Source organism: Calidris pugnax, unplaced genomic scaffold (assembly GCF_001431845.1).
Source record: "Calidris pugnax isolate Ruff unplaced genomic scaffold, ASM143184v1 scaffold373, whole genome shotgun sequence".
NCBI classification, from domain to species: domain Eukaryota; kingdom Metazoa; phylum Chordata; class Aves; order Charadriiformes; family Scolopacidae; genus Calidris; species Calidris pugnax.
Genome location: NW_015091220.1, coordinates 10,650 through 82,315, shown reverse-complemented (window position 1 = coordinate 82,315; position 71,666 = coordinate 10,650). Strand labels below are relative to the sequence as shown.

At 41.2% G+C, this 71,666-nt stretch overlaps 2 protein-coding genes across 3 annotated transcripts; both read left to right on the top strand.

Moving 5' to 3' along the window:
• The first annotated feature begins 17,646 nt into the window (after positions 1–17,646).
• On the top strand, positions 17,647–46,541 carry DYRK4 (dual specificity tyrosine-(Y)-phosphorylation regulated kinase 4). The gene is made up of 14 exons (XM_014959832.1): positions 17,647–17,919; positions 21,605–21,688; positions 22,962–23,111; positions 32,537–32,672; positions 33,824–33,987; positions 34,369–34,505; positions 35,398–35,538; positions 37,375–37,513; positions 40,071–40,152; positions 40,864–41,036; positions 42,178–42,238; positions 42,807–42,936; positions 45,452–45,606; positions 46,045–46,541. The coding sequence occupies exons 1-14, from the start codon at positions 17,896–17,898 to the stop codon at positions 46,278–46,280; spliced, it is 1,812 nt and encodes a 603-aa protein (XP_014815318.1). The 5' UTR covers positions 17,647–17,895; the 3' UTR covers positions 46,281–46,541.
• Positions 46,542–53,991: 7,450 nt separating this feature from the next.
• On the top strand, positions 53,992–70,673 carry LOC106898528 (putative DBH-like monooxygenase protein 2). Of its 2 annotated transcripts, none has more exons than XM_014959826.1 (8): positions 53,992–54,473; positions 57,297–57,443; positions 59,288–59,449; positions 62,535–62,637; positions 63,781–63,872; positions 67,345–67,475; positions 67,844–67,958; positions 70,380–70,673. In XM_014959826.1, the coding sequence occupies exons 1-8, from the start codon at positions 54,219–54,221 to the stop codon at positions 70,440–70,442; spliced, it is 1,068 nt and encodes a 355-aa protein (XP_014815312.1). In that variant the 5' UTR covers positions 53,992–54,218; the 3' UTR covers positions 70,443–70,673. The 2 variants fall into 2 exon arrangements, with proteins under 2 accessions (XP_014815312.1, XP_014815311.1); XM_014959825.1 differs by lacking the exon at positions 70,380–70,673 and adding an exon at positions 68,452–69,224.
• Positions 70,674–71,666: the final 993 nt, after the last annotated feature.

The following is a 71,666-nucleotide window of genomic DNA, read 5'->3' as shown; positions in this document are numbered from 1 at the left end:
GAATTCAATGTCATCTCTCGCTTCCTGCTCTCTTTCAGTGTACTGGTAATGCCACAAAAAAAAGAGGAGTAAAGCTCCAGAGAAGAAAGACCAGCAGAAACCTACAATGGAAAAGTATGGTGGGCTGGTGGGATAAATCTGGTGTGTCTTGGGGGGACACCTGTGGCACCTCTTCACTCTCTGTGCCACAGAGACTCTGTTTTTAGGCAGATTTTCCATGAAATGCCCAGTCATTCTGGGAAGACGTGTCTCTCTGCATTAAGACCCGTTAATGACAGCTTGGCAGGCGGTTGGTTTGTTTTAGCGGTACCTTTTAATGCGTGAAGGTTTAGACTTTGGATTTGATATTTCTGATCATAAATGCAGAGCATTATTTAAAGGAGGATATTCAAGTAGAACATAAAGCAAGAGCAGAGCTTGGCATTCCTGATTTGGTTGAACGCAAGGTTACAGAAGATGCTGAACAGATGTAGTTTTGGAACCTCCAGCATCAGAATAAATAGAGTAGAATAGAAAATAGAATAGAAAATTAGAATAGAATAGAAATATACTATTTCAATTGGAAGGGACCCACGATCATCATCTAGTCCAACTGCCTGACCACTTTAGGCCTGAACAAAAGTTAAAGCATATTATTAAGGGTATTGTCCAAATGCCTCTTCAAACACTGCCCAGGCATGGGGCTAAGGGCACTGTATTTATGAAGCCTGGATTTTTGCACTGGTTTTGAATTCCTCTGTGGTGTTGAGAGAACAGCTGCGATAACATGGTCACAGATGATTATTTCTCTGGTGTTGAAATGTCACAGTGGGATAAAGGAGTTCAGAGATTTTGGTTTGGATGAAGTCGTCTTCAAAATAGAGTTTTATCAGTGTTGTGAATACAATTTTTTTTCTTCATCCTGGTTTTCTAGTCTATATACAAAGGTAAATATTTTAATGACATAAACCAACAAACATTAAGAAAAAGAAATAAAATCATTGCATACAATTAGAATTGAGGGAGTTGGGGATAGATGAGTAATTGGTTGTAGGGACTGATGAATTGTACACTCGTGGAGTAGATTATATAGTGTGCAAGTAATCTTTGTGATAAAAGCTGTTGTTTAGTGTTTGAGGTGCTTATATTTTTCTGGTGGAATATTCACTGTTGGAAAGGTTTTCAGTAGTGGTAATGTGATGAGAGCTTCCAGTTTTTCACGTAGCCAGGGGGCTTGTTACACTGTCCTGCACCTCCAGGTGTAAACTGATCTCTTTGGACTCGGTAGAGCTGGAGTCTAATCATGGTACCACGTTGTTTGAATCTCTCCATGCAGTGTAATTATTCCTTTTCCACAAAATTTTGTTAACCAAATCATGGGTATTGTCTTAATACAGTTTTATCAGTCTGAGTTTTTCCTTCATGTTTCTCTGTCTAGTCCTCCTGTTCCTAGTAACATACCTGGGAAGCAACATGCGAGAATATCAAAATTTTGCAACTGGTCAGTACCAGGACATTTATTGAGCAGTCACTTCCATTCTTTAGTGTTATCTTCCAGAATATGGTATGTGCAGAGGAGATTTTGTATCAAATCTCTGTGAAATATGAAGAATCTGTAGCTACCACTAAGCACTTAGTCCATGTGCTGCCACCATCATCCTTAATCCGTGCCCTCTGTCCATTAATGGCTTCACTGATTCTTTGCTTGCAGATTTGTTGCTTATTTGCTCTTGATATATCACCAGTCATGTTACCATCCTAAGACAAAAATCACTATTTCAACTTCCGTTGTTTCTGAAAAAAAAAAATAATAATTTACTTTTGATTCAGAAGTTCTCATCTTGTGAATAATTCATTATATGATTATATGACCGGGCCCTCGTTTCCCTGGTCTGTATTGGTTATTCTCGGATACTCTGGTAATGTGACATTCTGTATCTTTTGAATAGCTGAATAATGAAGGTGTAAACGCTTGCTCAGAACCATGAGATTTAATAAGGGAAACAAACCTTCTCCTGTTCTTTTTGCAACAGGAACAAGGGTGCCCAAATCCCACTTCCTGAGATCAGTTGCATCAGCAATTCCATGCAGCTCCGTGGACTGCTCTTCCCTAAACTGCTCTTTAATTTTTGATAGGGGGTTTGGCTATAAGTTACAAGATGCACTATCTCTAAGCAGGTAAATGTCGTCTGTCTTTCATGTTTGATCACTTTTGTTGTCTCAACTTTCTTTTACCCAACAGACTAGTAACGTGTCAGTGTAAACCACAAAGTTGAAAAACCAACGTTACCACTTCCTGTGATGCTCTCTGCAGAAACCAGCTCTTTGCATTTTTAGACCAGTTTGTCCTGCTACTTCAAAGAATTACTGGTCTGTCGCCACTCATGTGTGGCATCGTTCTCTTGAGAGGAAGCCAAAAAGCTACGAAAAAAACCAGATCCTCTTTGAATCAAGGCTGTTTCTGCTGTGCTGAGTCTTTTGTTCTTCCCACACCCAATATTCACGATATTTGTGTATATTTTAAACAAAAACTTAGAGCATGTATTGTTCCCATACATTTGGGATATTGAAAATCTGAAATTTCATTCTTTTACCCAACAGACTAGTAACGTGTCAGTGTAAACCACAAAGTTGAAAAACCAACGTTACCACTTCCTGTGATGCTCTCTGCAGAAACCAGCTCTTTGCATTTTTAGACCAGTTTGTCCTGCTACTTCAAAGAATTACTGGTCTGTCGCCACTCATGTGTGGCATCGTTCTCTTGAGAGGAAGCCAAAAAGCTACGAAAAAAACCAGATCCTCTTTGAATCAAGGCTGTTTCTGCTGTGCTGAGTCTTTTGTTCTTCCCACACCCGATATTCACAATATTTGTGTATATTTTAAACAAAAACTTAGAGCATGTATTGTTCCCATAGAGATAACATGGTCACAGATGATTATTTCTCTGGTGTTGAAATGTCACAGTGGGATAAAGGAGTTCAGAGATTTTGATTTGGAAGAAGAGTTTTATCAGTGTTGTGAATACGATTTTTTTTCTGGTCAAATTTCGTTTTCGTAATTTTCTTTTTCCCGCTGTTTGTTTTTTATTTTAATTGCTTTTGACTATAATCTCTAAAACGTTGAAGATTGACTTTCCCTAGCCTTGACTGAATAAGAACATGAAAGGACTTAAAGCTTGACTAATTGGCATTGAGTTGTAAAAGACAGAATCTACATGTTCCTTAGTGTATTTAAGCTTCTCTCCATTTAATGCTCAGGCACCTCAATTCTTCTCACCAAATTCTTTTTCATAATTACAGTCCTTGGGACCAAGGCAATCATATTCATGGTGTCATTAAAAACTACCAGATTACAGTCCTTGGGACCAAGGCAATCATATTTATGGTGTCATTAAAAACTACCAGACTGATGAACAAAAGAAGGCACCTGAAATATGAGACAATGGCACAGATCAAATATGAAAGACAGATGTTATTTATCTGCTTGGAGATAGACCATCTTGTAAAGTAAAGCCAAAGATGACAGATTAGTTCTCTGTTTCCCTCCTTGAACAGATGAGACATCTTTTTTGGGTATCTCATGTTTTTTTTTAAATCCACTAGATCTGTGTAAGTCTTCCTTGAATTCTAATAATTTTGCAGGATTCATTAAACTAAAGGATTCTAAAGAGTTATAATCAGGTAGTTTTTTTCAGAAACACCCTGTGAACCCTATCTCAGCAGAATTGCTAAAAGATAGGTTCACATTTTTTAGAAAGTGAACAGAAGCTTGTAGCTACGTCAAAAATCAACGTTAGAGGGCAGTACATTCAGTTATTGTTCGAGGACAGTAAAACTATATGCTTAACTTTTGTATTTATAAAGCGTACGCGTATCAAAGAGTTGGGTGACATACGTGAACAGCAGAGGCTGCAAATAGAAATAATACACTACAATGAAATTAGGAGAAAAAAATACAAACGGATAGTGAGAATACTAGGTGGTAGCTGCTGGTGGAGTTAGGTCTGCTGTAGATTTTTTAAATGTGTGCACTATTTTGGCAGAAGGCAAAATCAGAACGAAGACATTCAGATACCTATCCTGTACTTGCAGCAGCAGTGACTGGTGCTTCTCAGTTACCAACAGCCTGGCATTTGATTACCCAGTGACAGTTAGTCTTAGAAAAGTGAAATTCGACTTGAAATCCTATAGAAAACAAATACGCACTGAATTGAGGATGATCTTCTCAATCTTTTCCATATTTGATGTCTGTTATTCTTTGAACACAGCACTTTTATAAAAAAAATGAAATTATCAATAAATAAAATACTGCTTTATATTTCAGTGCTAGTGCCCTAATGTATCTTGCAGCTTTAAACACCGAGTATGATTTGCCAAACAGGAAAAAAGAAATAACCAGAAGGTATTCTAATTATCTACGTATTTTCCAACTATCTTTTTTGAATCTAAAACATCTAGTATAGAAAAACAAATGGAAATGTAATAAGCATTAATCATCTTACCTTTTGTCGAAGTATATAAATAACATGGTTTTACTCTAATACATTTTCATAGAGGAAGTGAGTAATAAGGTTAGTAGGTATTTCCAGCATTATTTCATTCTGTTACTGGCTTTAATGTATAGTTGTTTTCCAGATGTTTGGTGTAATTTTTTTCAAGCATTTTTACCTACCTGGGTAAAAATGATACTGATTTAATTTGTGAGTGCGGTGCAGCTGATTCAGTTTCTCTGTCACCATTTCATAGGAACAAAGTTACCTACGAGCCAGAAAACGTAAGAATAGGCAGATCTGTCATCTTCCGCAGCATAGATAAGTTGAGAAAAGGGATGCATTCAGCAAAACCAAAGGTAAGAGAACTGTGTAGATCTAAGAAGTTGGAGGCAACTTACGAATAATTCAGAATCCCATAGTGCTTCCTTTTATTGAAATTAGCTAGGAATTGAGAGCTATTGTCCTGGTCCAGATGGTAGGTAATCGCTCAAATCCTCCTTCATTCTCTGTGCTCCTCTCACAAAGTTGCAATTATGAACTTGAAGCAGTGGAGAAAAATCTGTCTTCCTGTGCCTGAAGACAAACATCCTTCTGAGGAGTCAGAGAGTACCAAGGCCTCTATGGTGGCAGGGTAGAGCATGTCTTTGCTTGGCTTGCTCCTTTCCCCTTACACATTTGACTGTTGCCTCAAGAAGACACTCTTCTCCTGATTTTGCCTGTGTGGGATGTTCTGAAGAGCATAGCCACCTAGAGGGTGGCACCCCATGTTCTTCAGTGGGTTGCACCACCCAGCTTCCTCTGAGACACAGCCAACATATTCTTGACCACCAACCACTGTTGCCCAAAGATTGTCCAAAGTTTTCAAAGATGTGTTGATCAGAAGGAGACCCAGAGGTCTATGGACTGGTGGAGCTGCTAGCTGTGGGTTCCCTGTATGAAAACAAAAAGTGATAGTAATAATGTCAGTTTTTCAAATACTCATCTCTTCCAAAACTGGTATTTTTTTCTAACTCAGGGTTGCACAAGTAATAGAAAAATGAAGTCGTTGCTCTACACAATCATTTATATATTTTAACCTGTGCTAGTAAGTGAGCCATGCTGTGCCACGTGTTACACATCTTGGATTATTATAAAGGGGATTGGAAGGATTGTGTTGTGCTGGTGGACCATGAGCAGAGTGGAGATCCATATGCAACATGGGGAAAGCAGTCTTTTTTTTCTTCTAAATGTCAATGCAAATGAGGGAATCAGTCACTGAGAGACTCATGGAGGTAGCAATAGAACAAGAATGAAAAAAAAATTCGAAATTCTATCTTTTTTGGATTAAATGTTTGTTAACAATCAATTTTGACATAAGGGACCACTTCCGTGGTTTCTAGTTTCACAGGTGTCTAAAACCCTCAGACTGCAGACTAGCTGCCTTGCTCTTACAAGAATTTAAGTAATTACAGTACTCACGATGCTGTCAATTCCTTCTCAAATAATAAGACATTAAACGTGGAATTCGTAGCTGATTTCATGATATTGTGATTTATTTTGGATGCTACTTGTGATTTTCACTTTTGCAGGCTTAGTTGAATTCTGATAATTATTAAAATTCTGGTGATGTTGATTCTCACAGTAAAAATAATCTCTGAGTATTGACAATTATTCTTTTAATTATGACTAGCATATTGGCATAGATTTTGATCTGTTATTTTGCAGCTACCAGGGAAAATCAGTGATCCAATGAGCTGACTGCTGGAAATACAAGTGCATGTGTAGAACTTGCTATTGGATGGCTATGCTTTATGGAATAAGAAAGGAACAAAACATAAGAAACTAGAAGCTAAACAAGTTCCTGCTATATATAACATGCTGTACAGTAATTGCAAAATTAATTAAGAATGAAGATTGTTAACACTGCCTCAGCTAACGTATGCTGGATGTCACAGCTCTACAGAGCAGAGGCACAGGCTTTTACTTCCTTCCAAACACAATCACAAGCCTGATAGCATTTCAATATTTAATCAAAATCAATTTTAAAATAACAAAGTGATGAAAGTTCTTAGGGTTAACACAGAATTCATGGCTAAAATTATTGACAAGCTATAAGGCAGTATCTCTCTTTGTCTTTTCTTCCTGACATCCGTCTTTCTCACCTGGCATGGCTGCCTTTGAGACTGTAAGCACTGAGGAATTGGCAATATTAATTATTCTACTTTTAAAAACGCCAGCAAGAGAGGCCACAGCTTCCTGAGATATTTCTGTGCTCCCAGTTTAAATGTCAGGCAGTAATGACAGTGTCAAAGCACAACAGAGATGCTCCAAACAGGGTAGTTCCATCAGCATGGCGAGGCAGCACAGACTGGCAACCACTGCTGAAAAGGGGCACCCTGACCCTGGTCACTTGTCCTCAACTGCAGGGAACCTTCCTGTCACTGTGTGGTGAATTGGAGGAGGACTGATGCAGGTTAAAACTAAGCTGAGCTTGCTTTGCTGGTTTAAATTTAACCTGAGTTATTTTTTGAACCAATTTATTGTAAGACTTCATGAACATTTGTGCTGGCATGAAGAAAGGGACAGCTGAGGATTAAGAATAAATAGCAAAGGGAGAAGCAGACTTCTCCCTCCCCTCCCCAGCCCCCTTTTAGCAACAGTGCAGCTTTAAAATGCTCATGGAAGTGGGGTGCTCTTCTCTGTCTCGGTGCACATAGAGAAACATCTTGGACATCTTGTTCTCAATTGTTCTCAGCTTGAACCTATCCAGAATGCTGTTTTTAAGTCTAAATATTAGTTTGGTGTATGAAAGGGTAATGTCATTTGAAGTGTGTGTAAATTAAACCCAATGGTGGGGGAGAACAGACAATAGCAATGTTAGATGTATGCACTTTCTTCTGTATTTGGCATTTTATCTCTGATAGCACGGCCCAATAAGAAAAGATGTGAGGGATATCTGCCAATTACCTACATTTTATCCCCTCAGAATATAACATTGCATTTCAACCAACTCAGTTCAGGAAATTCACCCTTAACAATAGCTACATGATTTAGGCCACCAGGTCCAGAACTTTGAAGTTTGCTTCAAAGCTAACTGAAATTGTGATCAGTCTTCATTTCAGGAGGCTTTTGGTCAGGTCTTTGAGGATAATCACAGAATCATAGAATGGTTAGAGTTGGAAGGGGCCCTAAAGATCATCTAGTTTGAACTCCCTTGCCATGGTGAATGCATTCCACTAGACCAGATTGTTCAAAGCAATAATATCAGTACTGCAATAATCAGTAATAACCAAGATTGAATTTATTATTATTTTTAAAATAAATTATTTCCTGGTAACCTTGGAAAAGCCCCATAGAATTCACTGAATGGAACAATTCTGAGCTGACCTGCGATGGATACCCTAGGAAGAACTTAAAGCAAGGCATTGTTGTTTTCTCACTGCTTGGCATGTAGAGACTTAATTTTACCTGTGATCTTTTGCACTTGATTGCTTTTATTTTAACAAAGTGGATAATTTCTCCTGGCGTGGGGGAGTATCTCTGTTTGAGAGGCAGCCAAGATAATGAGTTGTCTTTTAGGGTTCCTGAGTCTCATTCTCTTCAATGTAGGAGACTTTGGCTGAGGATTAAATATATCTTTGTTTAATCAGGTTATGGCAAGAGGACTCAAGGGCTTTTGACACTGAAGACTTAGTCTCATATGTAGCAAGACAATGGAATTAAACTAATTTAAGGTGCAGTGTTTCTTGCTTCTGCACTGCTGTCGAAATAGTGTTGTTGAAATACCTTTAAGGACCCTTAGTTGAAGACTCACAGGCATTTTTCTTTCCCCATTTTCCATTTATAGTAACAATTCATACAATGACAATTCAGTGGATAAATGATAATTGATAATTTGGTCCTAAGATCCCAAACTTTAAAAAAGAACAATTTTGGTAGTCATCTTTCTTTTCTCAGACCCCTGCTTCAGTCCGATAAGCTGGAGAGCTCCAAAGAAAATACTTGTGTTTGGAAATCTTTTAAGCTGTTTTTGAAATGTAGTTACATATTAGAACTTCATCCGTAGAAATTTTACTGAAATTCATCACATTCACTCCCTCCAATGTACAGGTTGCTTGACTGTGGGTTACTCTGGCTTTAAGAAATCTTTGAATATAGCTTGTTTAATGTTGTAACTTTTTCAGGAAATTGAAGAAAAGATGGAAATCATAATAATAGTTTTATATAGTTTGAGTTTTAAAATTCTGCTTGTCCTTGGCTAGTTTAGCATTCACTGAATTTAGTCATATCTTACGTCAATCAAAGGCATTAATTCTCTGCAGAATGTGGTGTATGCTAAAGCTCTGCATATATAAAGACCTAGCGGGTTGATCATAATAATTTTAATAATATCTAGTTCTTTTGAGGTGGTTTTAGGTAGAACTCAAACCTTAGATGTTCTCTTTGGCTGTGTTTGCATGGCTGGCCACTGCCAGCCTGCAGGTTTTGGAGAGGCAGGCCAGCTGGTACAACTGAGAGACAGATCTTGAAGTGAACGTTTCTGAGCTCATTTTCCTACCACATGGATGGGTCTTAGTGCTCCTGTGCCTTGCCTGGCTGCCCCTACCCCTTCCATCTGCCCTTCTGACAGATCCTCCCTGGGCAGACACAATGGCCCAAAGCCTTTTCTAGGAAGGTTCAAGTGTGCTCATAAAGCAAAGGCAGATGAGATATATTTACTAAGAGCTGGCTGAATTTAAGCTACCTGCAAAGGAACTGTAAGTGTGAAGTGGAGAGCTGCCAAAGTTCCTGGGAACATTTAAATCAGCAAGATATAGATGTAGCACTGAATAGTTTTGAAACCATCATCTAAAGAAAAATCATGGTCTGTATGGGGTATGTTCTCCACCTCTAATTTATGCATTTGCATGCAGAAAGTCTGATTCTTCTCATTTATCACCTTTGTGCACTGCCTCTTCATTAACCCCAGTAAGGTTGTAATAACAAATAAGTCATATCAGAGTGTATGTTTTCTGCTGAACTGTGTACACTTTGGAACATGAGTGGGCTTGTCTCCACTGAGATCAGGTCCTGCTTCCCCTTTTTTCTTTTGCTTTGATCTTTCATCTTTCATGCCAAAGAAATTTGGAGGCAGATTTTTCCAGCTGCTCCTGAAAGAGTGGGGAAGCATGTTACTGAAGTGATGTGAAGCATTCTGTCCTCCACACGTCACAGCCAGGCTGTTCCTAAGCAGGAACTGTGCCTGACTCCCAAATTTTGATCTGTATCATTCCTGAGACATGTTCCCCAGCATATACTGCAGCAGCTCCTCTATATACTCTTTTTGCTTTCTGTACATCCCCCTGTAAGGGAAAAAGGATTTAGGAGCAGGTTTTGGGTTTGTTAACATGATATGATGTGATGGGAATCTGAACAGGGTCAGGTTTTAAGGGTGAGTCAATCTAAATCAACCCAAATCAGAGGCACCTTTTTGTGACTGTTCCCAGAACTCCTGGAGAGTTCTGTCTTATTGGAGCACAGGAACTTAAACAAACATCAGCAAAGTAGATCAGAAGCAAAACATTTATAAACAAATGCATTGGAATGGTCTGCCCAGGGAAGTGGTTGAGGCACCATCCCTGGAGGTACTTAAAAGATGGGTTGACATAGTGCTTAGACACTGGATGGGATGATTTTTATCAGAGTTAGGTTGATGGTTGGACTTGATGATCTTTAAGGTCCCTTATAACGTAGACAATTCTATGACTCTATGTAATTTATTACCTTTCTGATTATGACATTATTTTACACTCTGTAGTTGAACATACAGGGGTTGTCTTTGACACAAGGTAAGAAAATGAGTGTTATTGTCCAAAGTATGAGATGAAGATGGTAACACCAGTAAAAAGGCAGCTCAGCACAACTTTTGTGTGTATGGTAAGCAGTGATACTGCAATATTACAGTCACAGAACTGCTTAGATTGGAAGGCACCTCCTGAGATCGTCTATTTGTGTGTATGGTAAGCAGTGATACTGCAATATTAGTCACAGAACTGCTTAGGTTGGAAGGCACCTCCTGAGATTGTCTGCCTCGAGCCTCAATTATTCTTTGTACAATAATATATAATGGTTAAGGAAATAGTTCTCCTTTGAAATCTCCCTAATATTCTGTGTATTTATAATGCATGTGAGGGGAGTATTATTAAAGTATTTATAGGAATAAATATTATAATAGGCAAGCTCCTTTATAAAATGCATATTTCTCCTGGAATCCCGTGCCTCGAGCCTCAATTATTCTTTGTACAATAATATATAATGGTTAAGGAAATAGTTCTCCTTTGAAATCTCCCTAATATTCTGTGTATTTATAATGCATGTGAGGAGAGTATTATTAAAGTATTTTCCCCAAATGATAGGAAAGCTCCTTTATTAAATGCATATTTCTCCTGGAATCCCACAGGGGTATCATTTGTAACACATTCCTCCTCTCCAAAGAGAAAGTGAGGCAAAATATATACTTAGAATCTTTTATTTAAATTAATGGTAGCAATGCACATGTGCCAGGTATGGACTTTTTGGCATATCTATCTTTAATACAGTGAGATTAATGTATTAAAATTTAGCATGTGTACTGAGATTGTGTCAGTACCTGGATCCAGTCTGGGACCTGATGGCCGTCCGCCAGCACTCGAGCTCTAAAAGGAGCTGGTGCAGATTCATTTAGCTGTCTCTCCTCTCCTCCCAAATTAACTCCTCCAAGTAGCTGAAACCAGAGTCAATTTTCCCCCTCCTGACACCTCCAAAATAATTTGGCAGGTATTGTAACCTGCACTAAAATGATCAGAATTATTCGGCACCTTTGGATTGTCAGGGTTTTATTGTTTTTGTAAAAACTACAGGAGTCATGACAGGCTCCTCAATGCTTGAATGAAAGCTCATGTTTCTCTTGTTGATTGGCTCTGTTCATAGTAATTGTGGTTTGAGATCTGGGGGATGATCCATCTTCCACTAGGCTTCACAAAAAACTTATTTAATCCAGTTTCTCCATTTTCCATCACTTCCCTTGTCTCCTTTCAAGCTCTAAATTTGACTCCTGGAAACAGAAGAACACTTCACTGGTGTGAATTGGAGCAGGATATGAAGGCAAAGGCAGATTTTGTTCATTATAGGCTTTACAGTGCAAGCCCTTCCATTTATTATTTTTATTGCTGTGTCTCCTGCCATGTGGAACAAACTCTTTGCTGATTCTCTGAAATCTTTCTCAAGCCTGGAGATTCTATTTGTTTTGTAAGAAAAGTTATGAACTTCAGATTTTATAGCTTGTTTGGTTTGGGTTTTTTTTAATTAAAATAGTTTTGAGTTTTGACTTCTTGGCATTTATGTTTTGTCATCCAATCGTATTTTTTCTCATCCTTCTCTTTCCTTCCCTCCTATATTTTTTTTCAAGTTTCCAAAGGAAATAAAAATCAAATAAGGAGAGAATTTTAATGTCTCTAGTCGTGAATCTTTTTTGCATTAAAACATTTTGAAATAAGGATCAAATAATATTAGTGTTTATAAAATTATCTTATTAAAAGTGTAAGAAATTTAACTGGTATTAATTTCAGCCTTTTCCAAAAAGCAGATTTGGAGATTTCTTTTCTCTTTGCATTAAAACATTTTGAAATAAGGATCAAATAATATTAGTGTTTGTAAAATGATCTTTTAATCTTAAAAGTGTAAGAAATTTAACTGGTATTAATTTCAGCCTTTTCCAAAAAGCAGATTTGGAGATTTCTTTATTCCAAACACACTATGGCTTTATTGTCATAAGGTTTGTGTTGCTCTTCTGCTTTTTTAAATCTTTCTTTCACTTTGACAAAGATTTTGTCTGCATTTTTTCTGCTGGCTATGAAACATGAATTGCTTTATCATTCTCAAAAGAAAAGTGAAGAAAATAATGAATTGAGACTAGGTGTTAGCTATTCCCCCGTGGAGCCTGTCAGGGTTACAAAAATAGATTACAGCATGCTGAATAAAAGATCACTGAAGTCTGGTCCCTTAATATTCCAAACTAAAGCTGCTGCTCCTGCAAGCATTTGTTTTGCTGATGGAATATTTAAAAGGCTGTCAAGTCACAAAGAGGAGTAAAATTTAAGCAGAGACAGGACTACCTAGAAACATTCATTCCAGGACTGCAAGTAGTTTTGAGGACTAAGAGGAAGCTGTGAGTGAAATGCTTGGAGGCACTCTCTGGATTCTCACTAAAACTCTGAATTACCTTCATTAGACAGTTTATGTTTATAGCAGGAGAGCTAAAGCTACGGCTGTGTCTTTGAAAAAGGGGAGAAAAAAAAAAAAAGAGAAGAAAGGAAAGCAAATGATGCACCTTGTGGTGCCTCAAGGGGTAGTTTTGCAATCATGCTGAGCCTAATTGACGAACGTGTTGTGCTTGCGCTAAGTCCTCAAAGGTTTCATAGCACGTCAGCAAATATGCTGCTATTTGCAGCTCAGTTTGGGATTATTTGGTTTGTGTCAGTGCTGTGGAAGTGTTGTAAAACAACGTGTGGTCTGATTCAAGCCAGCTCACCCATAAAAAATCATCAGTCGGCCCGTGCTGTTCTTCATGGCGAAGCACCTGTGTGGCCGCCTTGGATCAGATGAACAGGAGCGTCAGGTTTAAATTACAAGGAGAACAATTTAATGGATTTAAAACATGGAGCTTTGTCATTATGGGGAAAGAAGGAAGCAGCGCGAGCTGCTGTGATTTCAGCTTCTTCAATAACTCTTGCTTACAAATGAGAAGAAATAGAAGAATCCAGCCTAAGGTAATATCCTTAGCATTTGTTTTTATTGCTTGAGGTACAAATGTTTATATTAGGTGATGGCATACCTATTGCGAGCAATGGAAAGTGACTATTTGAAAACAGAAGGAAGACAGTCTGATCAGTTGTGCCATCTACCATCAATTCCTTACGACATTTTAATTGGATTAATCATTATTTAAATTTGTTTGGAGAAGAGGAATTAGGATGAAAAATTTTAATTAAAATATTGGCATTACTAATGCCGCAAAGAACTGCTAACGTTTTTAAGTCACAGGAGTATCTTATAGGTTTCTGCCCAAGTGGTGAGCAAATGATTAATTTGTAGAATCCCTGAATACGTAGGGTTCTGCAAAAGATTTCAGATTGACCTTTTGGTTTATGTGAGAGGATTTTTTGGTTTATTAAAAATATAAGTATTTTGTAGACAGCCAATCTATTTTTCATTTTAGATAAAAAAAGATACTCTATAGAAACCCCAGTGAGTTGTATTAATCTGAAATCTGCCTTTTAAAAAACGTGCGTTTCTAATTTTAAAGCTAACATTTGATCATTTTGTTTAAACTGACCTTCTACAGGAAAATCAATGTGAGGGGTCATTCATTGATGTGCTACTAATTTTATTCTGGTACAACCTCTCTGAAGTAATGAAGTTGAGAAAGGATGCCCCTGGTTTTCCTTCCCAGATGGCACTATTTAGCAAGTCATGTGAATGTATAGGTGAATGTCTGATGTCAGTGGTATTTGGGAAAGTGATTAGTAAGTGTAGTTATGGACTATACAAGGACTGAGAGGCCTTGATTCTTCTGGATTAGCCATTCCAGATTCCACTTCCATTCGTCACAGGGTGACACAGATGTTTCCTGAGTTTGACCTGCAGATTGGCAGAAACAGCTGGAACTCTTTCAAGGAAGATCTTGCAAGGCTTTCAGGGCTTGATAGAAAAGTTAAAAATTCTTTTCCATCATGATAATGATCTCATTTGCCTATCATCTTTTTTTTTTTTTTTTTTCCCCTATGACTTTTCAACATATCTGGAGCTTCATTTCATCTGTGCACCCCACTCGATTTAAATCAGTTTATCTGGTCCATATCCAATTCCTGCATCTCATGTGATTCCTCTTCAGTTTGTGAGTCCAGGAATAGCCATATTTTCTGTTCTTGGAATAGTCCTAAGAACAGATTGATGCTTTAGAAAAACCTGTTTGAGCACTGATTTCTAGGCTCTGTCCTTTGTTTGCCCAGTCTGTTTCCTAGAAATGATGATGTTGCTAGGGTCCTGATGGCTTCGTACAGTCAATCAGCTCTTTGGAAAATCCCCATGTACCCAAATTGTATTTGAGTTCAGTCGTGGACCCTTGTTCAGACGTTAGGAATTATCTCCCAAGGTTATGATAATTATGTCCTTAGCTAGACAATGCCTTAATTTCCTCCTATGTAAAACTGCATTCATGATTCTTATCTAGCCCTTTTAGAACTGAACAGCATTATTAATTTGTTTTTCTTGTTTGCCAGGAGAAAGAGCAGATCCTGACCATGATAGGAATTATTAATAAACTAAAGAGCCAGCTTCCTTCCTTTATCTTTTGTCCCCACTCAAATCAGCTGGGTGACTTTGTAGGGGGAGTAAAATATTTTCAAATCAAATTCAGCATTTGGAATCCATTTTGCATTAGAGGAAGTGGGTCTCTAAGGTGCATTGCAGTGCGGAAGAAGCACAGTAAAGGGTATAAAGAGTAAAATTAATTTAATCTAATTTTAGGGATATAAAAATGTGGGATAGCTAGTCTACATTATTTGCATAAGCTCCTCCTCAAGCCAAGCCAATTCACTTCTACAGGGACATTTGTTTACCTTGAACATTTAGTCCAAGATGGAATGAATCCTCTTCCCACTCCAGAATGCCTGTTCCTTTGCAGGAGAGAAGTCCTTTGATGTCCTTTACCTCTAATACTATTCTACTTCACAGAGAAGTTACCAAACTTAATAAATTTGTAGTTAAGGTTTTTGTCTATGTGATGATCACAGCCAGTGATTGCACACACAGGAACTTATCTACCATTGCACTTAACTCCTTTAATTAGATATCTTTCAGAAACAGGTTTTGGTTTGTTGTTTGTTTTTTTTTTAAATGAGTGACAATGACCATTAATATTTCTTTCAAACTTAACAAAACTGCTTTGCAATTAATAGCTGAAACATTTTATGCACTACTTTTTACTTCAGTGTATAATTACTAAGACTTAGTTGTAATCCTGGCAGGTTTCTCTTGCTTTGAGAGTATTGCTGAGAAATGTAGGAAAAAACTTTATACAGTTACTTGTATTGTCAAAAATTAGTTGCTCCTCTTCAGGTATGAGAAAAGAATCATCCTAAAGATTGTTTTTACTCCTGCATGACTTAGAAAATTTGAGTATGCTATCAACAGTGGACTGCACTGATAACTTCCAGTATCACAAATCTACATTTTCATGGTTAGAATATGTGCCACACACTACATTAGTTAAATCCCTTCCTGTGAACCTTGGTGAAAATTGCTCAGAAATGCTTAATATACCTGTGGGATAGAAGAGTCGGAGTGTAACGGGCTGTATGTGTTCACCCATGCTTGTTTGTCAGTGTTTATTTGTGTGTGTCCCGATTTGAAGTAAAACCGAACCAGTTTTGTGTTCTGTAATTTTACGTTTTAGCAAGGCCTCTTCTAACACTCTGCAATTAATGGGATATTGTGGAGAAAACTGCTTGTTCTCACAATGATAAGACCAATGTTTGTGCTCCATGCCAAGAATGGTGTGCAGAGAGGCCCTTGCTTTATAACAATCAAGATCAGCCAATTTCAGTATTTGCCCCCTTAGAGGGTTGAAATGGAAAAATGTAGAGGGATCACATCTGTGGGGAGGAGGGGACAGGACAGGTGACCCAAACCTGACCAACTGGGGTATTCCATCCCATCTGCCCCATGCTCAATATAAAAGCTGAGGGATCAAAGGGTCCACTCTCTTCCTTTGTTGGCCGATGTCCAAAGAGGACTCTCTCAGTTCATTTGCCTTTGATCCTGATCCGTGTGTTCCTGACCCCAGAGCTGGAACCCAGTTCCCATCCATCGCTGAATCCAGTCTGGGGCTTCCCCAGTGCCTTCCAGTGATGTCATTCTGGGAGCTTGGTACAGTTTTGTACATATTGTACAAATTATTTTCATAATTTCATTATTTTCTTCAGTAGTTTAGTTCATTCTAAACTTCTAAATCTCCTTATCTCTTCCTCTCCTCTCTTTTTTTTGCAGGGAGGAGAGGGGAAGGGCCATCTCTCAGTCTGGTTTGGGTAAATTCGGCCAAAACCACAACAGTGTGGGAGTGATTTAACTTAGATAACAGTGATGTGTATTTGTGCTGTTTAATTTGTATTCCAGCACGTGGCAGCTCCATTCATTCCCAGGGCTGAACCGGTTCTTCTGGTGTGACAGTCTATGTGGTTATTTGGCTAGAGAACGAGAAGCTTCTCGTGTATGTGAGGTGTGATACTGGGGAGGATTGGTTGACTGGATAGAGTTGCCAAGTTTGGAAGAATGGAAAAGTGGGAGTGATGGAATTGGGGTGGTGGTGTGCCTTGTAGGATGCTCTACCTCAGCAATTACGTAAGGCAAGGGCGTTGCGTGGACCACCATGCCAAAGAATAGCCGTTTGTCCTTAGACCATGCTGTGAAAAGTCTTGCTGATTCCATGAACATCAGCGGAAGTGACAGCCTTCCAGAATAGCTTCTGTGGGTGAGCATGCATTTCTTCTTTGAAAACTCTGGTTTCTGAGTGAAAAGTGGAACTGTTCTGGGTTGTCGACAGATTTAAGACCAGCAGGGAACTTGCCATTCCTTGGCTACATGAAGGAGGAGAGCACATTGTAGTTTCAGGCTTAGATATCCCCCTAAGATGGTGGGGGGATAGGGACACCTCCATCAGTGCTCCGTCACACACGTCCAACACCCAAAAGAAGAAAAGGAAAGACAGGATGGCAGCTGAGCTCTGTCTCACTATCCACACCAAAATGAGAGCCTCATTTTCTCACAGGGCAGAGCAGCTCTGCACTGATGACAAGAAGAACCACAGACCAAAGTGCCACAGTTTGGTCCTCAGTAAACGGCACATACTGTCCAATGAGAAATCAACCCTTGAGCTATTAATTTATTTTCATTTTCCAGTCTGGCAGTCTCGGTGAATAGATTTTACTCGCTGTATAGCGAGGTCGCTATGACAAATTTTGAAAAAAAATACAAGTTCAAGTGTTTTTTGGTTTCACAAGCACATGAGCTCAGTGAGAAAGAACAGACTGAGACGGCAAGGAGAACAGCCAATCCTGTTATATTTGTCTTTCTTATTACCAACTTGCCATGATAAATATGGAAAATTATATTTGGCTAGAAGGAGGCTGAGAAAAGGAACAGATGGCCACCAAAAGAATACTAGAGCAGCTAATAGTCACTGGCATATTTCCGGGATGAAAATTTAAATCTGAAGCCAAGCAGAGGGTTATCCACTTTTTTTTCTGATCAGGGTACTGTGTATGAAACTGATCCTGCTATGCTCTGACTACATGAAGGTGGGCTTTCTGAAATGCATTCGCCGAATAGAATAAACAACCTCTATCCTGCGGTTACCGACTCTTGCCGTTATGCTGACAGAAATAGTTGACAAGGTGGGGAAAATGTTTACGTTCCTACTGTATTTTGAGTGAGTGAGACTGCATTTGCTGTGGCTTTTTAATATATTGCATGATTTAACATTTACATTGCATGCTTTCTATATATTCTTTCTACATGCCTTCTATGTATTCTACAGGCTTTATTCAGTTTTGATAGAGGACAGAGAGAAGAAAGCGCCAATTTAAATGAGGAGACAATGGAGTCTATATTTTATATAGCTGTGTATTTTATAATTTCTAAAATTCTCATACATTTCTGATTTCTATGGTCAACCAAGTACTGAAAAAAATAAGCAGACCTTTGGGGGATTATGAACAAGTGTCACAATTTCTGATTTTGCAGAATGCTGTACCTAAACTTTCTCATGACTGCAGACTAGATGGTGAATGAGGACATGGTTCTGTTTCTTGAGCAATAATTGGAATTAGCAAGGTAATGGCCAGTAATAAATGATTTGAAGGGCTGGAATAGCAGGAGATGATAGTTTGGGATCAAGGTGCAATTTGCAGCAGGTGATGGGTCACCTGCATCAAGACCATCAAATAAATCCCTGTTGTGGACGAACTGATCAATCCACCTGCTCCCCATCCAGCTGCTGGCATTAGTGTTGCAGGCACAGATCAGTTTTTCTACTGGTAAAAGATTATGCTATTTACCTTTTCAGGGGGAACGTTATGAGGTTTGACCCGTTATTGATTTTAAGGTGTTTTCAATAAATTGCTCAAAGAGTGCTGAAGAACTATAAACTCTTAATAAGTAGGTTTTGAGAAAAAGAGATACAGAGAATCACAAATATCCATGATTTTAAAAAGGCACAGCCATGGGCTGATGGACTGATTTTGCTTTTGCAGTGTAAAAGGAGAAATGTACATCTCAAACCCTTGTCAATCTTTCCCCAGTGAATGGAAATTAGATGGATTCTGAATGCTGGCAGCATATTTTGGTGCTTGCTCACTTGCTTCCTTAGCTCTTGCTGAGTTTTAAAGTCCTTTTGTGAATTGTTCATGCTCTATTACTGAATACAATATATTTTGAACTCTATATTTAGTAAAATAGACATCAGTTCATAGCCTTTTAAAGGTATTACTAAGAAATAAAATGCCATTTTGGAGTGAAGAGTCTGCAGTTTGTACAACTATGGGAAGTCCACTGTTTGGTTTTCAGTGATTGTTGTTTCTCACTAATATCCTGGCTTTATATAGACTTGTAGTTAGAAAAGCACAAAGTGGGTAAGAAACTGTCTCAAAATGAAGTGTAATGTTTTTATCAGCTCCAGAAACTGAAAAATAAAGCTAGCTGGGAGTAAAGTATGGATGAGGTGTGGGGAGAAGTACAATGTGCACTAAAATTAATAGTCTTATTAAGACCTGGGTTGATATATCTAGTAGAGTTATGACTATGGATCCCAGACTCATCTTCATAACAAATGTGATTCTCCCTTGAGATGCAGGATATGTAGTTTGCATGTGAAGTGTTTGTCTGTAAAAATATTCTGGCACTGGATTTTCCATAGATCGTCTGTGTAAATTCACAGGGGAGGGTAGTGAGCACAAGGAGATTGGATGTACAGGGAAAAGTACATAATGCTCTAGTACATAATGTCCATTCCAGTGGTTCCCTCCTGGGGGCATTTGTTATGGTGGCTCTGGGGATGTTTTGGATTTATAGCACATAATCCCTTACCCCTGGTCAGCTGATCTCCAATTCTAAAGATGGGAATTACTATGTCAAGTCTTAGTAACTTTCTCTTTCCTAATATTCTCCTCTGCGCCACAGATATCCATGACCTTTCCTCTCAAACTGTACCCAAGTAGCATGATAAGAGCTAAACCCAGAGCTGTTCTTAGCTTGTTCTGAATCTGAAGTTTACCCTTTAAGCTTGCAGAAAGACTTACTTATTTGTGGGTGTTTTTTTCCTCCCCTGACTTTTCAAATGAAAAGAAAGAAAATATGTGCCATGGACACTAACAGCACAGTTATCCAAAGGGCAGTTTCTAGCTGGTCTGCTCAGCTTTAGCAGTGCTTTCTAGAGGTCTCTAATTTAACCTCCTCTCCAAGGATGGAGATTCCACACCCTCTCTGAGCACCTATCCCATGCTTACAGAGCAGGATGCGTCAGAGCCATTGTACATCTATCTTTGGCTTGATCTGCACCTTTGCAGCAACGCCGATGTGCCCTGGATGTAATGAGGTCAGTGTATGTGTGTGGATTGGTTTGTACACAAGCACCCATCACCCACTACTGCTCCTGTATAAGTGCAGAGTATTGGCACAGATACAGCAGTCTAATCTCAGTTGTCCCTTCTTCTTTCAGGCTCAGAGAGAGGCCCTTTCAGCATCATGGCAGAGGTTTTATGGCACTAGCCAGTACAAAACACATTAAGCATACTCCACCACTATGAAGACCTATTTTCATATGGACTAACTGAAGTCCGCAGCAAAAGCCTTTAAAAAGTGATCCCCTGGCACTGATACTGGCACCAAATAGGCTAGAAGTTATTTTAAAGAGCAATGACTTTATCATCATCAAGTGTTCTGCTCACTTTAGACTGTGTGACGGGTACAGGCCGTGGAAGCCCAGGCTGCAAAACAGATAAAAAAGAATACCATCCTGCTTTATTTGAGTATTTTTCGTCTGTAGCTCAAATCTGTAAGATAATTTTGGCTACAAAATTGTTATTTTGAAACTCCACATTAAAGTTCCCCTCCTGTGCCTCCAAGTTCCTCTGCTTCTAGAGCAAATATTGCTGTTCAACCGCTTCCCAGCTTCTCTAGTGGAACTGATGTATCCACTTGGATAAAGATGATTTTTTTTGACTGTGAGTGGAATGAGGCCCCATCCCTGGAGAACTCTATGACTCTATGACATTGTGTCTCACAGCCCAGGGACAAGGCAGCACATTTGACTAAACCCAGTGAGGTTGAGGTTCATTCCAGCCTATGGAGTAGAGCTCCAATCTGCTGTAGCCACAGAATTTACAGCATCTAAATTATTGTAGGGATTTCTGCAATTCGCTATAGTCTATTGTTGGATGGAAAATGTACAGTGCTACTTATCATGTTTACCTTCATAAAAAAACTGCTGAAAGTGCTCGTAGAATCTTTAAAATGATGAGCTGCTTAGCACTTTCCCCATGTTTCTTTATTTTTTAATTTGTTGCTAATATTATCTGTCCATTGGAACCAATGGATTGTTCTCTGCATCTCAGTAAATGCAACCATTGATTTGTTTTTCTTATAAAAGCTGCACCACAAGTTGAATCCGTTTAATTGCTGCGATTTAACCCTGGGTGGGCTCACAGTCTACCTCGTGAGGCAGTTTAAAGGCTCTCCTTCCAAGCAGGCTCACTGCCTGCTTTCGAGCACACATTTAGGGATGGCAAACCCCCCCTCTTTCCCCTCCGCTGACCACATGGGCTTATCAAGCATGCTGAGAGGCATAATAGGCAAAGCAAGCTGTCTCTGCACCTGCCCACAAAGCAGCTGTTCCCCTGCCAGAGGAACTGCTAGAGCGTAGCACGTTCTCACCAGCTTTTGTGGTCCTCTCCCCTCCGCTGTGTTGGCGCAGACGTTGCCACAAAGGAAAGAAGCACAGAAAACGGACAGAGATTTCAGCATTATTATTTTTTTTTTTCCCAGAAAATCATTTTTATTAAAAGCATCGTTTCATGTTTTCAGACTTCCCACGTGGATGCGTTCTCTCAGCCTCAGCTGACGGTTCAAGAGAGGGATCATCTAGGATCTAACAGGGTCTTCCATCAGGTAGGTGACTCTTCAGCTGACTTTAAAAATATCCGCCTCCTTGTTTTCTAAGAGACCTCTTATAATAAATGAATCTGAGCAGAGGCAGCCCTTTATTCCCTGCCCTCTTCCATTTCCCCTGTAGCTGTATGACTCTCCCAAATGCCTGCGAGTGTTTTGCTTTGGCTGGCTGTTCAGTAACATTTGAGGCATTTCTTCTGCCCAGCCCCTTTTTTTTTTTCTTGAAGCTTTCAAGTAAAGCCCACTGGAATCTCAGTTCTAAGGTTTGAAAGACTTTTCCATTGTATTGGAAAACTTACTCATTTAGGTTGGTTGGATTGAGAGCTCTGTTTCTTTGCTTTTTAAAAAAATACCAAACCTCTCCTTTGTTGTCAAATGCTTGACAAAAACGTTTCTATCTTTCCCCAGTGAAAGACAGGCTTATATGGGGAGTAGCCTTTAGTCTCTGGGCCTCGTTTGGCATTTGAGAGTGCATAGTCTATTTCAGATCTAGTTCTGAAATTTTTTATTATTTGCCAAAGAAATAGCCTACCTCGAAAATTTTCTTTGCTGCTAAGAGCATGATTTCTCTCGCTTTAGACATCCAAAAATATCAGAGGTCCTAACATTCATAAAACCACGTGCTTGAGTGACTCACGTTCAAGAATGAGTGGTATAGAAATGTTTCGCAAGTAACAAATGGGAGAAGTCTAAAGGAAGGACTAGTAATCCTGGAGCTTTCAAATGAGTATAAGCCTTTATTTTTTGATGAAGTTTGCACAGAGCTTGCCTTTTCTTCACCCACGATGGGGGGCAACAAAGGGGCCTAGTCAAAGTGAACTCTATGGGAAATGAGGGGGGGATGAAATATTGAGAAACCAGTGCAGGGAAGACCCTCCCACTGCCTCCACCCTGGTGTCTGGCAGCAGTCCAGTCCCAATTTCCCTTCTACCACTGGGAATAGCACGTGATGTTGCCTGCCATTTAAAATTCATGCCTGCTTATTACCCTACATGTGCTTTATTTTCCCCACCAGAGGAGTCCTGCTGCCTGTTTGCTTTCCAAGCCCAACCACCTTTTCCAGCTCAAGCAGTCAGCGCTCTGCTGCTGGATGGAGATGCTCTTGTGGGGAAACACTCATCACCTAAAACGTGCCAGGCTGCCAGATTGCCTGGGCAACTTACTCCTGCCTGTTAGTAAAATTGGGAGCTGCCATTAGGTGTCAGGAGTGAACTATACGCATAACGTAATATCATACTAATAATATTCTGTAATACTTATGCTTTCTATTTAGAAAGTCAGTCGTGGTGTTCTTTCCCTCCCACATCTGGAAGGTCAAGCAAAGCATGGTTTGGTTGCAGACACCGCAAACCCTCCTCCCCTTGAAAGCAGCCTGCCTCAGATAACAAACAAGAGCTTGCAGAATGTCCTCCCCTCTCTTCAGGTGAGCGAGTTACAAGACTCTGAGACGTCTTGTGCTTGACTGGTTAATCAGCTTCTCTCTAGTACTGCGAAGAGAGTGTCAGTGGCACGGTGTCACAAGTGTGTTTGTGTGTGGGAAGAGAGAAAGAGTTTAGTGTCATCACTTGCATCAGTTTCCATTTTCAGCCGTAGTTAAAGAGAAATAAAAAAGGAAGAACTATAAACAGTCAAACAGATAAATCACTTAGCAGCATGGTTGTGTGGATCTCCAGATATTTTAATGGACAGCTGACATCACAGGAAGTTTCTGAAGTCATCTTCACATTTGGCATTCCTTCTTTCTCATTTTTTCAGAAGTCCTACATCCATCCCCTGTCTGAACACTCTTCTTATCCTCCTTTTCTCCCCAACAAAACAGGGACCTGCATTACTTACCATCACTACTCTGATCACTCCTTTCACCTTTCTTCTGCTTCAATACAGTCTCTTTATTGAGAGATTTCTCAGGTTCTATAGGGCTCTGATATCAAGTCTTTTCCTATTTATTGCAGTGGAAGTCCCCATATAATGCATTTTATACTTCGAATCTGGCAGCTTGCTACTACTACAAATTATTTAATTTAGCTAGGGGGACAAAGCTACAAAATGCAAAATAGCATTAATGATGAGGTGGAATGGGTTAGTCTCTAAAATACTTTAAATTTTCTTTAAAGCTTGGTTCTGTGGCCTTTTTAAGTCAAATCTGCAGTCAGTTCCTACAGAAGCCAATGATTAAGCTTTGCGTCTGAAAATGAACCATCCTCCCATTTTATTTTCTGTTAAAAGATTGAACCCAAGTGCTTTACAGAGGTGGGGTTTTATTTTATTTTATTTTAAAATGGAACTTACAGAATTCTCTAAGAAGCTGTGTAAGAAAGCCTTTTACTTGGCTTAGAAGTGCCAAGGGGACAATAAACACTTCAATCTAGAAAGCATGATTATGTGCTGTCATTTTTGGAGATCTTCTTTGTTTACTCTTCCTTAGCAATATCAGACCATTGCTGAATTGAGGGAGTGAGTACTGGAATGGGGGAAGAGTGGAGTTCTCAAGCTGGGGCTCAGCAGGATAGCAGTAGGACCAACGCTTTCAAGAAAAGCCCGCTGGAATCTCAGTTCTAAGGTTTGAAAGACTTTTCCGTCGTATTGGAAAACTTACTCATTTAGGTTGGTTGGATTGAGACCTCTGTTTCTTTGCTTTTTGAAAAAAATACCAAACCTCTCCTTTGTTGTCAAATGCTTGACAAAAACGTTTCTATCTTTCCCCAGTGAAAGACAGGCTTATATGGGGAGTAGCCTTTAGTCTCTGGGCCTCGTTTGGCATTTGAGAGTGCATAGTCTATTTCAGATCTAGTTCTGAAATTTTTTATTATTTGCCAAAGAAATAGCCTACCTCGAAAATTTTCTTTGCTGCTAAGAGCATGATTTCTCTCGCTTTAGACATCCAAAAATATCAGAGGTCCTAACATTCATAAAACCACGTGCTTGAGTGACTCACGTTCAAGAATGAGTGGTATAGAAATGTTTCGCAAGTAACAAATGGGAGAAGTCTAAAGGAAGGACTAGTAATCCTGGAGCTTTCAAATGAGTATAAGCCTTTATTTTTTGATGAAGTTTGCACAGAGCTTGCCTTTTCTTCACCCACGATGGGGGGCAACAAAGGGGCCTAGTCAAAGTGAACTCTATGGGAAATGAGGGGGGGATGAAATATTGAGAAACCAGTGCAGGGAAGACCCTCCCACTGCCTCCACCCTGGTGTCTGGCAGCAGTCCAGTCCCAATTTCCCTTCTACCACTGGGAATAGCACGTGATGTTGCCTGCCATTTAAAATTCATGCCTGCTTATTACCCTACATGTGCTTTATTTTCCCCACCAGAGGAGTCCTGCTGCCTGTTTGCTTTCCAAGCCCAACCACCTTTTCCAGCTCAAGCAGTCAGCGCTCTGCTGCTGGATGGAGATGCTCTTGTGGGGAAACACTCATCACCTAAAACGTGCCAGGCTGCCAGATTGCCTGGGCAACTTACTCCTGCCTGTTAGTAAAATTGGGAGCTGCCATTAGGTGTCAGGAGTGAACTATACGCATAACGTAATATCATACTAATAATATTCTGTAATACTTATGCTTTCTATTTAGAAAGTCAGTCGTGGTGTTCTTTCCCTCCCACATCTGGAAGGTCAAGCAAAGCATGGTTTGGTTGCAGACACCGCAAACCCTCCTCCCCTTGAAAGCAGCCTGCCTCAGATAACAAACAAGAGCTTGCAGAATGTCCTCCCCTCTCTTCAGGTGAGCGAGTTACAAGACTCTGAGACGTCTTGTGCTTGACTGGTTAATCAGCTTCTCTCTAGTACTGCGAAGAGAGTGTCAGTGGCACGGTGTCACAAGTGTGTTTGTGTGTGGGAAGAGAGAAAGAGTTTAGTGTCATCACTTGCATCAGTTTCCATTTTCAGCCGTAGTTAAAGAGAAATAAAAAAGGAAGAACTATAAACAGTCAAACAGATAAATCACTTAGCAGCATGGTTGTGTGGATCTCCAGATATTTTAATGGACAGCTGACATCACAGGAAGTTTCTGAAGTCATCTTCACATTTGGCATTCCTTCTTTCTCATTTTTTCAGAAGTCCTACATCCATCCCCTGTCTGAACACTCTTCTTATCCTCCTTTTCTCCCCAACAAAACAGGGACCTGCATTACTTACCATCACTACTCTGATCACTCCTTTCACCTTTCTTCTGCTTCAATACAGTCTCTTTATTGAGAGATTTCTCAGGTTCTATAGGGCTCTGATATCAAGTCTTTTCCTATTTATTGCAGTGGAAGTCCCCATATAATGCATTTTATACTTCGAATCTGGCAGCTTGCTACTACTACAAATTATTTAATTTAGCTAGGGGGACAAAGCTACAAAATGCAAAATAGCATTAATGATGAGGTGGAATGGGTTAGTCTCTAAAATACTTTAAATTTTCTTTAAAGCTTGGTTCTGTGGCCTTTTTAAGTCAAATCTGCAGTCAGTTCCTACAGAAGCCAATGATTAAGCTTTGCGTCTGAAAATGAACCATCCTCCCATTTTATTTTCTGTTAAAAGATTGAACCCAAGTGCTTTACAGAGGTGGGGTTTTATTTTATTTTATTTTAAAATGGAACTTACAGAATTCTCTAAGAAGCTGTGTAAGAAAGCCTTTTACTTGGCTTAGAAGTGCCAAGGGGACAATAAACACTTCAATCTAGAAAGCATGATTATGTGCTGTCATTTTTGGAGATCTTCTTTGTTTACTCTTCCTTAGCAATATCAGACCATTGCTGAATTGAGGGAGTGAGTACTGGAATGGGGGAAGAGTGGAGTTCTCAAGCTGGGGCTCAGCAGGATAGCAGTAGGACCAACCTGCAGCAGCACAGACCTGTGCTTGAGCTGTTCAAGTGGTGCCTCTCATACCTGGCTTACCTGCGTTTGTGGCAGTTAATATTGCAAAAAAAATAATTAGCAAGCATGGGAAGTGATTTTATTTTAAAACAAACCATTTTCACTTGCACTAACGTATTCTTAACCCAAAACTTACAACCACTGAGATGCATATATCCAGGTGGTACCAGCCATGCGACAACGTGGTGGACTACTGTTGCCCACCTTAAAACAAACCATTTTCACTTGCACTAACGCATTCTTAACCCAAAACTTACAACCACCGAAATGGATGTATCCAAGTGGTACCAGCCATGACTTCTTGCGACGACATGATGGACTAGTGTTGCCCATTGGTTAGTCCATATCACCATGTGCTGGTTTTTTAATATAGCTTTTGTGCTCTTCTGACACTGAGAGAGACTGATATTTTGTGTTTCCATCCTGTCCATTCCTATAAGTCCTCAGGACTTTCTCAAAGGATGAGGAATTATAAATAAATTAAGGAATGATTTAGGTTGGATGGGGACCTCCAGAAGATATCTATCCCAACCTCCTACTCCAAGCTGAGCAAACTTGGAGAAGGTTGCTCAGGGCCTTGTCCAGTTGGGTCCCAAATATCTCAAAGGATGAAGTTTGCACAGAGCTTGCCTTTTCTTCACCCACGATGGGGGGCAACAAAGGGGCCTAGTCAAAGTGAACTCTATGGGAAATGAGGGGGGGATGAAATATTGAGAAACCAGTGCAGGGAAGACCCTCCCACTGCCTCCACCCTGGTGTCTGGCAGCAGTCCAGTCCCAATTTCCCTTCTACCACTGGGAATAGCACGTGATGTTGCCTGCCATTTAAAATTCATGCCTGCTTATTACCCTACATGTGCTTTATTTTCCCCACCAGAGGAGTCCTGCTGCCTGTTTGCTTTCCAAGCCCAACCACCTTTTCCAGCTCAAGCAGTCAGCGCTCTGCTGCTGGATGGAGATGCTCTTGTGGGGAAACACTCATCACCTAAAACGTGCCAGGCTGCCAGATTGCCTGGGCAACTTACTCCTGCCTGTTAGTAAAATTGGGAGCTGCCATTAGGTGTCAGGAGTGAACTATACGCATAACGTAATATCATACTAATAATATTCTGTAATACTTATGCTTTCTATTTAGAAAGTCAGTCGTGGTGTTCTTTCCCTCCCACATCTGGAAGGTCAAGCAAAGCATGGTTTGGTTGCAGACACCGCAAACCCTCCTCCCCTTGAAAGCAGCCTGCCTCAGATAACAAACAAGAGCTTGCAGAATGTCCTCCCCTCTCTTCAGGTGAGCGAGTTACAAGACTCTGAGACGTCTTGTGCTTGACTGGTTAATCAGCTTCTCTCTAGTACTGCGAAGAGAGTGTCAGTGGCACGGTGTCACAAGTGTGTTTGTGTGTGGGAAGAGAGAAAGAGTTTAGTGTCATCACTTGCATCAGTTTCCATTTTCAGCCGTAGTTAAAGAGAAATAAAAAAGGAAGAACTATAAACAGTCAAACAGATAAATCACTTAGCAGCATGGTTGTGTGGATCTCCAGATATTTTAATGGACAGCTGACATCACAGGAAGTTTCTGAAGTCATCTTCACATTTGGCATTCCTTCTTTCTCATTTTTTCAGAAGTCCTACATCCATCCCCTGTCTGAACACTCTTCTTATCCTCCTTTTCTCCCCAACAAAACAGGGACCTGCATTACTTACCATCACTACTCTGATCACTCCTTTCACCTTTCTTCTGCTTCAATACAGTCTCTTTATTGAGAGATTTCTCAGGTTCTATAGGGCTCTGATATCAAGTCTTTTCCTATTTATTGCAGTGGAAGTCCCCATATAATGCATTTTATACTTCGAATCTGGCAGCTTGCTACTACTACAAATTATTTAATTTAGCTAGGGGGACAAAGCTACAAAATGCAAAATAGCATTAATGATGAGGTGGAATGGGTTAGTCTCTAAAATACTTTAAATTTTCTTTAAAGCTTGGTTCTGTGGCCTTTTTAAGTCAAATCTGCAGTCAGTTCCTACAGAAGCCAATGATTAAGCTTTGCGTCTGAAAATGAACCATCCTCCCATTTTATTTTCTGTTAAAAGATTGAACCCAAGTGCTTTACAGAGGTGGGGTTTTATTTTATTTTATTTTAAAATGGAACTTACAGAATTCTCTAAGAAGCTGTGTAAGAAAGCCTTTTACTTGGCTTAGAAGTGCCAAGGGGACAATAAACACTTCAATCTAGAAAGCATGATTATGTGCTGTCATTTTTGGAGATCTTCTTTGTTTACTCTTCCTTAGCAATATCAGACCATTGCTGAATTGAGGGAGTGAGTACTGGAATGGGGGAAGAGTGGAGTTCTCAAGCTGGGGCTCAGCAGGATAGCAGTAGGACCAACCTGCAGCAGCACAGACCTGTGCTTGAGCTGTTCAAGTGGTGCCTCTCATACCTGGCTTACCTGCGTTTGTGGCAGTTAATATTGCAAAAAAAATAATTAGCAAGCATGGGAAGTGATTTTATTTTAAAACAAACCATTTTCACTTGCACTAACGTATTCTTAACCCAAAACTTACAACCACTGAGATGCATATATCCAGGTGGTACCAGCCATGCGACAACGTGGTGGACTACTGTTGCCCACCGGTTAGTCCATATCACCATGTGCTGGTTTTGAATATAGCTTTTGTGCTCTTCTGACACTGAGAGAGACTGATATTTTGTATTTCCATCCTGTCCGTTCCTATAAGTCCTCAGGACTTTCTCAAAGGATGAGGAATTATAAATAAATTAAGGAATGATTTAGATTGGATGGGACCTCCAGAAGACATCTATCCCAACCTCCTACTCCAAGCTGAGCAAACTTGGAGAAGGTTGCTCAGGGCCTTGTCCAGTTGGGTCCCAAATATCTCAAAGGATGGAGAGTCTGCCCAGCCCCAGGGAAACCTGTTGCAACAGTGAACCACTCTCATGATAAAAAAAGTTTCTCCTAGTATCTACTCAGCATTTCCTGGGTTGCAACTAGTATCCATTAGCGACATACCCATCTTGTCCTAGGACCACGCACCTCTGACTCCACAGCTTCTTAGGGAAACCTGTTGCAACAGTGAACCACTCTCATGATAAAAAAAGTTTCTCCTAGTATCTACTCAGCATTTCCTGGGTTGCAACTAGTATCCATTAGTGACATACCCGTTTTGTCCTAGGACCACGCACCTCTGTGAAGTCTGGCTTTGCTTTCTCTGTATCATCCTGTCAAGTAGCTGCTGCAGACAGCAGTAAGGTCACTCCTGAAGCTTCCTCTTCTGCAGGCTGAAAAAATATATTTCCTGCAGCTTCTCATTGTACATCATGTCCTCCAGGCTCCTGACCATCCCCTGAATTCACTCCAGTTGGTCCCTGTCTTTCTTGTCCTGGGAAACCTCAGACTAGACACAGTACTCCCAGCATGGTCTCACAAGGTCACCTCAGGGGGAGATCACTTCTCCCCCTCTACTGGCTATCCTCTCACTAGTATGGCCTGGGATGCGTTTGGCATTCTTTGCTACAGGAGCACAGTTGTTGTTCCATTTATCCAGTTCCATGTATCTCACTCTTTGGGCTTCAAGCATCCTGTAGGAGACAGTGTCACAGGTCTTGCTGAAGTCAAAGTATACAGCACCCACCGCTTTTCTCCCATTGGCCAAGCCTATGACATCAGCAGAGAAGGCAATCAAGTTGTTTAGATGCCATTTAATCACATCTTATGTTGACAAATCCATACTGAATGTTCCAAATAATTTTCTTGTCTTTCATTTCGTTGGAAGTGGCTTCCAAGAGGAATTGTTCCGTAGCCCTCCCAGGGACTGAGTTAAGGCTGGCCAACTGTAGTTCCCTGAAGCCTTTTTCTTGCCCTTTTTGAAGATAAGTGTGATGTTTGCCTTTTCCAAATGGTCAGGAGCTGTTCCTGATTGCCATCGACTTTCAAAGATGACAATCAACTACCTTGCAATGACATTGTCCAGTTCCTTCCACACCCTCAGGTGCATCCTGCAGACTTTGGTATGTCCAGCTACTTCAGTGGTCCCTATCTGTCTTCCTCTACTGCAGGTAATGCTTCTTTACACAAATGCTGCTTCTAGACTCAGGGACGTGGGAGGCCTGAGGGCAAAAGTTACCAGTTAAAAGCATTAAGTACCTTGGTCTTTTCCAAATCCTTGGTCAATAGGTGCCAAATTCCACTGGGAAGTGGGTTCACATTTCTCTTAGCCTTCCTTTTTTTTTGCTGGTGATGTACTTACAGAAACTGTTGTTATTAATTTTCATATCCCTTGCTAGCTGCAATTCTAGCTGAGCTTTGGCTTTCCTAAACACGCCTGCATGTTCAGGTACTGTCCCTTGTGTGTATCCCATATCACCCATCCCAGCTTCCAACTTTTTTTGCACTCCTTCCTGCATTTGTGCCTGTTCCCTTTTCATCCACGCTGGCCTTCAGCAATGTTTGCTTAACTTTCTGCATGTTGGAATGGGCTATACTTCTGCTATAAGGAGATTAACTTTGAAGATCAATGAGGTATCCTGCTTTCCTTTGCCCTCCAGGCTAGTCTAACATGGGTTTAGGATGAGAAGGTCCCTGAACAATCCAAAAGTTGCTTTCCTGAAGAACAGCATTTGTAGTTCTACTGCTTGTCTCACTCAGTTCTCTGAGGATTTTAAATTCCACAATCACTGCAACCAAAGCTGCATTTCCCCTGACCTTCACATCCTCAACCAGTTGTTCCTTGCATGTGAGTAACAGGTTCAGCAGCGCATCTCAGATCACCTGCATTAAGAACACAGTCCAGACATCTCCCAGAATGCTTTTGCCCCTTCAGCAGATATTGAGGTGACTGAATTACCCCATATGTATCAGGGCCTTTAGGCTGTGATGACTGTTCCCTAAGGTACCTAATTAAAAGGCATTCTCACTAGGTTGGCAAAGCTGTTTGCAGACGCTCTTGCCCTGCTTCATCAGATGGGTCCTGTTCCTGCTCAGCAGTTCTTGTTCCTTATCCTAGGGTGATAGAAGCCACAGCCCTCTCCACAGCTTCAGCCAGGTGTTTATCCACTGGATCCATTGTCTCCAGATGAGCCTTTTCCCCTCAATGAAGGGACTGAGGAGAACATGGCCTGGGCCCCCACACCCTACATCCTTGGATAAGATCACACTCTTCTGTCTCCTTCTTTGTCTCCTTTTTGTCTCTAAACCTCCATCATCTCTTTATGGCTTGATTCTGTGGCCTGTTCTTTGTTTTCCAGTTCTGGAAGGCCTGAGAATATACATGTGCTGCTGATATAGGTGACATCTGTATATTCTTTCTTCTGCAATTTGTTCCTTCAAGTGTTTCTGCACCCACACAGGCCTGTGCTTTCCCCATTCATACCGATCTTGATGCTTCTGTTGCAAATATCTATATGCACAGACCCAAACTGGTGTCCCTCCAGTTCTGTGGGCTGCACAAGCAATCTCAAGGATTTTAGCACAACTCTTCAGTGGATATGCCCACGTAGACATCTGAGATGAATATTGCCTATATTTCTCTCTTTCCTGCCCTCAGTACTCAGAAGACTGGACTCAGACACTTCCCTTGCTCGTGTGAGTTGCTGCAACTTAATCAAACCATGGCATTTTGTAGCATTTGTACAAAGTGAGTGCCCTTGCATTGAATGAACCTGGAAAATGAACTTCCTTCTTATATTTAGAGATTTATGTTTCCATAGTCTAATAGCCTCTAGTGCTATTGTCAGAATTTGCTTTCTGGGTAAGCAGGGTATTCTAATCCCAAAGCATCTTTGTTCTGTCTCAGCATGAAGTTGACACTCAACAAATCCAAAATAAATATTTTGCAGCTTTGTCTTTGGGAATGTAGCATTTTTCAATATTTTTTTGTATATATTTATACAATTACAGGTTAGCTGAATGTTCATTAAAATATCTGAAAGCAAAGTTTACCTTTGTTTTGTTTTGTTTTTTTTTTGCTTGGCAGGAAAACAGAAGTCAAGGCAATTTTTCCCAATTTAACTTTCCAGACGACCTTCCTGAAAGTGGTACCAGAGCCCAGAAAAAAACATCAGAACTGGAAAGCACCAGCATCCGTGTCAAACTGCCTATGACAGCTTCAGGTAGAACATGACAGAGAGTGCTAAAAAGACTCCCCACAGACAGGGAGCATATGCAGCCAGGATATGTGGTGACCAGAGGTCCCATGCTAAATGGTCTCCACAACATTTAATAAAGAGTTTGGAGGAAAGGAATACGGATGGGTTTGGTAATTTATAAAAATACTACTTGGGGATATATGCAATAGGAGAATGAATAGACTGACACAAATATATAAATGAGAGAAGCAGGTATTATACAAAAGAATGTATATTTGTCTAAGACTTATGACAGGTCATGTAGGTGAAAGCAATATTCTAGTACAGTGATAAAACACTTCACACTTGCTTGTAGCTGCATCACATTTTATCTATGTGGGCTAAATTGTATTTTTGGAGTTCTCACATCTAGAAAGTTTCTGGCAGAGTTAATCTATTTTTTGTCTAGGAAAAAAAAAAAAAAGTAGTGGCCTTTTTCTTTTAAATTACTTAGCATCTCTACATTTGGGGGTGAAGAGCTGCCACTGTTTAACAAAATACCCACGTGTGTGCCTAGAGAACGCTTTGATTTGCAATGCTACTGTCTGATTATTTATCTAGATTTAAATGATGTAAATGGAAGCATTAGGGTAGCTGAAATGTTTCTATGCAGGAGGAATCTGAACAGCACATTTGGGCCCCATCTAATTCCTAACCTTACGCATCTGAACTTGACATTTTCTATCAGAAAAATAAGTACTTGAAAGCTTTGGTTAACTAAAGTTTGCTGCCATTTTATAAATATGACAATCAAACCAATAATCATTTTTTATGTAAGCTATGAAGCTTGTTGAAGCAGATAGACAACAGATGGGATTTTCAAAAACATCTAGGTAACTTTGCTCAGAATCAAATAATTTTTACCTAAGCTTGCTTAAACGTCTTTCTGAAGGATGATGAATGTTTTGTTGAACATAATACTGTAAGTCAGAAAAAGAAACAAATTTGTGCAAAATGTCAACATTGTATCATCACAGAGATGTTGGTTGGAGGTGACCTCTAACAGTCATCTACTCAACCTCCTGCTCAAAGTGGCATACTCTACTGTAAAATGTTCCTTTATAAAAGCAATTTGCCATCAGCTGTCTGACGTTATTTATTTTGGGTTTTATATTCTTTCTTTTTTTCTGATTTAGAAGCCTTGAAGTATTTTAAAGACCAATTAACAGTCTATGAGCAAAAAGAAATTTTCAATTATACAGAGCTGTGGTTTCTTGGGCTGGAAGCTAAAAAGATTGAAGGTTTGCCTGAAACCCAGAATAATAATTGTTACGATGATGAGCATGGTTCCTACTTAAAGGTAAGTGGAAAAATTATGGTATTCATTTTCGGCTTTTCAGCTCAGTAAGTTTGTTGTGACAGTCAACTGTCTGCCAACTCTTAAGTGATCCATGTGAGATAAATGTTATTTCTATAAGATAAATATTCACATAGTGAAAACATCATTACCAATCACTTTAAAGCTCAGAAGAGAATCCTAAAGAGAGATCACTTTGTGTTTCATTCTGGATTGATGCAAGGTAGGTGGATTAATGAAGCATGCACTTGTTATTTTCTCTGTCACCCTTGTTTAATGTAGACTTCACTTGCTTCAAAGAAAGTAAACTCACACACATGAGATATTTTAAAGCCTGATCTTTGTTGTACTATCTGAAACTGAACTATTTGTTTTCTTTTGAAGGTTTTACATGACCACATTGCGTACCGATATGAAGTGTTGGAAGTGATTGGGAAAGGGTCATTTGGGCAAGTGGCTAAATGCTTGGATCATAAAACCAATGAATTAGTGGCATTGAAAATAATAAGGAATAAGAAAAGGTGAGACATCTGTTGACTTTAAATCAGGACAGTCAGCTCTTTGTTATATAGGCAGTGACAATCTGGGATAAACGTGAACAAAGCAAAATCAAACCCCCTGTACTTCAGACTTTCAGATTAGACACAGTGTGAAGACATTCACTAAACACAAAACAGAGTGAAGAAAGGTGATGACAGGGACTCAGAATTGGCCTGGACCCAGTGGAGACAATCTATGAAAGCAAGCACAGGTTTTCCAAACTTACACTCTGGCACAGTTTAAACCAGCCCTGCAAGATGGAGAGCCAAGAGCCTACATCTCCCCCTAAGACTCCAAAACCTCAGGAAGGTTCCAGTCGCTCATTTTAATATGAAAAATTCTACACTATGCTCCTAAGCAACTCTTTCTTGTTATATGACTGGTTACAATTTTTTTAGTTGAGTTTAGCTTGAACCAGAGTCAATGAAGCAGATGAGAATGATGCTGTTGACTCCAGCAATAGCTGTTCAGTTTTTCCCCCTCAGTGAACACTAGATGTAAAGATGCTCTTCAAAACTGACTGTCTCACTGTGGTTGGTGTGAAATATGGCCCTGTTCAAGAAAATGGAAGCTTTCCCATGGATTTTGAAACCACTAGGATTTTACTCTGGATGCTCATTTGAGACTGTTTTTCATTTAAATATTTTTTTCAGACAAGTCAAAAATAACTACTCTTAAATGCTATGTAAGGCCAGTATATTTAGACTAGGCAACAACCATAATGGATCAAAGTTACAGTATTTGACAGGTGTGAATGGTGAATTTTTAATCGGTGCCCCGAACGTTGAGTTTACAGTAAGATTGTTGTATTTGTATTGCCACAGTTGCTAGATTGAGTTAATGTTACCTTTCCCCTGTCCTGTGATATTTCAGATTTCACAGCCAGGCTTTGGTAGAAGTGAAGATCCTTGATGCTCTCCTGAAGAAGGACAAAGATGATACTCACAATATCATCCACATGAAGGAGTACTTCTACTTTCGCAATCACTTCTGTATTTCCTTCGAACTGCTGGGGTAAAGTATACTTTCCTTTACACAAATCTTAAGGAAGACTGTAGATCTTGTGCCTACAAGCTTTCATTTTTATGCTTTCTTTGGAGGAATTTGCTTCTTTTTATGTTACAAGAAAGGAATACTGTTTAAATACGGACTGCATAACTGAGTCTTTGGTAACCAAAGGTGAACCGAAAAAGCTCCTGTTCAGACTTCACACAATGACACGATCCATCCCTTATTTTCTGTGCTGTTTATTGAATTTTTCTTCCCTGAAAGACCTAAGGGAAGAAGAGTAAACCAATGAATTCATGACTGGTAAACTTTAGGGCATATAAACAATGTTAAATAATCCAAAAGTATGGCTGTTTCTTGCTTTCTATGAATGTACGCTGCAGGACACATCCTAGGAGGAATTTTGGAGAAATTTTAGGGAAGTGAGACTATTTATTCACCAGCCTCCTTGTAATAAGGGCATCAAACTGGGATTACAGAGGTTATCCATGGTTCCCCATCCCTTAAAGTAAAGCCTGCATTGCTGCACGTTACAGACCTTGCTGAAGATTAAGCACCATTTTGAAGGCTTGATCTCGAACAGACCTAAATACCTTGTGTTGCTGCATGTGAGTCTGTCACTCAGACACACAGAGATAAGAGTTGATTCCTTCTCTCCATGGAAAAAAACCAGACCATTTTTTTCAGGAAGCTGCTATGGAGACTTGTAGGAAAACGTTCATGGGATAGCCACTATGTTCAGATCTTTACAGAAGAGCTGAAGACTGGTTGTGATGTAAAAATAATTGCCTGGTGACATTTTTATTGCTTCTAAAATATAGTGAAAACTCCTTAATTTGTGAACATTCTTCTCCACCAAGCACTGCTAACTTCATTTACTTCTGAAGGAGTGGGCCTTGCCTGAGACCCGTGGATGCACAAGTGGAGAAGGCAGAAAGCTGCAGTTGTTTATGTCAGTGCAGATGCATGGGGTTCTGCTGAGGACACCTCTGGAGATCATACTGCTGAGGACAAGCTTGTGCATCCCTTCAATAGTCACCATCCCTGTGGCCATTTCCTCCTCCAAAGAATGACCAAACATTGAGCACTCTGTACTTGTCAGGGAGCACCCCAGGCTGGGGGCTCCCTGGGGCTCTGGCATGGGGAGCTATGGGGGCTCCATCAGGACAGGACCTGGAGGCAGCTGGAGGGCAACATTCACATGTTGCCAAGCACCCTTGGCAGAAGTTAACAACATCTAGAAGGAGCTAAGATATGATGGTGACAGGAGAGATATAAAAAAAACCTAACGAGACCTGGAATTATGGGGGAGAAGGAGCTAAGATATGATGGTGACAGGAGGGATATAAAAAAACCTAACGAGACCTGGATTTATTTATCTAGAAAGATCTACTGCTGGTTAAAGACTCTTTAGACAAAAACAGTTTACACAAGGTGCCAAAGCAAAGATAAACGAGAGAGGACGGTATTAAAGAAAATTTGTTTCTCAGTTCCTGAAGGGTAGTTGTACTTGGTGATCAACAGCACAGCTGCATAATATAGCATTGAGTTTAGCAAGCAAACAAGTCCTCTGACATGTCCTCTTTAGATCTGGAGGCTCAGGGAGGTGTTTGTGCATATTACGTGCAGAACAGCATTCTCAAGGAGGAAAATAGCTAAATCATTTTCTTCTGCGTGAGTCCTCCATCATGTAGGAAGATATAAATACTCTCTTCCTGCTGTAGGAAGGCTAAATACTCTCTTAATGTACTGTAAACTAATCATGCCTTTAAAAATAAGTTCCTAAATCTTTTTTTTTCTGCTTTCTGTCTTCTTCTTCTTCCACCTCCACAACCCCCGCAGCATAAATTTGTATGAGTTGATCAAAAAGAACAATTTCCAAGGTTTCAGTTTGCCTTTAATTCGACACTTCACTCAGTGTGTGCTGAGATGTTTACAAGTGCTCTACCAGGAAAGAATCATTCACTGTGATCTGAAGCCTGTAAGTACAGTCATTTCATAACCTGTTAATCTGTAAAGAGTACATAAACTTCATCCTGGTTTTTATTGATCGAGAGGAGGAATCCTTAAAACTCAGTAGGGTATTTGTACAGAAGCTATAGTTTATTTCAGACTGTATTAGTAGTAGAGTCAAGTGATTCTTTCCATTGATTCAGTTCATTCACTGCAGTGTTAGACATGATTATCTGGTTGCCAAAATGTATGCAAATGAGAATCAAATTACTTTTTGCTTAGAGAAGGAAAAACGTACTTGTGAAATTAAATATTTCAATATGAGGAACATTATAATGCAAGGACATATTCCCAAGGCAGTGCCTGTTCCAGGTTATCCTGTTACATCCTTTTAATTTCATATGCAGAACTATAAAATTAGGCAGCCTAGTAAATGATAAAGCACTTCTACAGTACAGTATTTAGGGCGCTCACTTGTTTCTGGAGGAATACCTGTGATCCAATTCCTGCAGCTAGATCTGCTAAGCATTCATGCTGGGTGAAGCATTTCCATTCTCCTAATGCCCCAGTCTTAAATTTTTGCAATTTTCTGAGATTTCTATTTAATTCTATTTTCATTTCAGGTGAACATTTGTCTTGATTTATGTTTCAAAACCGCAAATGAACCAATAAATTATTAATAAATATTATTATTAATTATTATATATTTATTTATATATAAATAAATTTGCTCTCAAGTAAAAATGCTAAGCCTGAAAATCTGCTTTCACTTGGCTTAATGTATCTCAACTCAGAAGTCTGGAGAGTTACATACTGTCTGTACCCATTGTCTTGCAAACATCTTTGCCAGACCAGTTTGCAATGAGAAGTGAAGGCTTGCAAGATAATCAAAATATCTTAATGAGAAACAATTGGCCCAAGAGGAAATCTGTTTCCAGGCACTCACTGACAAGGAATGAGGTTGGCAAGATCAATGAGTGTAGTATGCATTTAAACAGAGTAACATATTAGTGACCATTTAGTGAATTAACTAAAGGAGAAGTTTGTTCTCATTCTACAATTGTATACACTTTCATGAATTTAATTTGTGTTGCTTGAAACCCACATCTGTTATTCCATCTGCCTCCTATGATATTTCTCAACATAAGGTAGAGTATGGAGCTTCTCTGCACTACATGCTAGGTAATTACTGCCCTCCAAAACCTGCTTTTGTATTTAATTAGCTCCCTTGCATTGAGAGAGATTCAGTATTAGAGAGAGAGTCCTACCATGAGCATGAAGGAATAGCTAGCTGCAGAGAGAGGATGCTTCCTCCCATGACAGAACCCAAGAGCACTTGGGTAGTGGAAGTCAGTCCTTGCCTTGACTTTGACCAGAAGCAGCAGTTTCTCCCTCCTGTCACACACAGAATTTCCTTACGAGTCTACTAATTACCCAAGAAACTGCTTTATCAGTTTGGCATGGGAATTGCTCAGTCCTTCAAAGCTTTGATGCTTTCTCCCTCCTGTCACACACAGAATTTCCTACTAATTACCCGAGAAACTGCTTTATCAGTTTGGCATGGGGATTGCTCAGTCCTTCAAAGCTTTGATGTATGATCACTTTAAAACTGGTTGATAAAGGTAGCCATCTCATTGCTGAGAAGTGGAGAAGACTGTGTGTTTAGAAAGGAAACCACAGGATATCCTTGATTTACATAGATTTTTAATGATAAAATTCAGCTCTCCAGAAGAGAGCTAATAGGCTATGTGTACTCATCAGTGCAAGTATTTATGAGCTAGCTGTTTAAGAATCATCACTTCTCAGGCTGGAGTCGTTGGCACACAGTGCTGCACCCAGCAAATAATCCACAGGGCCCCAGCATTTCTGCTCATCACGGCCTTGGGATCTTTGCATCACGCTGTTGTGAGGTGGGGAGAGGTGTGCTCACAGCGAGTCCCCAGCAGGTTGAAAGCAAACGAGGGAAAAATTGTGAAGTACAACTCGTTCATGGGACTGGGGCTTTCTGTGTGGTTACAAAAGGATGATTCTGGTTAATTTAGCAGAGCACACAAGCAGATGCGGTTTGCCTTTTACTAGATTAACAACAATGAGTTTTGGGGAGCTCAGTCTGCTCACAGAGCAAGCAATCTCACTGGCTGGTGCCTTGATAGCACCACACACTGCACAGTGCATTGGCTTGGATTGAATGTAAGGGACTAGTGTCCTGGTCTAGCTAACCTTCAAATTTACAAATCTGCCCTCTGCATAGCTTAATTGCATATTATTGGATGACTACCTTGATAGCACCACACACTGCACAGTGCATTGGCTTGGATTGAATGTAAGGGACTAGTGTCCTGGTCTAGCTAACCTTCAAACTGGGTACCTTTACAAATCTCCCCTCTGCTTAGGTTAATTGCATATTATTGGATGACTGCACAATAGCAAATGCATTCCCAAGGAAGTCAAAGTTCTAAGCTTTTATTATGCAAATAAGTGTAAACTCATTGTGTTATGCTCATTGCTTCTTTTCCAAAGTATTCACTAACCTAATGTGGTGTTAAACCCCTTTTTTCCCTGTGATTTTTTTTTTTCCTCTTTAGGAGAACATATTATTGTACCACAAAGGCCAAGGTTCAGTTAAAGTTATTGATTTTGGATCAAGCTGCTATGAACACCAAAGAGGTTTGCAGAAAAGTCAAGTTGATGTAATTTTCTTAATAACCTTTCTTAATTTTAAAAAAATGTGGAAAAACTATTTATTTGATTGAGCTAATCATAGTATCGCTTAGGTCAGAAAAGACCTTCAAGTTTATAGAATTAATCCATAAACTTAGCATCGCCAAGTCTACCACTAAACCATGTCCCTAAGCACCACACCTACATGGCTTTGAAATATCTTCAGGGATGGTGACTCAACTATTTGCTATGATGAGTCCCCAATCTTGGAATGAGATCTTTTGACATCTGCTATGGGGCTATAATGCATTAATGGGGAAATCAGAAGGCAGTAGGAGATGTTCCTTAGGTATCAGTGAAACCAGTATTTTCTACAGTTCAAGCCTGTGATAATGAAGAAATGTTGATTGATGCGAGGGGAAGACCTCCAAATAGGAAAATGAACATGGAGTTAGCTGAATCACGGCATAAATAGAATAATTTCTTCCAATAAAACTTGCTGAAGGACAATTTCCACATAGAATAGTGGAACCCACTGATTTTAGGATAGAATTAGAAAAGGTTTTCAGAGCCTACGTGAGCAAACCCTTAATGGCAGGTAATGGATAGAGTAGAAATACCTGAACATGTATTTCACTTTTCTGTGAAATCTGGAATCAACGCTTCTGTGCCATTTCTGATATTTTGATTCTTGTGTAATTTTCTGTTTTGATATAGTGTACACCTATGTTCAGAGCCGGTTTTATCGCTCGCCTGAAGTGATTCTTGGTCATCCTTATGCTATGGCTGTTGATATGTGGAGCTTAGGCTGTATCATAGCTGAGCTTCACACAGGCTACCCGCTGTTTCCAGGGGAAAATGAAGTTGACCAACTTGCCTGCATCATGGAGGTAACTTTTGGGATTGTCTTTTGAATTACATACTCATTTGATAAACTACACTGCCAGAAACAAAGAGAAATGACAAGAGATGATGAAGTATATTTGTCTATGGGCTGGCCTTCTAGAGGGAGGTTTATGACAGCTGAAGGGCTCTTTGGAAGGATGGGCTCTAATGCAAAACTATTATTTCCATTTCATGTGCCAAACACTGCTTTGTACACTCATTGTCTTGCTTCTGAAGGACACATATTATAATCTGGTCTAAATTTGTATGGACAAGTTAGAACAGAAGAAGCATATCTAAGGGAAAGGAAAAGCAGTTATAACAGACTCATCTTCTCCAATATATGTAGGTTAAATTGGATTTCCTTAGTCCAAACTCCTGCTGAGAGAGATATTTTTGCTAGCATTTGGTTAGTCAGCTGTGTCTAGCAAGTCTTGAAAACCTCAAAATCTTGAGTGGAAACTCTCTGGGTGACCTGCTCAACTCCTGCTCTACTCTCCTGGTGAAAAAGTTTTTCCAAATAGTCACCCTGAACTTCTCAAGCCACAATTTGTAGATATTGCCCCTTCTTACACTGTCTGCCCCTGCAAAGAAGTTTGGCTCTGTCAGCTTTGTAACTGTTCATCAAAGAGCTTTATGAATGTACTGTGGCATCTGATACCTCAGATCACCTGCCCACTGCAAATGTTAGAATAGGTGCAAAACTGACCCATGAAAGCAAGTTGCTTAGATAGTCTATGCCAATCACAAAACTGCAACTTGGTGTTGAACTCAGCCCTAAATTCTGATCCTTATACTGCTGCGTTAGTTTGTACAAGATTTTTCAAAGACAGCATCTCTCCATGTTGCCTCCTACACGTGTCATTAACAGAGATGCTTGTCCTAAGGGTCATCTGTGGTAGTGAGGATTCTAGTGTCATCCCTTATAAGATCACTTTTTCTATGTAAAAAACCTTTAAGGAATGCCTTATTTGCTTCCACAATGAATGGCACAAAAGGAAATGGTTTATAGACATTTCACAGTCAACTCCTACATCCAGCTTCTGTCCATATAGAAGGGGGTGAAATATCTCATCTCTCCTGACAGTCACTATGTATGTTTGTGAAATGAAGAGTAACTTCATGAATTCATGTTCTGTGTTGAAGGTATTGGGTCTTCCACCAGCTGATTTTATCCAGGCTGCATCAAGGAAGCGAACGTTCTTTGGTAACTCCTTCTGATTGTTTGTCCTTGTGGAATTCCTTCCTGCCAGTTAATCCCTAGTTAATATTACTGGTAGAGAATGGTAGAGGGTACTGGTAGAGGGTAAGAGAAGCTTAGCTGCTTCTTAGCTGACAAAACTTCTTTCAGGAAGAGATATGAAAAAGAAGAAATGGGGAACATGAAGCTACAAATGAACCTGGCGCTGCACTTTTCATGTTTTATGGACCTCTCGTTGCCAAAGTGATAGGGAAGGGATTGGGAAATCCATTCTGCTGTTACTCCTTAAAAATATTATTGCTGAAAGTGGGCTTTGGGAACTAATTTGGATTAAGTTAATTTCTCTGGGTATCATTTGTTTTTGGAAATTACACAAAACAAGCAAAAGAACGTGGTGTAGGATGCAATCTCTAGGATGCAACCAATATTGTTTGCCACAATGCTGGCAGACTATCAAGCCAACAGGGCAAAACTGGAGTTAGTGGGATGGATATGGGTACTGTTTTTGCAACTCTGTTATAGATTTGGTGAGGATTTTAAACATATATTTTGAGCATGTCTTTGTTTTTTTAAGATTCCAAAGGTTTTCCTAAATCCATAACTAACAGCAAGGGAAAAACGAGATGCCCAGACTCCAAGGATCTAAGCACAGTACTGAAAACCCATGATGCTGGTTTCTTGGACTTTCTGAAAGGATGTCTTATGTGAGTTCATAATTTTGACTTATATGCAGCAGGCTAGTTTTGACTTTGCTTTCATTCTCTTGTGCCTTTAAAATCTTTGTATCTGCTGGGGCCTTTTGGTGTGGTGTTTTGGGTTTCTTGTTTTCTTGTTTCACACTGACAGTGAGAGCTTCAGTGGTAAAGTGGGGGAAGAGAGACGTGATTTGGCAGATGGTTGCTAATGAGGTTTACTCATCCAGCAAACTGAAAGACTAAGAATGCAGGAACAAACTTTTGTCTGGTTGCCTTAAATACTGACCTCTTGCATAGGTGCAGTAAGGCTTTCTCGGTGAGCTTGGATCTTAATTTGTACTCTGTAATGGTAGCAGAAGCTGGTCCCATACCTTTTCCAGTGTTACCTATGTCTTATGCAAGGCTAATATTTTGTGTCTGTTTTAGCACTGAACTATAAGTTGCTTTCTAGCAGTGCAATAGTGCTTTGCTAAAGAAATCCATGCTAAGACCAGGCTGGATGGGGCTTGGAGCAACCTGGTCTGGTGGGAGGTGTCCCTGCCCAGGACAGGGGGGTTGGAATTAGATGATCTTTAAGGTCCCATCTAACTCTAACCATTCTGTGATGCTATGATTCTAACTTGTGGTTAGATATATTAAAAAAAAAACAAACAACCATCTCTCTGTTTCACAATAAGGTCGCTTTTAATGTTCTCTGCTTGCTAAATCTGTATGAATCATTGATCCATTTTTGTTTGCTGGCTGAATCAGAACATTTAGGAAACAATTTCAGTGAAGCAAAAGAACCTGTAAATGAGTCATTTCAGGTCACACAGAAAAAAATGTTGTCTGTTTAGATTGTTTAAATTTTCAAAGGAATGAAGTAAGGTTTGAAATTAAAACTCTTTTTGAGACAAAAAAGAATTGAACTATTTTCAGTTTCAATTCAGTGTCAATTTGTGTCTGTCCAAAGCAGCTTGATACGTTTGCCATGACTTCACAAATAGTTTCATTCAACTTGTATGCACCTGTTTTGTGGATAAAACCGTCAGACCAAAAAAAAAAATAATTCGATCAGCTCTTGTGATGACAAGTATATCTTTTTTTCCTATATTACTTCTGTACAGTTCTGGACAGCACTGAGATTAGACAAAATAGAATTAAATAGTCTGCCACACGTGTAGGGATTATTAACAGAAATCTTAGGACTGATATGAATCAACTGGAGGACTGATATGAAGCAACTGCTGGAGAGGCTACAGCAGAGGGCTACAAAGATGATCAAGGGACTAGAACATCTCTCTTACAAGGAAAGGCTTGGGTCTTTTTAGACATTCCAAACCTGCCTGGACACGTTCCTGTCTACAGCAGAGGGCTACAAAGATGATCAAGGGACTAGAACATCTCTCTTACAAGGAAATGCTTGGTTCTTTTTAGACATTCCAAACCTGCCTGGACACGTTCCTGTGCAACCTGCTCTGGGTGGACCTGCTTTGGCAGGGGGTTGGACTAGATGATCTCTGGAGGTCCCTTCCAACCTCATGTGATTCTGTGATTCTGTAATGCAGTATGAGTGAAAATATATGTGTGTTTAAGCACTGGGAGAAACAGTAGAACAAGGGTTGAAAGAATGGTGTCTATTGGTAACAAAGGACAGTGCTCCCACCTGTAGAACCAGGGAGTGTGTTGTCACACAGCCAGAAAGCCTGCACACTGGTGAGACCACAGCACAGGTGACCAGCAGTGAAAAATCTCAAAGCTCACAGCAATTGCCTGGCGACAAGGGTGCAGATATCACATATGCTGTTCATTTTCCTGTTAGCCCAAAAGGAAAACAAAGATATATTCCAAAATACAAGGAAAAATAGACATGAGTAGATATCTTACCTAGCCGTTATGGAGACTGAAGTCAGGAAGGTTCTGATCCAAAGGACCATGCCCAGTGGCTGACAACCCTCATCCTGAGTGACAGAAAAGTGGTCTTGTCCAGAACACTCGGTACTTGTGACTACGTGGGTGTGAGGATTGAATGAATGAAGTCAGTGCATAGATTTTGCAAAAAAAACCCCACCTTTCATTTCCATAATAAGATCTTACGTGAGTTTTGTTACATTAAGTCTCTACATTAGTTTCAGGTGCAGTTAAATTAGGTAAGACATACCTTTTAAAGAATTACCCTGCATCTCATTTATTTTCCTTACCTGGGAGCTTGCATTGACAGAAGGTGAAAACCTTGAAGCCATTATTGAGTAGGGTCCCATGCCTTGTAACCCTGTGAACTGTGTATTGAAATTGGTTCGATGCCGCAGAGGGTTTGATCAGCAAAGTACACAGTGCTGGAGTAAATAAAAAGTTTAGAAGGATGGAGATCACATACGATTTTTTCTTGTTTTCAGTTAAAATTCTTTTGTTGTAAAAAATGTCCTCATGAAATGACTTTCAGAAGACAATACTGAATCTTTTGGCTTAAACTGAATCTTTTGGCTTAAACTGACTTTCATTCAGAGCTACTGTTAAATAACTATTTGTCTACCATGGCTTTAAGGTGGGAACCTGCCCTGCGCATGACTCCGGATGAAGCAATGAGGCATGCATGGATCCAGGAGCCAAAAACATACAGAGCAAAACAGAAAACACAGACTTCAAGGAACCTGAGTGACAGCGCTCTCTCTACACCAGAAAAGAAAAAAGAGGATATTCGTAAGCATGTGCTACCTGGAGAACTAAGTGCATTTATATCAGTGTTCAGTATTTCTTTATATTTAATATCATCTGTCTGAAGTAAGGTGAGGGGATGGCACACAGTGTGCAGGTAATGGATGGGGTGGATAGAGCCACTGTTTCTCACTTCTGTAGAAACCCATTACTTATGTTTTATAGCGGCTTCCAGCAAGAAGACTGGCAGTACTAAAGCTTCACATAGAAAGATCTTTTCCCTACCAACAGCAAAATAATTGTGGTATCTGTCACCACACCATAGTGCGCTTGACTTTCAGAGCAAACAAACACATCAGTTGTGGTTGTAAGACCCCAGAGAAAATTTTCAATTGATTTTTTGTCAATTTGTGGCGATCGTGTGTTTTATCTGCCGCGAAGTCTGCAGTCTTACCCTCCCATTTTGTTTATTTATTGTTACAGAAAATATCTGGAAAGATACGGCTGACACACTGAAAAGTGAACTGGCTGAAAGACTGACTCCCCCTGTGCCCTCCACAGGCACAACAGACAACGATGTGCAGAACACATGGAAACATGCTCTTCCAGAGAAACACTTGGAGACCCAGATGGAAAAGCCTATAAAAAATGACCAAGCAGAACACAGTGGTGAAACAGCTCTTCCAAAAAATTCTCTTTTTTTCCCTCCAATTAAGTAATACACAGCACAAATGATGATTGCTTCAGCTGCATACTTGGTATATTTTGTAGGTATTTTTTGTACTCAGGAATATAAGCTGTATCTGTCTGTACATGGGCTGTGCACATTGTAAGTACATTCAATGTTCGTTTTACCTTGAAATAGTCCAGACGACCAAAACAGAATTTCAAATTAATTCCTTTTCCTCATCTACATCCCCGTCGTGATCAGACATCCTTCACAACCAGCAGCAATAAAATGGAGACTGTAGAGGTGGAGAGTGGCTTATTCTTGATGTTGTAATAGACTTTCAAACTTCAGGTTTTCCTGGAGCTAAAAGAACAAATGATTCAGATTGAAGAACCTGAATCCTTTCACTTACATCAGTGTAAATCAGGAATAATTAACAGATAGGATTACTGGATTTACTTCTGTGTAAAAAATATGAGAAAGCAAACCCAGCACCTGCACTTCCCTCCTTCTTTATCTCCCACTTTTTTATAGAGGAGCACTAGATGTCACACTTTCTTGGTACATTTAGAAATGTATATTATGTTCTTTAGCCCTTTAGCAGCAGCAAAGAAGAGCTGTATTCTGGGCCCACTCCTGCAGAGACTCCACTCAGTATTCATATCAACAGGAAAGATGTCTTAAAGCAAGATGTTCTGCTTAAGGGAAATTGTCCTCTGCAGGTAGTTTAACTTAATACTCTGTAAAAAAAACAGATTTCTATGACCCCTATCATTTCTATGCTTAATTAACTTAAACATTAAGCTCTTGGACAATAGACTGTCTTTTCATTGCATTTGTAAAGCGCCCACCTCAGTGTGACTTTTACACTTTACTGTGACTTTTAGATAGTAAAGCAGTTTAAATGGAAATAGGGAGGAAGTTGTCCTGCAAATTGCAGCTGCTACTGTAGCAGTACTGTACCGTAGCAGTAGCAGCCTCAAGAGAAATAGGTGTTTGTGGGTGTTAAGAGTCACCATAACAGCAAACTCCAGCAGGCTCTTTGTGCAAAAGGAAAACCCAAAGGATATGAAAACGGTCCTAACACAGTTGTAATGTAACAGAGAGTAAACAAGCCACCTGACAGGGTATGGAGGTGACTGCAGGACAAAAGACCCATAGCAGGTGGGCTCTCCTGATGAATAGAAAGTTAATGCTAGCAGTCATCTCAGGGAAAATGGACTGCACAATGCACTGGGACTATTCTCTTGGCTTTTGGGCAAATCCTGGGATTGTGAAACACCTGGAAGATGAGAGACGAGTGAGCCAAGCAGGGCAATGGCCCATTATTGTGTGTAATCGAGCAGTTAATTAGAAGGGTATTTTGGCAGACAAATACCACCCTGCTGTGATGCAGACATTTCTGACAAGCAGGCCAGCGTGTAGTACCAGGATTGTCTGTCTCTGGCTTCAGAGGGACTCCTTTGCAGCTGAACCCTCCTGGAGGCTATAAAATGCTCTCATTCATCACCAGAATGATGCACTGGGAAATTCTGATTGCACAGAATACCCAGGCTGGGTGAGCATCTTGTAGAATGCAGGCAGAGCCTTTGCCATGTTTCACAGAGGACTCCTACTCTTTGTGGGAGCTGGGTGAGGGAGTTAGACTCATCATCAGTTTTAGGGAATATTCAGGTAAGGTTTTGCAGATGTTTGGAAAATATTTTTTGGCTGATTGTCTGCAAGTGATAGAGAAGCTAAGAAGCAAATGGGTTGATGTTTAAGTGTAAGGGTTCAATGTGGACTAAGAACAGCAAAAGTTCTTAACATAAAAGGTCAGATCCTTACATCCTTGGAACTATAATTTGTACTGTTTCAATTCAGTTGCTGTTCATTCTCCATCTCTGTTGTGGTATGTTCACTTGACTGCTTAGGCTGCTCCAAGTTAAAATATCTGTCTGATAATTGTACAGTTGTGTATTTGTTTGCTCTACCTCAGAGGCAAAGTTTGGGATCGATTATACCAAGTTGCTCTTGATAGTGTTGCTTAGTCCTAGTGAAGCTGTAAACCTCATTTGATGTATGGGCTCGTGTGCTGGAGCTGCATTTCCTTCACAGTTAATACATTTCAGTAGCTTTTTGTACTAAGCAGCACCACATTACTTCTCATGGCATATGCTGATGGGTTTTTCAAGGCATTCGTAGAGTTGAAGGAAAAGTAACAAAGCCACCTGAGACTGCAATGCAGTTTGATTATCCTTCTGTTCACAGAAGGCAGAGGGGTGGCATTTCACTGTAGCTAGCTGGCTGCCGTCTATTTCCTGTCTTCCCTTTCTTGCTGACCTGCTGTTCTTTTTTTAATTCATTCCTTCAGCCTCCACAGTGATTTCCATATTTCCATCTTCAAAATCTTTCCTGATAAGGGCTCTGGTAGATGACTGTGGGATTTTTATTTTTTTTTTTTTAGAGATGACAGAAATAAATAGAAATTACTTGGCAGAAAGATCTAGCCCTCAGATGTCATCACTGCTTTCACATGCCTCTACAGAAAAAAAGCAGACCCAATAGATACAGGTAGGGCTCTGGTAGATGACTGTGGGATTTTTATTTTTTTTTTTTTAGAGATGACAGAAATAAATAGAAATTACTTGGCAGAAAGATCTAGCCCTCAGATGTCATCGCTGCTTTCACATGTCTCTACAGAAAAAAAGCAGATCCAATAGATACAGGTAGCATCCTCTTTTCTGTGCTGTAAAAGGACGACCTTCAAAAAGTTGAGCAGATTCCTATGACTCCTGCTCTGCTTGAGCCATTCACAGACTCGTAACGGCGTGGATTCATAGAGAAAAGAATCACTAAGCAGTCAATTTACTTAATTGAAAAGCCCAGACCATGCATCATGTTTTGTTTCTGTGTGACATAGTGACATTTTTAGCTACATTTCCCAAGAAAATGAGGTGGCTGCTTTCTTGTCTCTCTCTGCTTATTGATCTGCTGATTTTCTGGTTGGTGTCCTCTTCCCCTGAGCTCTTCAACTTATTAACAGATGTTATCTGAGGTAGGCAGAGGAACACTGTCCTCAAAAGCATTTTGCTTTTGTATGCTACAGTTGGCAGAGGAGTGAGACCTTATTAGTGTTACCAGTGAGGGAAAGGCAGGAGAATGTGGTTATGGTTGGTTCTGCTGCCCCCCTTGAGAAACACAAGAGTGCTGGCCACCCAGGGACCACATGCATGATTCTACATCACTGTAAGGGCATGCTGCCCCTTGACCAGGAGCTGGGCCAAACAAAATCCGTTAGGGAGTGTGGGATGGAGAAAGAACCAGTCATTTTACAGCAGAGATAACTGATTTGGGGTGTAGGGCCAGAAGGGGCATCATGGTATGGGGAAGTGCTGGGAAATTGTGTCATTGTGTTGAAGAGAAGCTGCAGGAACCAGCACTGTTGAAAAAGTGGGTATTTACAGGGTGCAGGACACAAAATCAAGATGTGAGAACACAAAGGCTCCATGACCAAGCTGTTATACTTCTTCTGTCTTTGAAACCACATGAAGAAAATGTAAAGAAATAATGGTAATGCATGCTCCTAATGCATTCCCTTCTGCCTTTCTGGAATTAAATGCATTTTGCAACAATTGCACTTCACCACCCCTTCTAGGAGGCAGCCAACGTATAATTTCTATAAGTCAAATGCACAGTCACTGTCGGAGCCCACACCAGACTATGGAAATCCCAACAGTCGTGCCATGCTCTTCTTTGTGCTGGATCCTGAAGTTAGTTCTTTTATTCGGGGTCAATAAAGATATCTGCAAGCGTCTTGAAGCACCATAGCTGCAATTCGCATGATGCAGAGGTGCAGCAGGTCGTGAGGTGTTGCCTGTAGTGGTTTTGGATCCCTCACTAATGTTCCAGTGCCATCTAGTGTCACTGTAGGTTGCCCGTATTCCATTTTGAATGCATTTCTAATGGCTTTTCTTTAACACACGCCCTTCACTAGTGGTGTCCCTCAGGGCTCAGTTTTGGGGGTCAGTCCTGTTTAATATCTTTATGGATGATATGGATGAGGGGATTGAGTGCACCCTCAGTAAGTTCGCAGATGACACCAAACTAGGTGGGAGTGTTGATCTGCTTGAGGATAGGAAGGCTTTACAGAGTAATCTGGACAGGTTGGATCGATGGGCCAAGGCCAACGGGGTGAGGTTCAATAAGGCCAAGTGCCAGGTCCTGCATTTTGGTCATAACAACCCCAGGCAGCGCTACAGGCTCGAGGAAGAGTGGCTGGAGCTGCCCAGCAGAAAAGGACCTGGGGGTGTTGGTGGACAGCCGGCTGAGCATGAGCCAGCAGTGTGCCCAGGTGGCCAAGAAGGCCAGCAGCATCCTGGTTTGTATCATGAATAGTGTGGCCAGCAGGAGCAGGGCAGTGATGGTGCCTCTGCACTGGGCACTGGTGAGGCCTCACAGATTTCACAGGAGCATATCCAGGCAGGGTTTGAATGTCTCCAGAGAAGGACACTCCACCACCTTTCTGGGCAGCCTATTCCAGGGCTCTGCCACCCTCACAGGAAAGAAGTTCCTCCTCATGTTTAGATGGAACTTCCTATGTTTAAGTTTGTGCCCATTTCCTCTTGTTCTGTCCCTGGGCACCACTGGAAAAAAAAATGTCCCCGGCCTCCTGACACCCTCCCTTTAAGTATTTATAAGTATTGATCAGATCCCCCCTCAGCCTTCTCTTCTCTAGACTAAAAAGACCGAAGTCCCTCAGCCTTTCCTCGTAAGGGAGATGTTCTAGTCATCTAATCATCTTTGTAGCCTCTGCTGTCCCCTCTCCAGCAGTTCCCTGTCCTTCTGGAACTGGGGAGCCCAGAACTGGTCCCAGTGCTCCAGATAGGGCCTCACCAGGGCAGAGCAGAGGGGCAGGATGACCTCCCTCCACCTGCTGGCCAAGCTCTTCTTGATGCATCCCAGGATGCCATTGGCCTTCTTGGCCACAAGGGCACATTGCTGGCTCATGGTCATCCTGTTGTCCACCAGGAACCCCAGTTCTTTTTCCACAGAGCTGCTCTCCAGCAGGTCAGGCCCCAGCCTGTACTGAGGCACAGGGTTATTCCTCCTATGAATGATTAGCTTTGTACTAAAAAAAATGAGTGAAAATGCTGCATTTTCACTGCTGCAATGCAAATGCTGCATTTTTGATTCATTCCATGTCACTTAAGTAATTTAAAAAATAGCTGTTTTGTCTAAGTTAGTCTAGGCTCCCTGTGCCACTGACCATGAAGGCACCCTAAATAAATCCCTTTGACTGGATATCCAGTTCTGACAGCTTGCCATCTTCAAGGTGAAGGTTGCATTTCTTTCCACAATTCCAAAACAAGACTCTGTGAGGCTTTTTTTCTTCTTTTTTTTTTTTTTTTTAAGTGCAGTATTTTCTTAAAAATTGGCCTAAGAGAAGAAGTGAAGGTGTTAAATAACCTCAAGAGAAGGTCAGATATTGTGAAATAAAATACCGACATTGCTTCAACTGGTTGTAACAGGAATCCTATACTTCCTACCCTGCAACAGGGAGCTGTTGAGGGGGGGAGATGTGGGGGATGGAGTTGGCAAGGTGTCAGGGATGTGTGTGGTGACAGCAAAGGGTTTCAGCAGTGGAGCTTTCAGGGCCGTTTCAAAAGAGTACTGGGCATAATACTTTCATTATTCCCTGTCTCCCATGTTTGTTATACGTCATCAAAATCCCCAAGAGAAAAAACAGTGGAACATCACTGCTTTCCTCTTCTCTCTGGGTGTCTCCATCTGCCACATGAGGCAGATCCTTAAAAGTGCTGTTGCACCCTGTGGTCCTGAGCCTCCTCTTTGTTTTCACACCTGGCTCCTGTAGGAGCACTTAGTTTTCTAAAGGAAGGGGTTTTACCTTCTTTCCTCTACTCAGGTAACCTATAATTTTATAATCTTCTTTGGCATCTTCCTCACTGCCAATCTGTGGTATCTTCCTGTTCCTGGGTATCTGTCCCACACCCCTCAGCAGTGGCATGCAAACACCACATCCTGCTTCATCAAAGAAACCACGCGGTTCTAATCTTTGTCACACAGCCAAACCATTCCTCATCCTAATCCCAGGGTAGTCATGTCTTCCAGCGGTGTCTCAGTTGCATTTCCTAATCTCATGCTCCTCTCCATGTGAGAAAGGGATTTTCTGCTTAAGAGTGGAGAAGTGGCAACAGTGACGTTTTCTCACACCAGCAGCTCTGCAAAGCACCAGCAAAGCAGATTCTCTTCCCTTATTCCCTCCCCACTTCATCATCAGCTCTGTCTTTGGTTCTCCCTATAGAGGGGCTGAAGTCCCTCAGTTCCGATATGTCTGTGCTGTCCTGGCCTTGAAATGCTCCCTTGGTATTACCATATCCCTCTCCTCCACCTGGTGCTTCTAGAACAGTGTCTTGTGCCTCCCTGGAGCAGAGAAAATTTAAAACGTTGGCATTGTATTCTATAACTCAGTAAATAAACCACAAATATCCTTGCTGTCCACAGCAGGACTGCCAGCAAAGTAATCTGGGGTTCAAGCAATCTGCATGCAATTTGAGCTGTTTAAGCCTTGTCGCTGAAGATCAGATTAGATATCTCTCCTTCCTGTTACTCCTCTCTTCTGCGAGCACTTGTCTCAGAAGATTAATACAAATACTGCTGGAGCGAGTACAGAGGAGGGCGATGAAGCTGGCAAAGGGCCTGGAGTGTCAATCTTATGAAGAGCAGTTGAAGGAGCTGGGACTGTTTAGTTTGAGGAAGAGGAGGCTGAGGGGAGACCTCATCACTCCCTACAACTACTTGAAAGGACACTGTAGAGAGGTTGGTGCTGGTCTCTTCTCGCAGGTAATTAGTGACAGAACGAGAGGCAATGGCTTCAGGCTACAGCAGGGTAGGTTTAGACTGGACATTAGGAAAGAATTTTTCACAGAAGGAGTGGTCGGGCATTGGAACAGGCTGCCCAGGGAGGGGGTGGAGTCACCATCCCTGGATGTGTTCAAGAGTCGTTTCGATGTGGTATTGGGGGACATGGTGTAGGGGAGAACTTTGTAGAGTAGGGCTGATGGTTGGACTCGATGATCCCAAGGGTCTTTTCAAACCTCAATGATTCTATGATTCTATGAAATGGGCTTTTCTAGGCTTTGCTATCAAGTAAATAGGAATAAATTACCACAACCTTCAAAGTCCACAGACCCAGGCTATGTTTTGTAGTGGATTACACTACTGGGCAAACTGGAGATGAGATGCATAAGGCACTTCCTGGCAGACCCTGTTGGAAACCTGCTGCGGCTCTTTGTTTTTCATATCATTATGTTGAAAGGTCTTAGGCAGGGCAACAGAGCCTTTTCTCCTTCTGCTCATTCCCACCAACATATAGTGCATGGAGCAAAGGCATTTTTTCTTATTCTACTATTCCATTACAGTCCAGGAGCCCTTTTTATGTGCCACAGTAGTTTCCTCTGATAAGCCATGGCACTAAGACTCACCAACCCATTCCCAACAAACTCGCCAATAATCATCACACCAGACAATAGGGTGGCATAGTCAAGAGTTCATTTCAGTGTTTACAACAGAAAGGTAAGGTTAATTGGAAGACCCCCTTCTCCTTGGTGAGGAAAACCAGCACTCACGCACCCTGAGGAGTACTCAGTAGGAGTTTTGTTTGTGTTTGTGTACTACTACTTTTTTTGGTTTGTGTACTACAAAACAGCTCTTTAAAATGTTTTAAGATGTAAACGGAATGACCTAGTAGGGTTTCACTTAGGCGGAGTGCCAGGACATGTTCTCGAAAGTGTTAATCTTTCCTACATGTTAAATTTGATATAGAGCAGTCAGCTTCCACTCCTCCTTTCTGGCAATAGGCCCAGCCTCGTGCACTTCCGTATAAACTGGGCCCTCGTAGCAGAATAGCTGCACACGGTATCAGCAAGACTCAGAAACTGCAGTTGTCCTGCTGCTGGTGGTATTTCTCTTCTCAAGAATCAAGGGTATGCTCTTCCTCCTGTTCCTGCCATGCTTTTGTTCTGGTCAGCCTGCACTTCCACCACTGCGTTTCTCTGTTTTCCTGGACCCTTCAAACATGGCCTACCTCTGCTGGGACCACGATGAACGGGAGATGATGTCATTTGAACTGCAGGTCCGTACAACCAGCTGGGTGGCATTTGGATTCAGCCCTCATGGAGAGTTGCCTAGATCTGAGAATGTGACAGGAGGTGTCTTCCCAAATGGCAGCATCTACTTCTCTGTAAGTTGAACAGACTTCCTCTGCATCCCCCTTTGCCAAGGGTTGTGATCCAAGTATATTGGCTTGAAAGCGTATTGGCTCAACTGGCTAAAGACAGATGTCCAAGGCCATTTGGGACGCTCAGTTGGCATGGCCTCTGACTGACAGTCCAGAAGAACCTGGGTCTTCTGCACATCCTCTGTCATGCCTTTTAGCCCCATACAGCCACCTGAGATACCCTGTGGTAATCCAGATGGCACTAGATGTTGTTACTTAGACAAATAAACTGATCCCACCTGTAACTCAAAACCACAGCCAGAAGCAATTAGGTATGACTGACACAATCAGGTATGACTGACACAATCACCTACCATGAAGCTAGAAGAAGCTGCTAGGAGTGTAACTTCTGATTTATCCAACCCAGAGGTCAGTTCAGCCAGGAGTCTGATGTGAAACTATCATGTTTTCCTTCACTGAGGCTCTTCAAAGGTTAATTTACTTGGTTTCTTCTGTAGTAAGTGGAGACATGTGTTCACCTCCAAAGGTTGCATCTTCCTGATTGTCTTAAATACCTCTCTCAGGAATTGCATAGGACATCCTCGGAACTTGCTGTTTTTTTCTGTTGTCTATAAAGGCAACCACTAAAGATAAATGCCTGATGTTAAAACAGCTGGAGTTTAGAGTAGCAAAATGCCACTGAGGGTGGCATAAAAAAAAGGGTTATTTTGTTTTGTTTTAATTGTGAGAGCAAAACAGGCAACTTAGAGTTTTCCGGATATAGAAAGAAAAAGAGTTTACACTGATGGAGTGTTTGATGGTCACGGTGGTTTTATTTTGTTCAGCTTTTTTCAGTTCCCTTTTCACACAACAGTAAAATGTGTTTTGCATTAGATATGTCTGGGTGCTTGTCTCAAATGGGTGAACTTTGGAGAGGGTGAGATAGCTACCCTTCCTTATAGCCCTTACTTGGTTGCAAAACCTCTCTTGTAATACCCACGTTTGAAATTTTCTTGTGATTGTGACACAGACAGAGAATTTTTGGCTGTGAATGATGACAGGGGAAAAAAGTTCTGATCAGTTTAGAAGAAATGCTTGTTCTTTATTTTTTAATAGTGTTTATGTTGGTGTTTTTTTTTAAAGTGATTTGGAGTAAAACCAAAACATTTATTTTCTCCTAAAAGAACATCCTGAAAGGAAAATTTGAAGTGTTTGGTTTCAAAATATTAAACATTCCATTCTTTTCAGAAGAGACATTTAATGTTTTCCTTTTTTTTTTTTTTTTTTTTTTTTTTTTTTTTTTTTTTTTTTTTTTTTTTTTTTTTGTACGTTGATAGCTGAACTCCTTGTTTAAGTTAGAAAATAATTTTGGTTCCAAAAAGTTTTTAGGTTTTTTCAACTCTTTTCTTTATCAGAAAATATCTTCCAATTATTTAGGTCTGGAGACATTACAGTAAGCAAAGCAAGTTTAAAGGAAAATTATGCTGGTTATTGTAGATGGAGTTTAAGTGGAGTTTTCCATTTGCATTCTTCTGTGTAACCCTCTCTTGCATCCTGGGGTTTTGTTTCAGTTTTTCTCTTTACTACAATGATAACAAAGTCTTTATATGAGTAATATCCAATGGATAAAAAACTAACCAAAAAGGATTGTTTTCACAAAGGCGAGGCTTTTTTCCAGCTATTTACTGTCTTCCTCTTTCATGAGTTATATTTAATTTTAAATAATTTATTTATTTCAAAGTAGCTCATTTGTAGACTACTTATCTTTGAATTTTGATCCTTTAATGAAAAAGTGCAGCAGGTATTTAGAAACAGTAAGGAAACAAAAGCTATATTTTCAAGCTCTGATATGTCCCTCTCTCTGTAAATTGAGCATTTGGGTTAGAGAAAAGTTGCTTTGATTATTCTGAAAGCCGAAATCCATAGATAAAATCCAGAAGAAGAATGAATAATAGAGGAGATACTGGGAAATTTAGCAAAAACTGTAAGCAGGCTTTGAAAGAATCACTTAAAGGAACAGAGATAGGAGAAAAAAAACATTAGGAAGCATATAACATAAAAATATTCTTTTTTGACCAGAATGTAGCCCAGTAAAATTTTTCTTTTCTCTTTTATGCCTCCAAAGTTGAATACTGCAGCAAAACTTTTCAACTGTCTCATTTTTCTGTGCCCTTTTTTCCATATAAGTATTGCATTCAATGACCTCGGTCATGTGTTACTGTCTTTTTCACTGTGTCTATGCTGCTAAAACCATTGGTTAGCTTGTAGTTTCTAGGAGAGCTTATCATCCACAGTCAGGCAAAGGTTTCAGGTGGTATTAAAAACCTAAGAGTAAAAGTAGAAGCTTTTGTATGCCCAAAATATTTTACTTTTGAACTACCTTTGTTTTTCAAGAGGACTTATTTGATAACCCACCCTGTGTGGTTAAGCCAGATGTGCTAAAACATCCCAGTGTGCAGCAGGTCACCCAGGGAGCAAGGAAGATCCTCGAGGATCCATCCTATCCAAGCCATCCTCTGAGTGATGGGACCCAGGGGCTGCTCTTTCCTTGAGCAGCTGCATATGGCAGGGACTTGATGCGAGTTCTCTTCTGTTGGTTTGTGGAAATCACCAGTGACAGCAGAAGAGCCTTTTGGAGAGTGGAATGCTTTGATAATTACTCAGATCCCACCAGCAGTACTTGGAAATACAACTTCTTGAGGTGTAGGAAGTCAGAAGAGCTTTTTGGAGAGTGGAATGCTTTGATAATTACTCAGATCCCACCAGCAGTACTTGGAAATACGACTTCTTGAGGTGTAGGAAGTTCTTCTCTTCTCTATATGGCTTTCACCGCTGTTCCTTTTCCAGGATTATCATGTGGTAGATGAGGAAACCCTTGAGGAAGACGACAGCCAGGACTACCAACTGCTGTCAGTGACAGAGAATGAGACCTCCACCACCGTGCTGTTCAAACGACACCTCCAGACACGTGACCCAAATGACCTGGATATCACAGTAAGAAAGGGGACTGCTCAAGCAAAGTCCCAAACAAACCTGTTCTCGTATTCTCAGATCCCCAGGATCAGATATGAGAATGACAACTTTTTCTCACAATAGTACAATAACTATTTATTTGCGCTAGAAGGAATATACAGAAAAACATGGGGGCATACATCCACATTTATAATGCCCGAATGAGACCCCCACCACCATGCTGTTAAACGACACCTCCAGACACGTGACCCAAATGACCTGGATATCACAGTAAGAAAGGGGACTGCTCAAGCAAAGTCTCAAACAAACCTGTTCTCGTATTCTCAGATCCCCAGGATCAGATATGAGAATGACAACTTTTTCTCACAATAGTACAATAACTATTTATTGCAACTAGAAGGAATATAGAGAAAAACACGGGGGCATACAGCCATATTTATAATGCCTATTTCAAAGGCACTATATTGATATATTTGATGTTTTTACAATGTTTTCCGTCAAAGAATAGGGAAGATAGAAATCTCAGCATTTTCTTAAATCTGAACACAGGTCTTCAAAATTTTTCTCATTTTTCTATCTCTGTCTTGTTTGCCACATAAAAAAACAATATCGTATGGGAGATACAGGTTTTATTTGTCTAATGTAAGGCAGTATTTTGAGAAGAATGATGTTTGGAAAATTCAGAATGCTTTGATAATCCCAGTCTTTCTCTCTTGAAAGAGCTTCATACTGGTATTGACTGACATTAAAAACTTGGCCAACCCAAACTGGTATTTTAAGTCAGAGTTTTTTTCAAAAATATGCTTTGCCAAGGTACACAAGCATGCTAATGCACCCAGTTTCAGAATTCTGCACATATAGACACTGTTTACACCATTTAACCTTTACTTGAGGGACCTCTGGGTAAATCACCATTATCCAAGGCTTAGCCCACTCAAAAATGTTTGTCCAGAATTAGGTGTACATTCACCATTTTTCCAGAGTTCAAATTCACGTGCAAATGACTGGATAGATGCCTTTGTATTTACAAACCTTCTTGATGACCTTTACTAATTGAAAGAAATATAATCCCATTCTGAATGGGAAGAGCCCACAGTGTTTCCTGGCTACTGCTGTCCTTACATGATGGGGCAGATCCAGGCGGTTCATTGAGTACGTTCATGCTCAACCGTAGCTGTTAATGGGGAATCAGAGACTACAGTTCTCTTAGCTTTTTGTGTAAGTCTCTTAGTAATTCTTTTTAAAAATTGCCCAAAGTGCATAAATAGTATATACAGATAAATGAACTGCCTCTGCTTGCTCTAGGATATGCAAATATCTGAAAAGCTGGTATTTAACGCTATTGTACAGCTCCCACAGCTAGAACAGAATCCAGACACTCAGTATCTAAACATTTAAGCACAAAATGGTGCAGGTATCAAATCCCTTCCAGTTTATCAAATCCCTTACAGCTTTTTCTTTCCAGCTTTCTTTCATTTCATTTATACCAGCACTTTAAATCCATGCATGTTCCAATAATGCGAGTGAAATGACAATGGATGCAGTTTTCCTAGTGTCTTTTCTAGCCAGCACCATCTCTTAAGGAAGAAACCCATCATGTTTATGCCTTCACAAGACAAATCCTGTGTGTTAAACTGCTTACTTTGTGTTGTGTGTTCTGACGTATTGTCTGAGTGTCTGGGTACATACCAAATACAAACAGTTATATTATTTTAGATTACTTTTAATTGCACGTGGTTAGCATGTGGATTGCACTTTAATACGTGTGTAGAGGTATAAGGCATGTGATTATGGAGTGAACACCTGTGTGTGTGGTTGATGGGAAGGAATGAAGGAGAGTTTCCAATGAAACACTGCCATTACAGGTGGACACAGCATGCCTCGTTACTGCCTTTGGTCCTGATGACACAGTCCAGTTCTTTAAAGGACAAAGATTTTCCAAGTCTCTGTTCTTGATGAGGTATAGAGCCCCATCTGACTCAACTGGTCCTAAAACTTTCTTCACCTATGACTTGAGGCTAGACAATGTAAGTACTGGACAAGAGCTTTACTTGGCACGTTAGAAATTTTTCCCTTCCTTTGTCTTTCTTTACAAAATTGATCATGCCCATGCTGGAGGTTTGGTTGGCACAGATCAAGAAATGGGCCTGACAAGGGCAGAAATTAAGCGAGAAGGGAAGGGTTGCTGTGTGGAGGGTAAAGGGCTTATGAGTTAGGAAAATGCTGTAAAGCGTAGTCTGTTCTCTTGACTAGAGCTTAAGGAGCCAAACAGAAATCGTGGCTACTGGATTGCAATACAATTATTAAGTCAGACATGTATGTATGCAGGTCTACTGTAGGGCAGAAATTAAGCGAGAAGGGAAGGGTTGCTGTGTGGAGGGTAAAGGGCTTATGAGTTAGGAAAATGCTGTAAAGCGTAGTCTGTTCTCTTGACTAGAGCTTAAGGAGCCAAACAGAAATCATGGCTACTGGATTGCAGTACAATTATTAAGTCAGGCATGTATGTATGCAGGTCTACTGTCCGATCCATGTAGAAAAATATTTACAATACACTGAAGATATTACTGATTCCCATCTTTGTTTTGTGGGAACTACATAATGTCACAGAGAAGACAAATAATGGGAATACACTTAAATGCTCAGTGACAAGTCTGGCTAAGAGCTCAGAAAACTCAAAGTGCACTATTGTGTGTGCTGCCTCCAGTATTAACTTACACTGCAGCTCAGTGTCAGATGTAAGGATTTACCAGGAGAACTGGAGCCCCCCATTAGCATCACCTCGTGGTGCATGAGCCATCCTTGTCAAATGGAGTCCAAAAGTACCAGCTCATTATGGTATTGCATTAACACCTTCCTTCTTTAAACAGGAACAGCCCCCACAGTCAACACTCACTCAAGATGCAACAGCATCTGTTGATCAGCGTGGGCAATATTCCACGGTGAAGAGGGACACTATTTTTATGTAAAGAATTGTGGGATTAGTGCTATCATGTGTTGTGCTTGTGACTCCAGAAAGCTGGTAATTAAAAATGTTGATTGAACCGAATGGACATCTCCTATACTCTGTTCATGTTAGAATAGGTAAATTAGTAATACAATTCCCTTTTGGAAAAATACAGAAAAAAAATCTGAAAGAAAAATAATTTAAGACCTGGTAGAGCTGACAAATGTGCTTTCACTTCAACAGAATACAGTTTCATCTTCTTGACCTCACTCATTGCACCCAAAAAACAATCAGATGCTGGCTAAATGCGTCATCCCTCCAGCCCCCTTCCCTTCTGGGTCTCATTCTCCTTGCATGGCCTCCCTGTGCCTTCTCCGATTCCCTGTGCACGGGACTGAGTTGCCAGGGGGACCTTCAGGTGACTCGAGTGTCTGTTTTCTTTTACTGTTTGCTGTTCCAGTTGAAGAAACCAAGTATGCCTGCACCTTTATCCCTCTGCCCATGGTCAAGCAGAAACACCATATCGACAAGGTAAACTTGCAGGCTGTATCACCAGGGAAAGAACAGGACAGATCAGACTTACTTCTTCTATCATGCATACAAGGCTGTCTTCTACAGCATTTTAGTATAAATTTGGGAGCGTTCCATCTGTCCTTCACTGCTGTTGGGATGAGCCAGCTAATTTGTCTGGCTTGTGTGGAAATAAGCTCTGTCTTGTTTCTAGCTTTGGAAGTACCTTTGTCTTCATATACATCACTCCTGAAGAAACCTTGCTACAAGTCTGATGTCTCAGTCTAGTGAGCTCAGGCCACGGTTGGTATCTTTGAGAGCAAAGGAATCCTCCAGAATTTTCTATATATTTGAAAGGACTTTTGCTTTTGCTTTTGGAAATTGTTAAGAATATTCGTATAAAAAGCAAAACTAACGTTTTTGCAGTCGAGTTCACAAGATTCAATACGCAAAAAGGAAGAGCAAAAAAAGAAACAGGAACTTTCCTAAGCAAGCCTAGATTATTTCTCAAGATAACTTTAATTCAAAAACACTTAGTTTTGAGGGTTTAAAAAGAGATGTTCCACTGCAATGACATAAGGCAAAACTTCATAAGGAAGAATTTCCACAGGCTGGAAAAAAGAAGAATGGAACAGGTAAACCTACAGAACAAACTTGGGAACTTTAGTCAGCTCTTGGGGTGACATCAGGATTTTGAGGCTCGATCTCATCAGTGCTGGTAAAAAGTGCAGTGCTTAACGAACCAGGTCGGTGACATCAGGATTTTGAGGCTCGATCTCAAAATCATGCTGGTAAAAAGTGCAGTGCTTAATGAGCCAGGTTATTTGCAGGATTTATTTAAATTATCTTGATTATACACTCTTGGCACAACTGAGGGAGCAGTGAATTATGGTGAACCTGAGATCACGGTCCCTTGTTTTGCTTTGCAGCCAAGAAAATGGTGTATGAGGCAAGGTATTTACATCTCTAGTCTGGAACCACACTGCCCAGCATAACAGGTCAAATAGACACCCCCATGATTCTGATTAAGGGGAGGTGCTTTAGGGGAAGAAGGAGAAGAAATGGAACTGGCAGGATTTCCCACAGCATTTTTGATGCCTGGAGCATCAATCTTATGAAGAGCGGTTGAAGGAGCTGGGGCTGTTTAGTTTGAGGAAGAGGAGGCTGAGGGGAGACCTCATCACTCTCTACAACTACTTGAAAGGACACTGTAGAGAGGTTGGTGCTGGTCTCTTCTTGCAGGTAATTAGTGACAGAACGAGAAGGAATGGCTTCAAGCTCCAACAGGGTAGGTTTAGACTGAACATTAGGAAAGGTTTTTTCACAGAAAGAGTGGTCAGGCACTGGAATAGGCTGCCCAGGGAGGTGGTTGAGTTGCCATCCCCGAATGTGTTCAAGAGTGGTTTAGATGTGGTGTTGGGGGATATGGTGTAGGGGAGAACTTTGTAGCGTAGGGTTGATGGTTGGACTCGATGATCCCAAGTGTCTTTTCCAACCTGAATGATTCTATGATTTCTATCAATGGCTAAATAAATATTCAGAGATGGAAGAAAATAAAAAACTTTCTTTTTGTAGGTTTCCAAACAAGACACAACAGAGAAGAGTTAAAAACTAACAATTTCATATAACTTCATTCCTCTTCTTCCTCTTTCCAAAAGTCGTATCAATTTCCAGATGAAGCTGCAATTTCCATAGGGACACCTTGGGATCCTCAGTACATCCGACTAGAAATCCATTACAGCAATTTTGACTTGTTACCAGGTGGGTAATGCTGGGCAGTTGTCTGACAACAACAATCTCAGGATGGAAGCCTCAGACCTCACCTACATGCTTTTTAGAAATCAGCCTCTGCATGAAACACTTCTATATGCTGCTCTGTACAGCCTTCAGGACTGGGGTCCCATTCAGGAAGAACTTTAACTAACTTTAGAAACATAGATAGTTATATCTACTTAGAGTAGACACGTCTTACCATTAAAAAAGCTGAGCACATCTTCCTGCTATGATACTAGTGGGACTGTTAGGGAAAATGTCAGGGAAATGGGGGCATCATGGGGAAAAAGGAAGGGACAGAGTGACTGTCAGAGAAATAGCTGTACCAAGGGTCAGGGTAAAGTCCTGAGAGTCTAATAATACCACCTCAAGCTTCTACCATGACCTCCAGCATTCAATTCCTATGTAATGGTGATGAAGAATGCCACCATGGTACTTGTTATCATTTTACAGATGGGGAAGCAAATGTGGAGTGATTTTAGGAAAATCATCTGAAGCTGTAAGCGGAGCTGGGTCCAGATGCACTATGAGTGAAGATCTGTGCAACTGTGCACCTTGCATGACTTTGATGTAAATGACAGTGGACCATAGCACAGGGGTACAGTGGAAGGCTTAGACCTTCCTGTTAATCTGTGCCTGGTCCCAGCCTGTGACTGGAAAAGAGACTTGTTGCTTCTTCAGGCCCCACTTCTGCTGTTTCTGGAGCCATTGCTGAAGGAGTGGTCATTTTTCTTTTACAGGTTTGATCGACAGCTCAGGGGTACCACTCTACTATACTCCAGAGCTACGTCCATGTATCTGCATGTTTAACTTATTGCCTCTCCTGTATCTTGTCTCAGATTTTTACATAGCTGATAGGAAGATAAGGATCCAGTTCCTAGTATGAGATATCATAAACTCAGACAACTATGTCACAGTATCTAACGCCAGAAGAGCAATTTTCAGAAAGGCTCACCAGAGCAACCTTTCAATCAGTACTGACCTACATGAGGAAATAGACTTAAACCTCCCTTGAAAAAAAAAGTTAAGCTGACAATTATGGAAGTTCCATCAAGCTTTTGACTTGATGGGCAGCCCTGAAATGTAGTGCTATGACTGCCAGGCTCTGACCTACTTCGTTTTGAACTGCAGATGAATGGGATGCTGGTTCCAGATCTGCATGTTTTCGCCTGCTTGCTTCACACCCACCTGTCTGGCAGAGGAGTGAAAGCTGCTCAATACGGGTAAGAGATGCAAACTCACAGTATTGCTGCCTGTGCCACAGCATCACTCCCTGGCTCTTGGGTTAGAGTGGATGATAATGATGTTCCCAGGTCAGTCTTCATCTGTCTGCCAGTGCAGGAGACACTGCAGTGTCTGACCTGTAGTACAAAGAACTAGCTCCCAAGGAAAGAAAGGTCAACTGAGCAGAGAGTATGAGATGGGGACTGTGCTTCCCGTTAAATCAAACAGGTCCAGGCAGTGAGGTCAAGCACTGGGCTACTGCTCGTCCACACGAGTCAGCTGCTAGGCAGTGCCCTTGCATAGCTTGGTCCTCTTCACTAGGCTTACCCTGAGGGAATTGAGCGTACCAGTTCTCATGGGCTGCGTGGGCAAAACTCCGCTGGCTTTGGTTTCCTTCAACATCCTCCCACACTAAAAACTTCAGCCCCGCTATACGCTCTCTCACCACACCCCAGCCCACAAAGCATGAGTCCTCAGTTTCAGGCTATGAAAACGGCCAATCGTGGTCTGCAGCACTTGAACTCTACTTCAGATGCTTAGAATTTGAAAACAGAACAAAACCCACAACTAAAAAATGATTGTACTTTAGGCCAAAGAAGCATCACAGAGGTTGTTGTGCTTGGTGGTATAGGTATAAGGCCTATCTTCTCCTTGGTTTCTAACTTCAGAATAACCCAACATAAGCCAAGTATCTCACTGCAGAGAGCTACGGGGAGGCAGACACTTAGTCTGTGCCAGTGAGCCAAAGAACAATCTGTGCTCCTATGATACTTAGCATATGGTTGTAGCCCAAGATGTCACAGTGACAGTCTAATCTTAGAGTCCTCACTGTGACACCTTCAAGATCAAGTTCCTTGCCTGTCTACACGGCTTTGCCAGTGCACACTCTGAGATGCGATGTGGGCTCCATCTAGAATGGCAAGGGAAAAATTTGGCATTGTCTGGTCCTTAGCTTTTGGTGAGACAGTCTGTGCCAGTGAGCCAAAGAACAATCTGTGCTCCTATGATACTTAGCATATGGTTGTAGCCCAAGATGTCACAGTGACAGTCTAATCTTAGAGTCCTCACTGTGACACCTTCAAGATCAAGTTCCTTGCCTGTCTACACGGCTTTGCCAGTGCACACTCTGAGATGCGATGTGGGCTCCATCTTGAATGGCAAGGGAAAAATTTGGCATTGCCTGGTCCTTAGCTGCCTCTCACACCGAATCCCCAGACCCCTGCACTGCCTCACATGCTGATTCACCCTGCAGAAGCTCCACACATACTGGGTTGATCATACAGTTATGCAGGAAATCTGAACTGCACTGTAGGCAAGCTGTGGCAGACAGGAGAGTGCCTGCTCACCACCACCAATGCAAAGCTGACTTATGAACGGGAATCCCCAGACCCCTGCACTGCCTCACATGCTGATTCACCCTGCAGAAGCTCCACACATACTGAGTTGATCACATAGGTATGCCGGGAATCTGAACTGCACTGTAGGCAAGCTGTGGCAGACAGGAGAGTGCCTGCTCACCACCACCAATGCAAAGCTGACTTATGAACGGGGCAGATGTTGTCTAGTTTGGCTTCTAAGCACTCATATAAAGCATCACTGAGAAGAATCTAGATTATTCTAAAATAGCACATCTGCTCTTGAAGATGGCCTTCCTCAGTTATCCTTAAACACCAATGACACCCTACAATCAAACATGGCTTAAACACCCTGGCCCTGCACCTCTCTACCCATGCCCCAGTATGCCAAGGAATGGCACCAAAAGACTAGAAGCTCCTTCAAAGGCAACCTCAGAAAACTAGGTGTAACACAATTGTCTGATGGGTATTTTCCCCTCTCTGGCTAGTGTTATCTGGAAAATACTCACCTAACAGCCTCTGCAGCCTAACTGTGACATGGCAAAAGCAGGGAAAACTTTTAAAGAGCCTTAGTAAACAAACTTGGTCTGCTATAACTAGCCTAAATAACTGGGGATTTTGTAAGTTGAAAGGTGCATTGTGAATATGTCTGCTCCCTGATTATGGCTGTCTGTGTCTCTCAGGAGTAGCACATTATAGCTGGCAAACATGGTTGTCTCTTGGAAAGGGAGCAAAGTAGACATCAGTAAAACCTATTGGCTTTGAAACCATCATTCAGTTTCAATGATAGTAATCTCCAGCCTAAATTGACCTGACTTGTATTGCTATACTAGACAGCAAGAGGAGTGAACCTCCCTCCATCTAGCATCTTCCACATGAATGCTCCAATTAGCAGGGCGTGAAGTCAGAAGAGTTTTCCTTAAACTTCAGAAGAAAATGGGAGGTTCTGTTTCTTTGCTAGGAATCACTTGAGGTCAGTCTAGAGAGGACTAAAGCAGCAATTCAATTTACTTAGGATGAGCGTACATCATCTGATAAAGGACCTGTACAGACTTTACCATGTTAGGACCATGTCCTGACACCATCTCAAAGACAGGCTCCAGAGCAGAAGGTCAAGCATTTGAAACACCTTCTGAACAGAGATGATTCAGGCACAGTGGCTATTTTTTTTTCCTGGGATTTTCTCTGCAACATGTAGGATAACTATGATGTTCTTAGTTGCTCGTCCAGTTAGTGGAGATCCCAGACTCTTTGGAGGTTGACCTTGGCAGAATATAGCAGATTGGGATCTTTGGCAGGAATTTAGGAGCTGTCTCCTTTTCAGGTGTTAGATCCAGAATACCCCAGCACAGGCCAAAAGTCACAGATAGCCGGTATGAGTGAATTAGCCAGAGCTATTTCATTCCAGACAATAGCAATAGCTTTTCAGCTCCTGCTCTCTATGCAAGTCGCATGGTATACATACACCGTGTGTCACATGACAGAACATCTTCTTTCTTGACTTGAACTTTTGTTAAATTGGCCTCCAAGCCAGATTCCTCCCTCTTGAACCCATTCTGCTGTAAGGTGTAGCTGGACAATCGTATGACCATAGCAGTTCACCAGCTCAGAGCTGCCAGGAGTCACAAAGCAAGCCTGCAACAAACAATGAGGGTATGAGGCAGCTACTGGGACAGCCTGGCCATGGGCACCACAAGGATTTGTGGGCTGAGTGTCGTTTTGCACCTTGCTGTGAGCACCCTGGGTGTACTTTGCAAGATCAAGAGACGTGTAACCTGGATCACAGAATCGCAGAATCACATTGGGTTGAAAGGGACCTCTGGAAATCATCTAGTCCAACCCCCTGCCAAAGCTGGTCCACCCAGAGCAGGTTGCACAGGAATGTGTCCAGGCAGGCTTGCAAGGTCTCCAGAGAAGGAGACTCCACCACCTCCCTGGGCAGCCTCTTCCAGGGCTCTGCCACCCTCACAGGAAAGAAGTTCCTCCTCATGATTAGACGGAACTTCCTACATTCAAGTTTGTGCCCATTGTCTCCTACTTCTTACATTCAAGTTTGTGCCCATTGTCTCTTCCTTGTGTCTCAGCAGACCTTTGAGTCATCTTTGTGTCTTTGCAGGGTGGGCCAAGCACCATGAATGAGATGTGCCTCGCGTTCCTCTTCTACTACCCCCGTAACAACATCTCCAGTTGTATGGGCTACCCTGACATTCTGTATATTGCCCATGTACTCAAACAGGAGGCCTCAGAGTAAGTCCTGAGTCAACATGTTTCTGGAGGCAGAAGAGCAAAATGTAGCCATGAAGAATGGTAAATGGAAAAGACAATGGGAAGAAAGAGCCGTGTGGTTTCTGGAGGCAGAAGAGCAAAATGTAGCCGTGAAGAATGGTAAATGGAAAAGACAATGAAAATGAAATGTTGCTGATAGGGAAGAAAGAGCCGTGTATCTGGATCTGTCAAGCTGAGAGTTCCCTTGCTGCAGATATCTATTAACTCTCCTACTGTGAACAATCTCTTCTCCTTTATTGTTTTTCCCCTATCCTTTCTTTTTTCCTTCTTCCTCACTGTCTCATCATTTGTCTTCTCCACCTCCCCATTGCCCTGTACTCTCTCCCCAGTGCAGTGGAAGCTGTGATGGCCATCGACTTTGTTGACTGGGACAATGAGACTGTCAAAATTGCAGAGACAGCAGCCAAGGAGACAGAGCAAGTAGTCATGATTAAAACCATTAATGTAAGTCCACCTTCTGAGAAATTTGTGGCTGGGGAAATGGAGTCAGCTCTGACGTGATGACAGTAAAGCACAGCTGAGAGATAGAGCCAACACACAAAACTTTGGGTAACACCAGCTGGTCACACCTTATCCATGGCTATAGCAACTGAAAGGGATTATCTGATCCAGAAAATCCACATACATGGAACATAGCTTCCTTACTGACTGCATTTCAGTGCATCAATCTGGTACCTACTCATCTTAGAGGTAAATTAGGGAAAAATCACTGAGAAAGGACCCAAATTCCATCTTCTCCTCTCTCAGAGAGCTTCTCTGCCACCAGAGGGGAGACCCATGTCGTGACTGTCTCCGAGATAGCTCATTACACACCCAGACAGCAAGAAAACTGACCAAAATGCATGCAAAACTTGCAGTGTTATGCCAGAGTCTTGTGACTCCCAACTTAAAAGCACATCATGTAATTTTATTTTTCCCTCTTTCCTTCCACTCCCAGGAACTCCAGAGAAATGAGACTGGTCTAATCAGAGATATCAGTATTCCAGAGCGGGCTGCCTGTCACAATATTTCTGGACACCTCTCAGTGTCAGGTCCAAGGGCCACTGCAAATCTTCGTTTGACTGCAGCAGGCACTTCTAGGTCATCAACTACCAAAGAAACTGCTTTGCTTCCTCTTCTTTACCTCACACAGCTGGTGTTTGCTTGGCTTATCTTGGCCTCTGAGTATGGGAAGTGAGGGATAGAATACCAGAAGAGCTCACTGGCCAGCTGAAGCACTCTGTAGCACCTGTTAGCAGGGTATTCCAGATCTGATGGCCTTGAACATGAGAGGACACTTACATAATAGAAAACTGTCTGCCTTTGGAATAAATAGGTTCAATGGGCATTGGCATTTTTTTTTATTTTCATAAAAAATACTTTCTAGTATAGTTTGTTCTAAATCAGAAAAGCAATCTATTATGATGCAGTAAATACAGGAATGCAGTCACCTCTTCAGTAGCTCCTGTTTAATTATTAAATCCAGAGCTGTCATAGGTGGGTTATTGTATGTATTAGCTCACTGGTATTTCAATAATCATTATCTAGTCACAAGCGATCTACATACTCCTTGTACTTAGGCCAGTAGGCACCATAGTCATTAAATAATGTGACTGATTCTAAAACTAGTCCTGCTGTATCTATCAGTGACTGCATGGCAGGGGATTTACCTGCTGATATCCAGGCAATAATGAGGCAACGACCTGGTGTTTACTGAAAAATAGACCTTATTCTCTGTCATATAAGAGATCTATTCATTCCAATTTTACAAAAGTTGAACCATTTGCTGGTCTCTTTTTTTTTCATTTTTTTCCCAATTCACACATGAGAATTAGAAGTACAAGTCTGATGGTAGTTATGTTCTTTGTCATCATACTGTCTCTTCCAAGTTTCAGATCTCATACCAGTGCTTTTCAACAAATTCTCTCCCCGTACTCCACAGGGAAGAGTCTCTGCTTATTTTGACAATAATTAGTACACCAGATTAAAAAAAAAACACCTCAGGCTTTAAAAGTGAGCATCACAAAATAATAACCATGCAGAATGGATTCCTTCCTCATTGGGAAGAGAATAGTTCCAGTTGGAAGGGACCTACAATGATCATGTAGTCCAACTGCCTGAGCACTTCAGGGCTGACCAAATGTTAAAGTATGTTGTTAAGGTCATTGTCCAAATGCGTCTTAAACACTGTCAGGCACGGGGCATCAACCACCTTGCTAGGAAGCGTGTTCTAGTGTTTGACCACCCTCTTGGAAAAGAAATACTTTCCAATGTCCAATCTAAACCTCACTTGGCACAGGTTTGAACCATTCCCACACATCCTGTCCCTGGATCCCAGGGAGAAGAGATCAGGCCCTCCCTCTCCATTTCCCCTCCTCAGGAAGATGTGGGGAGCAACGAGGTTGCCCCGCAGCCTCCTTCTCTTCCCACTAGACAAACCCAGAGTCCTTGGCTGCTCCTCACAGGACATGCCTTCCAGCCCTTCCACCAGATTTGTTGCCCGCTATGGACGCACTCAAGAACCTTCACATCCTTCTTACATGGTAGGGCCCTGTGCTGGTTGGCTGGGATAAAGTCATTTTCTTCATAGTAGCTAGTGTGCTGCTGTGTTTTGGATTTGTGCTCAAAACGGTGTTGATAACACAGGGATGTTTAGTTACTGCTGCTCAGTACGTACACAGTATCAAGGTATTTTCTGCTTCTCCCACCACCCCACCAGCGACCAGGCAGGGGGTGTATGAGAAGCTGGGAGAGGACACAGCTGGGACAGCTGACCCCAAGTGACAAAAGGGGTATTGCATACCATATGATGTCATGACTAGCCATATAAAGCTGGGGGAAGAAGGAAGCTGGTACATCCGGAGTAATGACATCTTGTCTTCCCAGGAAACCATTAGGCATGATGGAGCCCTGCTTTCATGGACATGGCTGAACACATGCAGCCTTTAAGCAGCCTTTACCCTTCTGAAAACGGACTGGACCAATCCCACTTTACGAATCCCCATTTGCCATTAGAAGTTACCGACACAAGGGAAGAGCGTGTTTCTGAGCTGTGCAAAACCCCCATTCCTCAGGCAGTGTCCTCTTCCAGCAGAATGGAGTACCTTTCCCTATGGGTCAGGGCAAATGTCTCATGTTTTCAGATGCCTGCTCTTGAGAACACTGTCCCTGGACTCCACAGGGCTGCTCCCATGATCTGCCACGGGTCCACCCTGAGACCTGCACTCTGCTTCCTGGGGCTGACTGCTGAATCCAGGTAGTTCTCTTCTCCTTCCCATTTCATGTGATAGAACTCATCTTTTCCAATCATGAATGGGGGGTGGGGCAGGGTGTCAAGATTTGGAAACTCAAGATACTACTAATGCCAAAACCACTTCCCGACAAAGGCGACCGCAACGATGACACCGCCTTCCATTTAACATATTACTGCCAAAAGATCAATTAGAAGTAGGTTCCCCTTCTCATTACGTGTTTCCGTACGACAAAAACAGCAAAGAACTTCCTCCTGAAGGTCAGAGGGGGCGGGAGCTATGAGTTGTTATCAGTCCAGAGTACCATTTTAAAAACAGCAGCAAGAGGAAAAAAGCAGGGGAGCAAGATTTTCAGAGAATCTCACTTACGTTGGCTTCAGCATGACCGAATCACCCAGACCCAGACTACAGAAGGTCACTGATGTCCAAGGTAGGTCAACCAGTCTGCACTGAGCTTTCTTTGTCTTCTTCAGCCTCCCTCCCACAGCTTTTGGAAGATTGCCGTGTATCAGGGAAGTTTCTTTGCCCTGGGTTTCCCCTGGCAGGGTCTCAGGCACTAATCCCCTCCCCAGAGAATTTGTTGGAGTGGTACAGCAGCTCGTTTTCTGCTTCTCCCACCACCCCACCAGCGACCAGGCAGGGGGTGTATGAGAAGCTGGGAGAGGACACAGCTGGGACAGCTGACCCCAAGTGACAAAAGGGGTATTGCATACCATATGATGTCATGACTAGCCATATAAAGCTGGGGGAAGAAGGAAGCTGGTACATCCGGAGTAATGACATCTTGTCTTCCCAGGAAACCATTAGGCATGATGGAGCCCTGCTTTCATGGACATGGCTGAACACATGCAGCCTTTAAGCAGCCTTTACCCTTCTGAAAACGGACTGGACCAATCCCACTTTACGAATCCCCATTTGCCAT

Excerpts from the sequence above, each read along its gene's own strand:
- LOC106898528 (XM_014959825.1), top strand. The coding sequence starts at position 54,219 with ATGCTCTTCCTCCTGTTCCTGCCATGCTTTTGTTCTGGTCAGCCTGCA. Across the intron at positions 57,444-59,287 it reads CAAATGACCTGGATATCACA|GTGGACACAGCATGCCTCGT; the intron begins GTAAGAAAGGGG and ends CTGCCATTACAG. Across the intron at positions 63,873-67,344 it reads GTGAAAGCTGCTCAATACGG|GGTGGGCCAAGCACCATGAA; the intron begins GTAAGAGATGCA and ends GTGTCTTTGCAG.
- DYRK4 (XM_014959832.1), top strand. The coding sequence starts at position 17,896 with ATGCTGACAGAAATAGTTGACAAG. Across the intron at positions 33,988-34,368 it reads AGCATGGTTCCTACTTAAAG|GTTTTACATGACCACATTGC; the intron begins GTAAGTGGAAAA and ends TTTCTTTTGAAG. Across the intron at positions 45,607-46,044 it reads AAAGAAAAAAGAGGATATTC|AAAATATCTGGAAAGATACG; the intron begins GTAAGCATGTGC and ends TTATTGTTACAG.